This window comes from Quercus lobata, chromosome 10 (assembly GCF_001633185.2).
Source record: "Quercus lobata isolate SW786 chromosome 10, ValleyOak3.0 Primary Assembly, whole genome shotgun sequence".
In the NCBI taxonomy this organism is placed as follows: domain Eukaryota; kingdom Viridiplantae; phylum Streptophyta; class Magnoliopsida; order Fagales; family Fagaceae; genus Quercus; species Quercus lobata.
The window spans coordinates 12,743,395-12,815,483 of NC_044913.1; the positions used below are offsets into that span (position 1 = coordinate 12,743,395).

At 35.8% G+C, this 72,089-nt stretch overlaps 1 protein-coding gene, 1 long non-coding RNA gene and 2 pseudogenes across 2 annotated transcripts; 3 read left to right on the forward strand and 1 right to left on the reverse strand.

Moving 5' to 3' along the window:
- The first annotated feature begins 1,977 nt into the window (after positions 1–1,977).
- On the forward strand, positions 1,978–3,022 carry LOC115964353 (flavonol 7-O-beta-glucosyltransferase UGT74F1-like). The gene is made up of 2 exons (XM_031083687.1): positions 1,978–2,475; positions 2,996–3,022. Exons 1-2 carry the CDS (start codon positions 1,978–1,980, stop codon positions 3,020–3,022), a joined length of 525 nt encoding a protein of 174 aa, XP_030939547.1.
- A 31,610-nt stretch (positions 3,023–34,632) lies between these two features.
- LOC115964354 lies at positions 34,633–35,536 on the reverse strand (annotated as a pseudogene).
- Positions 35,537–40,302: 4,766 nt separating this feature from the next.
- On the forward strand, positions 40,303–48,179 carry LOC115963102. The gene is made up of 4 exons (XR_004085698.1): positions 40,303–40,594; positions 40,795–40,875; positions 41,003–41,077; positions 47,774–48,179. It is a non-coding gene; the product is annotated as an uncharacterized LOC115963102 (long non-coding RNA).
- A 188-nt stretch (positions 48,180–48,367) lies between these two features.
- LOC115964355 lies at positions 48,368–51,315 on the forward strand (annotated as a pseudogene).
- The last annotated feature ends 20,774 nt before the right edge of the window (positions 51,316–72,089 follow it).

Genomic DNA, 72,089 nt, shown 5'->3' on the forward strand with positions numbered 1-72,089 from the left:
TTAGGGAATCAGACATGTGCACTGACTGAATTGCCAGAAGGAAAGAAGGTTTTGCGCAACAATTGGGTATACAGAATAAAGAATGAGCATGATGGTAGCAAATACTACAAAGCCAGATTAGTTGTCATAGGGTTCCGACAAAAGAAGGGCATTGACTACTTAGAAATATTTTCTCTAGTTGTGAAGATGTCTAGAATTAGACTGGTACTAGGAATGATGACTACAGAGAATCTACATCTTGAGCAGTTAGATGTGATGACAACATTCCTTCATGGTGACTTGGAGGAAGACATTTACATGAGTCAGCCAAAAGGGTTTATTGTTTAGGGACAAGAGAGTCTAGTTTGCAAACTAAGAAAGAGCTTGTATGGCCTAAAGCAAGCTCCAAGACAGTGGTACAAGAAATTTGATAGTTTTATGAATAGAACTAGGTTCAAGAGATGTGAAGTTGATCACTATTGTTATGTTAAGTTCTTTGACAATTCTTATATCATTTTACTGTTGTATGTGGATGATATGCTCATTGTAGGGTGTAGCACTGAAGAGATTAATAATCTGAAGAAGCAATTGTCAAAACAGTTTACAATGAAGGATTTGGGAGCTAAAAACAAATCATTAGTATGAGAATCATTAGAGGCAAGGCTAATGGTACATTGAAACTTTCACAGACAGAGTATGTGAAGAAGATTCTCAGCAGGTTCAACATGAATGAAGTTAAACCAGAGTACACCCTTGGGTAGTCATTTCGGACTAAGTAAAGAATAGTCACCGAAGCCAAAAGAAGAAAGGGACCATATGAGTAACGTACCCTATGCCTCAGCTATTGGCGGCTTGATGTATGTTGTGGTGTGTACAAGGCTAAACATTGCACATGTAGTGGGAGTTGTGAGTAGATACATGAGTAGACTAGGAAAGCAGCATTGGAAGGTAGTCAAGTGGATTTTGAGATATCTGAGAGGTTCATTAGATATATGTCTTTGCTTCACAAGTGCAAGTTTGAAACTGTAGGGTTATGTAGATTCTGATTAAGCAAGTGATATTGATAGTAGAAAGAGTACTACTGGGATTGTATTTACTTTGGGTGGTACAGCTATATCTTGGGTTTCAAATCTACATATGATTGTTGTTTTGTCTAATACAGAAGTTGAGTATGTTGTAGCGACTGAAGCTGGAAATGAGATGATTTGGCTACATAGCTTCTTGGATGAATTGGGTAAGAAGCAGAAGTTGGGCATTCTACACAGTGATGATCAGAGTACAATTTTTCTTGCTAAAATTCGACTTTTCATTCAAAGTCAAAGCATATATAGATGAGATACCATTTTATCTGTTACCTTGTTGAAGATAAACTGGTAGTACTTGAAAAGATTTGTGAATCTAAGAACCCGATAGACATGTTGACTAAGAGTGTCATTAATGAATGAGACAACTTCAGTTGGTCTTCTAGCTTGAGGACAGGAGAATGAGTTGCAGTGATGAGAGATGTCTTTGGAGGATTGCGGTTGATGTTGGTGATTGAACTAGTCTCCAAGTGGGAGATTTGTTGGGCTTTGTTGAGTCTATTTGTTTTTGATTCAGATTGTGACCCAACTCGAAATAATTTTTGACCCCTTTTTGTAGTCCATTGTGATTCCTGTGCATAGAATATAAAAATTTTTGTTTTGGAGTTTAGGGTTTTATGTTGTTTTTGAGAGAGAAAATTGTATAGCTGCACTCTGTATTTTTCCTTAAAAATAGTGAAATCCATGCAACTCCGTGGACGTAGGCAAATTACCAAACCACGTAAATACTATCTTGTGTGTGATTATTTTTTTTTCTTTGGCATTTTTTTTTTCTTTATTTTTTACATCTCATAGATCTGGGAATTTCGTACATATTCCCATCATGTTGTTGTGCTCACTCAGTTTGTCAAACGTTTGGCCTCCAAAGGGCTCAAGGCCACTTTAACCATGACCCATTACACTGTCAAGTCCATCCATGCAACCACTGTTGGTGTTGAGCAGCTCAGATGGCTATGATGAAGGTGGATATAAGGAAGCTCCTAGTACAGAAGCCTACTTAGAGTCGTTTAAATCAGTTGGTTCAAAAGCTTTAGCAGAGCTCATATCAAAGTTCAAAGACTCAGCCTCACCAGTAAACTGTGTTGTGTATGACTCTTTGCTTCCATGGGCTTTTGATGTGGCCAAGAAATTTGGCATTAATGGAGCAGTAGTATTCTTGACAAACTCAGCTTCTGTATGCTCCATGTACTGGCATATCGATCATGGTCGCCTGACTTTGCCAGTGAAGCGAAGAACTGAGCTTGTGTTGTTGCCTGGATTACCTTCACTTGGCCTTTTTGACTTGCCTAGTTTTCTTGCTCAGCCTTCAAGTAATTCTGCATATTTGGTAGTGATCGTGGAAAAATTTAGTTGTTTGGATAAAAATGACTGGGTATTCTGTAACACCTTATGTTTAACTAGACTACTCACTACGGTATGTTGGTTTTTTTTTGTTTGTTTGTTTGCTTTGGGCACTATTTTCTATTGTTAAGCATAGATGCCAGGAAGAAAAATAATTTGTAAATACTGATTTATATAAGCATGGTTAAATAAATCAGGGACATAGAATTATTATATAATCTGCCAGAAATAAATTAAAACCGATAGACAATCATGGAAATTGAGAAAACAAATGATGTTAAGAGGGAAAAGGTAGAAGATCGGATAGGTGAATTCCTTTTTTTTAATTTGTGATATGAGATGAGATCAGAAGACCTAGGAATTTCAAAATAATTTAGAGCTTCTCAATATATTCAGGATAATCTTGGACAATGGATAAGTATGAAACATATAACTATAGATTTTTATTTAGAGCTTCTCAACATGGAAGCTCAGATAAGAACATTGATGAATTTTTAGGGAATTTGGTGAAAGGAGGGGAAGAAAGCTTGATTTTGGATGGCACTTGATCAACAAAATTAACTGCTTTTGATAATAATATGACTCAATGGCAGGAAAGAGACTTGAAAAAGCTTGACTGAGTACATCACATAGCCCTTTCAATATGTAATTTTATCTTCTGATGTTTAATAAGAATAATTGCAAGTATTCAATAAGAAAATGGCCATGCTTTTTAATCTTGTCATCTGAGCAGGTTAGTCAATACATATTTTTTTCAGCCTTGTAAATCATCTAATTTAAGTTCTAGTTTGGTGTCATTGAGAATCAAAGCAAATCTAGGTCAGTCTTCGCAGTAGATGTAGAGTCACATAATCATCTAAACAAATAATTTTGTAACGATCTTTGAGGTTCATTGCAAAACCTAAAAAAATAGGGGCCAAATATGGAGTATGTGGACGTGACTCCTTCACCTTGATTCGAAGGATTTGTTTTCTTTGTGGATATTGAGGTGACTTCCTCTTGACAGGGTAACATTATGAAATTAAGATTTATCAGTATCATTACCAAAAGCTCATTCTGTGGCAATAACGGACATGTATTGTCAGTATGTTATGACTTATCAAAAGTTCTAAACTACACTTTACAATATTAGGTTTCTTCTGATTCATCAATTGTAGTTGTAAAGCAATTTAATAAACTTCATATTAAGAAAGCATTAAGTCAATAACAACATTTATACCAATTATTCAACTTTGTAAATTTTTATAACATCAATGAAAGGAATATCCAAATGAAAGCAAGGATCAAATACAGAGACTTCATTATTGATGAAGTTGGGTCCAAGTTCAATTACTTTTTCATCTTCAGAGAAAAAAAAAAGAAAAAGAAAAAAGGGGGGGTGGGGGGGGGTTCTTTTTAGGGAAGTAATCCTGTGCATTTGACTGTCATTTTCTCCAGGTAAGGGGAATGAAAGAAATCCTAACATGCCACCTGTCCAACTTGGAATAAAAGTCACAAGCAACATGTCTCTTAAGCTGTAAAGGGATTGAATTTGTACAGGATATAGCACATCTGAATCTGAATAGCAACTTTTAGTTTCTAAGACAAATAAATAATAAACTATAAATGGTGTCAAAAACTACAAATCTTTTTTTCCTTTTTGGTGGGGAGGGGGGCTGGGGTCAAAAAAGCCATCATACAATTGCACCAAAAATGCAACAATAGGGTGTTGATATGAAAGTACAACTCAAAGTTTACACCACTGTTGCCCTGATCCATAATAACAAATATTTTCTTCTCTGTTATTGTTTGAACACAAAAAAAAACTTTGAATCTACATTAATGCCCATTTCTCCTTATATATCCCAACACAGACAAAGAAACTCTCAACACTTGGTAGACATAAGATTAATCTACTATCTTTCCTCCCATAAGACTTGTTAAAGTCACAACTGTTAATAGGCTTCAAGTTTTGCATTTCTTCAACAATAACACCTCATGAAAAGGAAAATTTTGGACATTTACAAGAATTACAAAACCTTCCATTTTTCCCTGTAATATTTTAGGGCCCAAATGTCTAAACAGGAATTTGAATACAGGAAAAAACTGTAAATTTCACTATAGACTAACATCATCACATAACAGTAAACATAGAAATGTCCTTTCTAGTAAGCCTAGAGATGATGCTTTTTGTGTCAAGGTGTATGCGAGTTTGTGTTTGCTGGTGTGTAAATCATATACAACTTCCAAACAAAAAGAAAGAAATCTATATACAATTTGGTATAACTTCATTTCATGAAAAAAAAAAAAAGAATCCTTTCCAAGCAATATTAAAAACAAAAAAGCTGATATTACTAATTTTGGGACATGCCCCATCGAATAGATAAAAAAAAGGAAAAAAGAAGTCCACAATTGGCTACACCATGTATCTTATAATACAATTTGAAAGATCAAGCCTAGTATTAAAATTTATCAAAGATCATCAAGAGAGAAAGTGACAATTAACTGGTTGGTAAAGTCTCTTGACATTGTATTGAAGACTAGGTATTGAATTGCACCTCAATCAGAGATAGGAGGATTAAGGAACAGGAGGGAAAATTCCCTCTTTTTATCTGTTTTAAGAGAAGTAGAAGAGGGAAAATTCCCATTATGTAGCTCACAAGCCAAGTAGGCCTCTAATGACCACAATAAGACAGAAATGGCCAACAAAATTAGCCAAATATTCAGGAAATTAATACCTACTAGAAACCATACTCCACACTCCAACCTTACAATAGTTGGCAGTCTAACAATTATCAAAGAAAGAATTAATTCAAAATTATCTATTAGAGAATAGTATATGTAACTATGTAAGCAGTTAAGCACTCACTAAATTTGTCTTTTGAAACTGTTTCTATATTCCTTTGTGCATCCATTCGTTTTTCCTGCAAGACAACACTAAGAGAACCATACACACTAAAGCATGGGTTGGAGGCCCAAGAAAACTCAACCCTAAGAAAAATGCAGAATTAATGCATATAGCAATTATGAGAAGGCAGTTATGAATATTATCATGATCAACATTTCTAGCAAAACTCTGTTTAGAAATCCTGCACATTGTTACATGCAAGTTAACTCATCAAAAAACCAATCTGTCTTTTCGCATATAAGTATTAAAAGACCAAACTGTGACTGAAAAAATTTAGAAAGCAAATCAACAAAATCACCAAGTTATACAATAAACCACATCAAAAGAATACAAAACATAGAATGATATATATGAATAAAAACAATTACATGACGGAATGCTACATTCTCATGTATAAGGTTTACAGCTTATAAGAGGGGGATCCAGAAGCAAAGTAAAATGAAAAATAAATTTTATAGGTTCAGAGATTCTCTCTAAATTACCAAAAAAAAAAAAAAAAATTGCCTTCCAGCAATTTTGTTGGTGGATTTCAGTTACACGAACAAAACATTATAACAAAAACAGGACATTTACTTCGAAATTTATCCCCCTCAAAAAAATAACTTCGAAATTTTTTGTTTAATGAGTTCAATAATTATTTCAAGATATGCCATGAAATATTACCTGACAGATAAATAAACATACAGTGTATGCATTTTTCTTTTCCAGAGTTTGAAATTACAGTATTTCTTCCCTCCTAACTCGTTTATTTTTCGGTGCCTTGAAGCCGAGTTTCAAACCATTTGTTGGTAAACAAAATTTTTCATGTAAGATTTGTCTCTTCAAATAATGATGCCTTGAGAAACCAAGCACTACATGCCATATGGTGTTCCATGTTTACAGGAGAAACCAGGAAAGAAAAACAACAAAGTTGTTCCATGAACATGATTTCCAAATAATAGAAACTTTAATAAGGCCTTAATCAATCTCTTCACCCACTTTTTTCAAGTTAGTCACAGAATATGGTCCCAAAGCAAAAGATGACATAAAAGATAAATCATCCTCTTAATGCAAGCCTTGAATGGAAACAACAGAGGTGTTTACTAACAAAAATCTTGTTTGCAACTATTGTGTCTCCCAATCTTGCACCTTTCCCCTTTAAAGCTTGTATGCACATCACCTTTGTTGGCCCCCAAGTTCCACAACTTTGAGAACGGACCTCATTTGAATTAAAGTCCTTTTTTACTGTAAAATTGCAAACAAACTGAGGCAAAATCCAGAGGAGATAAAACCAGCGGACCTTTAAATATTGATTGGCAAAATGGATTAAACCTTCGTTAAAATAATATGCCTTGTTTTACAATAAGGTAAAAGATTATTAGTGGTTCTTTTAATCTTTCAAATAAAATGTAGGAATTAGGCAATTTTTATAACATCCTTATAGCCTTCTAAGGGAGATGGCTAAAATAGTTCTTCCTTTCAAGGCAAAGTAAAATGCTATTGGTCTCTGGACAAGTAAAATGTATAACCAACCAACTACCTTGCAAGAGATCTAATGGTTTCGAAATTCAGATTTAACAAGCATACATTTTAATTTCTCCTATGTATTCAAACATGAGCAATGCACAAAATTGATTGGTAGGATGTGGGTAATGGTCTGATGTTTTGTGTATACTTCATTCCTCACCTTTGCTTTCTTTAAATTTCCTTATTTTTGGGGTAGGGATAATTAAATTACCAATGGAGGTCATTAAGTTCTTGGATTACACACTGCAAAAAACATATTAAGAACCAAGACTCTTGTACTCACAAAGGCAGATTTCTAGCTCTATATGAGACCGACAAGTAATAGTAGCTTATGAATTCTTGCTGAAGGTTGTAATAATAACTTAGAAATCTATCTCTAATTCTCACCAACTTCAAAGTTGCTTGGATACCAATTCCTTCCATTTAAGCCAATTCAATTAAGCATTAGTTTCAAAAGCATACAATTGAGTCCCATGAATGAAATTTAGCTTTGGCTAAATCACTGAATCTATTCAACTCAATCTTGAATGAGGCAAACCAATCATGAGTAAGACAACTTTCTTATTTGCAGTGAGTAATATAAAACAAAGACTAGAACTTAAGCTAATTTGTTGAAGATCTACTTAACCTGGTTTTGAGCCTCAATACTCACATTCTCAATCTTACTAAACATTTGAACAACATCAAGACTCAACACCCATTTCCAAGCTCAAGCTCATTTACACACCAAGTTCAGACAAAGTTCATTAAAACTTTACATTTATCTGAAAAAATGTGTCAGCCTAATGTAATGTACTAATGTCTTTACCACTGAAACAATTCTAAATGTAAATTCACACAAATAATACTTTAACAACAAGCTCTTAGTTCTTCGTCCCAAACATTAAATCAAGAACTACTACCAGGAAAAAGAAGGGCTTAACAACTTGTGAAGAAGCATTTCACTCACATATATCATATCAATAAACCCATATGAACTGCATGACTAAAATCAATGTTAAAACAAACCAAAGCACCAAAAGGCACAATATAAGCAACTTATGGGCAAAAAATTGAAGCTTTAAGTAAGCAGTAGAAGTAGAATCACATACCTTTGGACCATTTCGAAGCAAACCTAGAAGCCATCTTTGTACTTATCTATTATTCCCCGTGAATATAAATTATATTACCATCAAAAGCATTCAATTAAATGATTTCTCATTGAAAAAAAAAATAGTGATAGATTAACAGTGAGCCAAGTGAACCAAACAACCATAAGAACAAATCCAAAGAGAATAAGGAGATGGGACACACACTTCAAGTAGATCGAATCTCAACCAAGCGCAGGCCCTTTTGTTGCACAAGAGTGAGAGGGGAAATTCTTAGCTTGCTGACCTTGTAGATCTCATCGAGCTTGGGCCTGAAGCGTGCAATCTGAGAACTGAAGGAGGAGAGGTGGACTGGGGACAGAGAGTAAGTTCTTGGAGTTTTGAGGCACAATGAAAAATATAATTTGAAAGCTTTGGGGATTGTTTGGTACATGTGTTTATATATATGTTTTCAGTTTTTAAACAACATTACACATATTTTTACACACTTTTTCACTCATATGTATTTTCACAAAATACAAATAATGTTACTAGAACAACATTATCAAACGGGCCCTTAAGTTTTGAATTTTGAGACTGAAAGTTTTTACTAACCCGCCGAATTCCCTTCTAAATTTTGAATTTGATATTCAGATTTTGACGGGTTAGGTCCCTTCCATATCGGTGTTTTAAACATTAAAAATTTGTTTAAAGACGTATTTTTATACACTTTTTTATTTATATGTATTTCTATAAAATTTAGAAAACCGTTACTAAAAAATCTCTTACTAAACAAGTCCTTACCATCTTCAAACTTTTATATTGACCAGAGATTAGAGAAAAAATAATTGCTTTTACCTTTTAGGGAAAAAATGTCAAGAGAACCCCTAAACTTTGAGGCAAAGGCCAGAACACCCTAAACTTTTATTTTGACCCATTTGCTCCTTCAACCATACAAGCCTACCTAATAGAGCCATCTGTTAGTCTGTCTGTTAAGCGACTAAAGGAACACAACACACACATGCATTTCATTTAAACCAAAGAAAAAAAATCCACCACATTCTGATACAAAGAGTGCATCGCCTGAGTTTATGGTTTTGCCGTCGTTCGTCGTTTGTAAATCTACAGCCATTATTGCCATCCATGGGGAAGAGGAAAGAAAGTACGCAAGCTTGACAGAGAAACCCAAATTAGAGAAATCTATGGATTAATTTTTAGAGAGAGAGAGAGAGAGAGAGAGAGAGAATGAGATGTGGAGATTAGATTTTAGATTAGTTTTGACTTCTGAGAGGTTAGAGATTGAGAGTTTTTGGCTATGGAGGCTACGGTTTGGCTAGAGAGAGAAAACTGCGAGAGAAAGAAATAAAGAGAAGTTAGAGAAGAGAGATGGCTTGGTCTTAGGAGCCACTGCAGGCAGTGGTGGTAGTGGTCTTGATTTGTGGGTTTAGAGAGAGAAGTTGCACAAAGAAGCTTTGGTTTAGGCTTTGAGACTTTGATGAAAACCTAGGATGGTACTTGTCCAACAAGATCCAATGGTGGTGCATACCTCTGGCAATTTTGCAATCTCCCAGATGCTTCTTGTGCTTGCTGATACGGCCATGTCTGGCGCTCACTATTTATGGCCTTAAACAGGATGCTTCTCTTTCTTCTCTTTCCATTTTGGGAAGTGATATAAAGAACATTAAAGTAGCCATGACAGAAGGATTAGAAGCTTGTGACAAGGAAGAGAGTATTAGAAGTGTACCAAGTGATTTGAGACAAGAAAAGGCCGAAAAACACTTGGGTTGAAGGTTTTGTGAAATTTTTGGGATGGGTTTTGTGTAAATGATCCTAAATGTTCATGCATTGCATCACAATTGCATTATAACAGTGTTTCATGCATTTTAGATGTGTGTTTACTTTGTTGCAATGTTATGTGCTGGTAGGTTTGGATTGGGCTAAGCCCATGATGTATTTAAATTTGCATGTCACATTTTCATGCATTTTTCATGCATATGTACCTTCAATTCTCTATATTCTTATATATTATCTTGTTGGTACTTTTCTGATTGTCACTCTCTCTTTCTTGTGTTCGTCTGCACTATGGCACCCAAACGCAAATCCACTCTGTCCCAGAACCCTATTCATTCTGGGGCATCCACTTCTTCTTCTAAACCTACACCTTCTCATGTACGGTTTCGTGATGATAAAGTCCGAAAGGACTTTTGGAGAACTTTTCTCGACGAGGCATTCATTTGGAACACCAAGTCATCCTATCGGATTACCTACCCACTGTCATCTATAATAGGGGTTGGGGGTCACTATGTGACATCCCGATCACTTGTCCTTCGGTGATCATATAAGAGTTTTACTTCAATATGCACGGATTCGATACTTTTGTACCTCATTTCTTCTCTCGTGTTCGAGGTACGCGCATAGTAGTAACTCCGGATATTGTATTTGAGGTACTACACGTTCCTAGGGTAACGCATCCTGACTACCGTGGCTGCGTTCATCTGAGGACTGTGTCCAAAGATGAACTCTCGTCTCCTTTTTGTGAGACACCTTCTTTTTGGGGTGACCGTCAAAACACCCCTTGCTCGGGCTTTGCAAAAGGTTTGAGATTCCTTAACATGGTAATGACATTCATTCTTCATCCTTTGTCTTACTATAACTCCATTACAGAGCCTCGTGCTCGATTTTTGTTATTCCTTTTAGAGGATATCTCTATTGAATTCCTTTCTCACTTCATTCTATCCCTTATAGATGGCTATAAGGATATGGCGACCCATGATAAGCTCATTTTTCTTTCGGCTATCACGTGGATCCTTCGCCATTTTTCTGTCTCCTTTCCAGAGTCTCCTCACTTCACTTTTATGAGTGCTATAGATGAAGCTACCATTCGACGGAGCGAGGCATAGCTTAGACTGAGGCGGCCTTGGACAAAGACAGCGACTCCTTCAGCTTCTACCGCTCCATCCACCTTCGCTCCTTTGTCTTCTGCGGGTGGAGTGACATTTGAGGCCATCATGACATAGCTTGTGTGCATGGATGCTCGCCTTGACACACTCAGTGATGAGTTGTGTCAAGTGAACACTCGTGTTGGTTGTATTGTACGACGACATGCTGTCATAGGTGGTTTCACTGTTGCTTCTTCTCCATCTCCATCGGCCTCCGAGAATGAGAGTGATGATGGCTCTGGCAGTGATGTTGCTGATGAGGATGATGGTGCTAGCTCACCCAGTAATGATGAGATGTCTACTTGATATACTTACCCTTTGTCACTTATGACAAAAATAGGGAGTAGTATTGATATATAAGAGTAGTCATATACATAGGGGGGGTTAGCATAGGAGATTTTTGTGATAGGGGGAGTGTCTATGAGGGATGTAGTGAGGACTTTTTGTATCTTTTCTCTTCTTTCTCTTTCAGATACATTGTTTTTGTACTTCGGTCTTGTGACCACTTAGTGATAGCAAATCTTGTACTTATGTTGATATATATTGAGGTTGTTATTACTTTTTTTCACCTATCTTTACATGTGTTGTTTCTTTTCTCTCTTTATGCACATGTTTCTTATATATTGTATGCAATCTATTATTTCTGTTTTACACTAATATGCCGTGATGAGTTTTGTTTAAAGTGTTTTAGAAATACAGGTTGTCAAAGTCTTCTTGCCATAAACTCTCTTTTTGCAAAATTTTTCAAAAGTTTGTATTAGGATAGATTTTATTGTAATTCAACAAGTGAGCATGAGTTGAGTGATTTATGACTTCTTCCATATGTTCATTTGTTTGTTGTGATTTTGTCACAGATTGCCAAAAGGTAGATTGTTAGGACATATGTGATTTAATGTTAGGAACATATGTCAAATTAGAATTGACTAATCCTTTAACAAAATGCACTTTACTTGTAATTTGGTAGATCTAGGATGTGTTTAATACTTCTAGGAACAAGGTTTCAAGAATAAGTGTTAAAACCATGTAAGTTTATCCAAGAAACAAGTAAAGAAGTGTTGGTTTTTAAAACTCGACAGCTAGTATCTATCGAGATTTAAAAGCTGCTGAAGCCCGATGCTCGACAGCTATCTCGACAGATAAGCTATCTATCTAGGTTTAGGAAAAATAGATTTTCAGCTCTAATTTTCATCCAATCCGTGTCTATATGTTTGGGCTTTCTTTTCTCACAACCCTAAACATATATAAGGATTATTTTAAGGGCCGTCAAAGGTTGCGCGAGTGTGAAGTAAAGTTGTATTCATGCAAATTGTGACAGAAGACAAAATTTGTCCTAGTTCATCTTTCTCTTAAAGAAGCTGTTGTGTTTGTACATCGTAGAGTTTTGTGACCAAGGGGATTCGTGATCTTCATCATGTGATGAACTGAAAAACTTTGCAACCAATATCTTTCTCAAGTTGGTGAGTAAGACACGTACTAGGATCCGCGCATTGAATTGGTTAGTCACGTACTAGGAGCCGTGCATTGAAAATGAGAGATTGTCACTATAGAACAAGTCCAATTGGGTATTGGGGTAAAGGTTCAACTGTAAGTTGGTATAAGGTACTAGGATTCCTTTACTTGTAACCGCTTGTTGTGATAATAGTGAATTCTCGGGAGTGGTGACCTTAAAATTATCCGGTTGGGTTTTTGCCGTGTTGGTTTTCCCCATTCGTAAACAAATCACTGTGTCAATTTAATTTCCGCTACATTTAGTTAATTGGTGATTTGTTTATGCTACCACGCATATTGCATACTAATTGAATTAATTAATTAACTTGACTAATTAATTTGTTAATTCATCATAAGGAGTCAATACATTCTTGATCTATTAGTGAGGAACATGTTGGAAGTACAATTGTAGTGTCTTCACAAATGTGCTCATCTTTTGACTTAAACGAAGAAGCCAGTAGTAAAGAAGTAATATTGCCAAGGTAGGTGAACTCATAGTGAAGATGATGTGATGTGTCTTCTTCATGTTCCTCGTGATACGTGTCGCCATTTTTGAGATCTCTCTCAATCAGTTTGGATAGTTTTTTTTTTTTTTTTGGATGGGATAGTCTTCTTTGGAAAATTAACCACCTATTACATCAAATATCAATTTAATTTAACTGTCAATTTGATTTTTAACTTTTTCAATGTCATGTCAATTTAGTCCATATATTTATTTTTAGATAAAAAATGTTGATGTATCAAACAGAATAATAAAAAATTATTTTTCATACCACATTAAGCTAACTGTATATTTATGTTAGATTAAAAGAAAAAACCCAAATTAAAATATGCTCATGTGAGATTGGATTCATCTCACTAAAATTAAAATCCCTAAAAGTTTCGCTCTCTCTCTCTCTCATCAATATCATCTCCATAGCTGCCGTTATACAAATTTCTCAAAAGTTTAAGTGTTGGTTAACAGTTTGTTTAATTTTCTCCTACAGGCTTGCTTCAGGAGCTTGGGCTATAAAAGAATGCAAAGCACCTTGTGAAACCACTATTTGCAACTCATAAAAAATGGATTCCTTTTTCTTTTTATTTGGCAGGTCTACATGATGATTCTATAAAATCTAGAAAGTAAAAAAGAGTGGTAGCAAATCACTCGTTTGCAAAGGGATCTATGGCACTACATAGTACAGGTTTGATCCTATTGGACTAACTCAGATTTTTTGAGTTGGTTTCTAGACCAGCTTTCTTAAATGGGATTGTTTCTTTTAAACGAGAGAGAGAGAGAGAGAGAGAGAGAGATTATTTTAGAACTATTTAGGGGGTGTTTGGTAGAGTAGTTTGAGAATTATTGTTTGGAGTTTTTTGAAATACGTGTGGGTAAAAAAGTGTGTGAAAATATGTGTAATGTTGTTTAAAATGTGAAAATGTGAGTTTTAACTCACTCACCAAACAGGCCCTTAGTGAGAAAAATCATATTTGTGTGCAGATTTTAATTTGGGTTTATTTATTTATTTTTAAATCTAACTAGTCCGAATGGGAAAATTATTAGGTACTCTCAGAATACTATAAATGCGTACTCCTTTCTCTCACTTGAATGGTAGGTCCCACTACGAATTTAATTAGTGGGACCCACCATTTATGTGAAATGAGAGAGTACGTATTTATGGTACTCTGGGAGTACACAATAATTTCTCGTCCGGTTGGTAGTTGACTTGGCATTAAAAATGACTTAAATGATTTTTCACTATTCCGTTTGACACATCAGTTTTTTTCATTCAAGAGATAACGGCAACGATTAAATTAACACAATACTAAAAATGTTAGAGACCAAATTGACATAATTAAAAGATTAAGAACCAAATTGACATTTGGTGTAAAGGATAGGGACTAATTTTGTAATTTACTCTTTTTTTTAAAATGAAATACACGTGAGTTTGTTTGTAACTTAACAGACAAACTAACGAATAACTCTATTTGGCAGGCTTGTATAGTTCAATAAGCAACTTGATCAAAATAAAAGTTTATGGGGTGTTTTGGCCACTACTTTAAAGTTTAGGAGATCTCTTGACATTTTTCTCTACTTTTTATTAATTTACTTTTTAAATACATTTTTCTACGGATTTTCTATCTTCCATCTGTCTCATTTAAAAAATATTATTATTTTTTATTTATTCTTTTACGTTTCCTTATTCTTTTTTAATTTTTTTTTTGAGAAGATTAATATTTGTTTATTCATTCCTAACTAATATATTTTTAAATTGTTCGACGGTATTTTCTTAGCAAATCTTGTGGAGAACTTGAGGCAACCATAGAGTGGGTTGGTGTATCATATACTTTTAATTTATTAAATGCTTGATTATTTTTTATATTATACTTTATTATAATTTGAAATTTATCAAATTTACTTAGTCTTGTGCATGTCTTTGAAAATTTCTATCTATCTCATTTAAAAAATATTATTTTTTTATTCATTCTTTAACGTTTCTTTATTCTTTTTTATTTTTTTTTTAGAAGATTAATATTTGTTTATTCATTCATAACTAATATATTTTTAAATTGTTCAATGGTATTTTCTTAACAAATCTTGTGGAGCACTTGAGGCAACCATATAGTGGATTGGTGTATTATATACTTTAATTTATTAAATGCTTGATTATTTTTGTATTATACTTTATTATAATTTGAAATTTATCAAATTTACTTAGTCTTGTGCATGTCTTTTAAAATTTCTATCTATCTCATTTAAAAATATTAATTTTTTATTCATTATTTAATGTTTCTTTATTCTTTTTTAATTTTCTTTGAGAAGATTAATATTTGTTTATTCATTCCTAACTAATATATTTTTAAATTGTTTGATGGTATTTTCTTAACAAATATTGTGGAGGACTTGAGACAACCATATAGTGGGTTGGTGTATCATATACTTTTAATTTATTAAATGCTTGCATTATTTTTTATATCGTACTTTATTATAATTTGAAATTTATCAAATTTACTTAGTCTTGTGCGTGTCTTTTAAAAATTCTATATAATTTGAAATTCATCTCATCTATCTTAGTCTTAAAATTTATCAAAATCTTTGTGATTTGAAATGAATTTAGCCCAACCCAAAAGCGTTTTCTTTTTCTTTTTTATTTTCTTTTTTCCCTCTAGATTTTTTCTCCTCCACATACGTATCCACTCTTCTCCTCTCTATCTTCATCGTATACCCACACACATGCCCCCATTCTTTCTTATTTTTGTTTTGGATAGCTCTATGTTTTACCAAAATTCATTTTAGTCCTCTAACTTTCAAGTTTATTCAATTAAAATTTTTCCATCAATTTTTGTTATATGTTATGGTTAATTTTTCAATTTTTTTAAAATTTTTCTTCAAATTTTTATAGTTAAAAAAAATTTCAATTTTTAAAAAAAAATAAAAGTGACAAAAATGCCTTAATTAAATAAATCTGAATTTTAGAGGACTGAAATGAACAAAAGCAAAGTTAGATTACTGAAATAAATTCTGAAGAAACTTAGAGGGTGATTTTTGCATTTTTGCATCTTGTTTTTGTTGTTCTACTTCTACCCCTTCATTTACCAGTAAATTAAATCATCTCTAGTCTAGAGAGTGAGAGAGATCACTAGCGGAGATCAAAGGCCAGGGAAGAGAGTCATCCGCTTGAGTTTGAGACATTTGAGGGAGAAAGGAGGTGAATTTGATTTGTATCCATTGAAATAAAAGTTGAATATTTTAATTGATTGTGCTAATTTCTTATTTTGTTTTATTCTTTTGCTAATAAACAATAGCACATTAGGAAAATAGAATGACTGCTCATCAACAAAAAACTTTTTGAATTTTAAAGAGGCTGTTGGAGCACTATTTTATGGTTAGAATCTCCAAAATAGAGATGATTTTGTGTTTGCCGATGCCGATGGAGATGCTCTAACAGATGTTACAATGGGTGGGGTTTATTTAGCTAATGTGGCATAAAAGTCTATGTAAGCAAATTTGAATGAGGTGTCTTAAGGTTGTGTTTGGAATTATAGTTTAAAGTCAGTTTATTCTACTATTCAACTTATTTTTACTATTGTACAGGGTACGATCCCAGGCCCACTGGACCTTGGGCCTTGGCCTTATTGTACGGGGTACAATCCTAGACCTATTGGTCCTTGAGCCTTGGGCCGAACATTCTTTAAGGCCAAATCTGAGCCCAAGTACTGTAGTAGGTCCATTTTTTTTTTTGAACATATGATAAAGAAGCCCATATCGATCAAATTATGACTTGATCAGGAATGTGCTTGCTCGGAATAGCTCATGTCCTCGGCAGCTCAGTATTGCCTTGGGGAGTATTGCTACCGTGTAATCTTTTGGGGGCTGGAACCAGTTCCAATGCCATTACTATTGTTTCCAATAGAGCATATTCCTTATCAGGAATAATCAAATAGGACCCCACACACATGAGTGAGACCAGAGGGTAATCATGGAACCTTCACCAACCTTAAGCTATAAATAGCAAAAGTGAGTGAAGAGAAAGGGTTGGCAATTCTAGGAAGAAAATAGAGAGTAAAAGGAAGAGAGGGTTGGTATCACCAAGAGAGGGAGCAACTTAAAGAGGAAAAGAGAGAGTATTCGTAAGGGCTGAGAGGTGTCACTAGGGAGCCTAGCGAGGAACTACCCATAGTAGGAAACATTAAACCCATAATACAAATAGATTGTGAGCCCAATTACGAGCCTTGTCCATTAAGGGAATTTTGGGTACGCATAACTACTATTCAGTTTATTTTTGCTACTATTCATGGGTCTCATTACACATTTTGGTACTATTAATGGGTCTAATTGTACTATTTTAGTTAGTTTTTACCTTTATTTATAGTATTTTCAGTAAAAAGTTTTCAGTTTTAACTAAATAAGTTGTTTCCAAATGAATACTAAATCTATTAGCTGGATCTACAAGGTCAGGAATTTAGAAAGTCAAACGGTGCAATGGAAACGAAGGGGTGGGGTTTGAACAAATTTTAGGGACAGATTAGTCTTTTCATTCGAGTTGGTGGAGTAAGTTGAGGTGGTTTTTTTTTGACAAGTGTCAATCATTTATTGGGATCAAACACCAAACCTAATGCTTGGGGTCTAAGAGTTAAAGGTCTCTCTTCAAGGTCTATGCAAAGACATTAAGTATATTTTTTTAATTGCAAACTACACCTTTAAAGTTTGAGAATCATTGGATTATACACCCTTAAGTTTTAGAATTTGGATTTTACCATCTGAAATTTTATTTCGTTTGCATCAGCAACTCCTCCATCCATATCTTTTTGTTAAATGTCACATAAATTTGCCAAACATGTTTAGTTTGTCTAATAAAATAATGCCACATCATTTTTGTAGCATAGAAAATTTTAAATAATTAAAAAGACATGGGAGTGAAAAAGTGGAGGAATAGAAAAAATGAGTTTGAATAAATTTATTCATATACCTTTGTTAAAGAATAATGCCCAATTAAAACAAAAAAGTGACAAATACCCATAAAAAAGCAATCACCGATATTTATTAAAAAATAAAAATTAAGTCCAAAAAAAAATGAATAGAAAAAAAAAAAAGAGGCAACATTCATCAGAAAAAAGAAAAAAGAAAAAAAGGCACGCCTAAAAAAAAAAAAAAAAAAAAAAAAAAAAAAAAAAAAAGAAAATACTGTCCCAGGGAGAAAGAAAAAAGAAATTAGAGGGAGGATTTTGTTATTTTTTATGTTTTTACTTGTATTTGATAGAAATGGTCTATACAATTATAGGCGGGTAGCCTCTACTTTGGCCTCAGTGGCCAGTTTGTAGCTTCTTTTATTGTTTAATATTATGCCTATTAACCCAAAAAAAAAAAAAAAAATATTATGCCATGTGCCTTGTATTTTTATCAATCAAGTAAAAATTCATTACTACTTAGTTTTCTCTCTATTTTGGAGTGAGAACTTTTTGGTAGGCCCATAGAAAAAATACTTGGGCTCCATCATTTTTTTTTTCCTATCTAACCAAACACACTCTAAAAGGATTTTCTTTCCTATTTTCTTTCTAAAGTTTTTCATCTAGTCTGTTTCACCTTCAAATAAACACAATCTAAATTTTAAAACTGATGTAAAATTCAAACACTCCTAAACTTTAGAGGTGTAATTTTTAATTTAACAATTTTTTTTTTTTTAAGAAACAAAAAGACTTGAAAAGGAGCAGAGACTTGGTGTGTATTTATTTTTATTTTTTATTTATTTAAGAGAAGAAGCTGAGACCTTTAGGGGTGTTTGGTAGTGTATTTTTGAATAACAGTTTTCAGTATTTAAATAACATTATATGTATTTTCACACATTTTTTCACCCACACATATTTTTAAAAAATACAAACAACATTACTAAACGGACTCTTAAACTAAACTTTTTATTTTTTATTTTAAGAAGTATAGACGTTAACTTGTTCCTGGTCTACGAATAAAAACAAAAAAACAAAAAAGAAGCAGAGGCTACCTCTCCAGGTCTATCATTTTTTTTTTTACAAAAAGAAAAAGAAAAAAGAAGGTAGAGACCTTGACATCTCCAGGTCTATGAATTAAGATCTTTGAAGGGAGAGACTTTGAGGTAGACCTAAACCCTCAAGATATAAAAGAAAAAGGAAGGCAGAGACCTTGACATCTCCAGGTCTACGAATTAAGGTCTATGAAGGGAGAGACTCTGAGGTAGACCTCAACCCTCATGATATATGATACCCCTTGCTCGTGGCTTTTCCAAAATGTCCCTTTTAATTCCTCCGTTTTATTTTATTTTATTTTATTTTTATTTAATTTAATTTATTTTTATTATTATTATTTTGAGAAAGCCTTTCTCCTCTATTTCAGTATTAAAAATTAGTAAAAATTATGAGTTTTGTTAATAGCCCCTTCATGTGTGTGTGTATATATATATAAACCCATTTATTAAAGTATTAATCTATTTTTTTAATATTCAGTTTTTTTTTGGTCATTTATAACTTATTAATTTTAAAAGCCTTTAAACTATACATTCATTAAATATAAGTAAATCTCTTTAATGAAATTTCTTATAATTTTTTTTCCTTTTCCTTTTCTTATAAAAACTTGAATTCATTTTTTTTTTTCATCAAAAAAAGACATCGTTATTTATTTTGTTTATATTAAATTGATCTATGTTAAGACATGTGAACTATAAACACGAAAAATATAATTTAAGGAATAATTATCCTTTGGACTCATGTAATTAATATAATTTAAAGAATACTATCTTTAAACGTTGCATGCTAATTTTTTTTTTTTTTTTTTTTATATGTGAATTATAACAAATCTACTTTTAGATTAAATTTTCTTTTTATGCTTTGCATGTTTGGAAAATTTTAAAGATAATCTAAGATTAATATTGTGGGGCCCAATAATTTAAGGGCCAGGCCCAGTTGCTCTTGGAAAATCCGAAGGTCCAAGCCGAGGAGAGCTGTGGCCCAAACTCTACAATACAGAGCACAAAACAGTTTTGGGAGGCAGCCGAAGACAGTTCAGTCCTCGGCAGATCCAGAATCCCAAAGGAATAAAGGGGTAAAACTGGTATAGGAACGAATTTGTAAGGAGATCCAAAATATCTTGGGGGGAGTTATCCTTACTACCCTTCCAGATAAGACTCTGCACCTGACAGAGCCGTACTCTGCAGCCTTATCAACCATCCCCAACAATTCTGGGATTAGACTGATGGGACAAATATCAGTCTTGTAAAGATTGACCCTACACGTGGACGAAGGACAGTTAACGCAGACGAGTATAAAAGAAGAAAGTAAGTAAATCGAAAGGGGACTCCCATTCCACCTCCAAAAAAGGGAGACGATCTGGGTGAGAACATCTCAACAACACCTGAGATTACAGAAAAAACCCACCGTCGGGTAACCGGGGTAAGACCCTAATGGTCCTCGGATCAAGTCCGAGGAGGCCCATCCCGTAGGATGCGATGCCGTGGGGCTTAAACGTTCAAGCACAAATCCTTTTTCTACACGAATTCCTCTAAAACCAGGACCGGGCACCGCCCCGTGACCAACGGCTAGCTTTTCAAGCCCACTCTCTACAAATCATATTGTGAGGGATCTTTCATGCGCGAGCCCAACATCTTTATTGGGCCGCCAGAGAATTGTATCCTTACAATTGGCGCTGTCTGTGGGAAGGCTTGCGCGTTGGCGCAGGTGGCGGTGGAGTCAGCTCTCTAGCAAGTAGATATTCCTGGGGCTTCCTTCGACTTCGGCGACATACAGTTGTTGCTCCGGCATAAGCTTCTGCTAGGGGCTACGCTTTACAGTGCCAAGGGCGCGGGCATCTCTAGGGGCTTCCGGCCTCAAGCCAACTTTCCCCGCCCTGGTATAGGGGCTTATGGTCGAAAAGTAAACCGAATAAAAGAAATTTTACAAGTTTTGGACAGAACCAAGGCCTTGCATGGTCCTCGGACTCAAGCCTATGGGGAAACCAAGTACATAAAAGAAATTTCACAAGTTTTGGACAGAACCAAGGCCTTGCATGGTCCTCGGACTCAAGCCTATGGGGAAACCAAGTACATAAAAGAAATTTTACAAGTTTTGGACAGAACCAAGGCCTTGCATGGTCCTCGGACTCAAGCCTATGGGGAAACCAAGTACATAAAAGAAATTTCACAAGTTTTGGACAGAACCAAGGCCTTGCATGGTCCTCGGACTCAAGCCTATGGGGAAACCAAGTACAAAAAAGAAATTTTACAAGTTTTGGACAGAACCAAGGCCTTGCATGGTCCTCGGACTCAAGCCTATGGGGAAACCAAGTACAAAAAAGAAAAATCACAAGTTTTGGACAGAACCAAGGCCTTGCATGGTCCTCGGACTCAAGCCTATGGGGAAACCAAGTACAAAAAAGAAAAATCACAAGTTTTGGACAGAACCAAGGCCTTGCATGGTCCTCGGACTCAAGCCTATGGGGAAACCAAGTACAAAAAGAAATTTCACAAGTTTTGGACAGAACCAAGGCCTTGCATGGTCCTCGGACTCAAGCCTATGGGGAAACCAAGTACAAAAAAGAAATATCACAAGTTTTGGACAGAACCAAGGCCTTGCATGGTCCTCGGACTCAAGCCTATGGGGAAACCAAGTACATAAAAGAAATTTCACAAGTTTTGGACAGAACTAAGGCCTTGCATGGTCCTCGGACTCAAGCCTATGGGGAAACCAAGTACATAAAAGAAATTTCACAAGTTTTGGACAGAACCAAGGCCTTGCATGGTCCTCGGACTCAAGCCTATGGGGAAACCAAGTACAAAAAAGAAATTTCACAAGTTTTGGACAGAACCAAGGCCTTGCATGGTCCTCGGACTCAAGCCTATGGGGAAACCAAGTACAAAAAAGAAATTTCACAAGTTTTGGACAGAACCAAGGCCTTGCATGGTCCTCGGACTCAAGCCTATGGGGAAACCAAGTACATAAAAGAAATTTCACAAGTTTTGGACAGAACCAAGGCCTTGCATGGTCCTCGGACTCAAGCCTATGGGGAAACCAAGTACAAAAAAGAAAAACTGTTACTTGAACATTAAAATCCATCCGAGGAGAACTCCCCGTTAACAGTAGGGTTGATCCCTAAAACTGCACGGATCCCCCAGTCTACCCTCGAATCCCCAACACCAAAGGGATCGATGTGATATAGTGCAATATATTACCCAAAAACACAATCAAAGTCCCTCGCTACTCGACCACCCTCTCGGACATTGGTCTAGCATGCATCGCGCAGCACTCAGCGGTTATCCCGGTTAGTTCCAAGAGTTTAATTTATTAAGGCTTACCCTTGTTATACTTGATAATATTTGTGAGTTTAAACTGGTAGGAATCTGCGTTAAGGCATTTTTCTGCCCGGAATATTATTAAGGGCAAGCTTACATTTAATATTCATGCGCAAAGTAGTTGTTGCAGAGAAGAAAAGCATGTGTAAAGAAATGAACTTATCTTTTATTAAGACAAAGGAACAGTACAGTGTACAGTGAAAAGCTAAAATAAGCTTACATTATAACTAACTATGCAAGTGAAAAGAAAAAAGATACAATAGAATGAAGAAAAGCCGAAGAAAAAAGGCGCAGATGAGAGGTTGGCTACTGTTCCAAGATGTCGTCTAAGGAAACTATTCCTCAACGCTTCTACATGCCCATAACTCAGGCAGCCAAAGAACCCAACTTGGGGCCTGCACCGGTGAAGAAAAGGTGCAGGGAACTTGACCTCAGGCTAACACCATCTACAGAAAAGGTGCAGGGAACCGGAAGTTGGGGAGCCCCCACAAAAATTTGCCTGCTACAAGGCAGACGGCGTTGATGGCGGAAATTCCTTCTTCTGACATACCAAAAATCTGGCATGACCAGAACTTGCTTCGGATTTTGACTAAAAGAGGGAGAAACACCCTTTCCCCTCTGTCGAACTGGAGTATTCTCTTGAATTTATGCCTCCTTTGCCCGTACATCACTCTTTTGAGCCTCAGGAGGACATGGCACCTCTGTGGCGGAGAAAGTTCCTTTTCCCCAACCCTCGCCTCAAACATGATGTGCTAAGGGAGGAAACTGAAGGATTTGTGCGTAGGTAAAGCAACTTTCTCTCTTATTTATTTAAAAAGACGAGGTGGTGGCATTTAATTTACGCAGCGTCCCAAGGAACGCTACAAACAAAATGTCTCTGGCTCGATTTCCAACGTCGTCTGCAACCCTGAGGTTAAAGGAGTCTCGAGAAGGCGCACCTTGAACACTGGGATGCCAAAAAGTACCGCGTGATCAAAGACTACGGAAATACCTCTTAATTTGTGGGCCCAGTAAATTCGCAGCCCAGGCCCGTTCAGCATATGGGCCCAGGGACAGAACCAAGGCCTTGCATGGTCCTCGGACTCAAGCCTATGGGGAAACCAAGTACAAAGAATAAACCTTACAAGTTTTGGACAGAACCAAGGCCTTGCATGGTCCTCGGACTCAAGCCTATGGGGAAACCAAGTACAAAGAATAAACCTTACAAGTTTTGGACAGAACCAAGACTTTGCATGGTCCTCGGACTCAAGCCTATGGGGAAACCAAGTACAAAAAAGAAAAAATCACAAGTTTTGGACAGAACCGAGGTCTTGCATGGTCCTCGGACTCAAGCCTATGGGGAAACCGAGTAAAAAAAAAGGGGAAAGAAATTACAAGTTTTATACAAAACCAAGGTCTTGTATGGTCCTCGGACTCAAGCCTGTGGGGAAACCAACTAAAAAAGAAAATTATTATTACAAGTTTTTGACAGAACCAAGGCCTTGTATGGTCCTCGGACCCAAGCTAATGGGAGAAACCAACTACTTGGATAAGAAGAGGTTTGAATTCCGTAAGATGGGCTACTTGATAAAAAAATGTCAGGCTACTCCGTCCACGGCTTAAACACCATAAAAAGTTAAGGCCAACAAAGGTGTAAAGACGGTGGTGGGACGCCCCAGTATTCAGTAGCCTAAGAGGGCTGTTCATTTGGCGAGTGATATGTTTTCAGATGGTTATTTCTCACACGGCATCAAGCCTTCGGTTATCTCCTCGGCTAGCGTGGGTAAGTATTACTTTTCACTGGTCGGCCTTATTGTGCCAAGCACTTCTATTAAAGTTATGGAGTTATGGCAACATCTTTTTATTATTAAGTATCTTGGTCTTAGTCGTCATTGATTTAGATGCGATATTATTGAGCCGAGTAGCACTTGCAAATTTATAAAAACAAAGAGACAGAATATGCGAAATGAAATGACAACAATTTTTTATTAATACGAAAAATCATTACAACGTACAAAGAGGGGCTCAAACAAGCCTATACAAAATGTGAACTACCTAAGCAACAATAACATCCGTAGTACAGATATGTAAACAGCCAGGCGTCTTTTAAACTCGTCTTCAAAAGTCTCTCCAATCTCTGCCTCAATGCTGCTCATGTTATGATAAGAACCTTCCTTGGAAAAAGATGAAAGAGAAGGAAATAGAAAGGAAGAAATCAATGAAGAAGATGGAGAAGATGAATGAGGAAGATGGAGGACATGAGTAAAGAAGGAGGAGAAGAAGAGAGAAGAGATGAAAAGAAAGAAAGGGAGCAAAAGAGGGAGAAGAGAAAGCACCAGAATGGATCTGGTGCTGGGAAGACTAGGAAAGGAAGGCGGAGAGGGCCACCAGTGAACGAAGAAAGGAAGAAGCAGAGACACTTAGTCCCTGCCTCGGTCCTGACTCCTAACACGCTGGGGCCATACTAGGTGAGTTCATAAGAGAGCGGTTGGTTATGATGATGGGAGTTCTTGACTCAATCACGCCGAAAGTTGGACGTGATGAGTCCCTGCTTCTGATTTTGGCTGAAGGGAAGGTGAGACGAATCTTAAGTCTCCGCCAGCCTTGCCCTGACCGAGCCATTTCGAGCTTTATTAGAACACGGTACTTTAAGGAGGGGTATGGTTCCTTCATCATTCGTTATGGTAAACGCATTCTGATTGGGTGTATGACAATGGGGTTAAGTGAACGCTAAGGGAGGCTAGGGGTTTCAGATCTCAGAAGGATGAGAGGGAGTCTGCACGAAAGTGATGGCCTCCTGCTTGCCTTCTTATAGGAAGGGCAAAACGAAGGGAATTAGATTCATTCAGGTTTCCAAAAGGAATCTGAAGAATAAAGGTGTGTCCGTTCCACTTCCCCACCTCATCAGATGAGTCGCCGAACGCAAATTAGCCTCGTAAAGGGAAGTCATTAAAGGCGCATCTTGGACAGCCAAACGGCAGGAGTAGATTACGAACGGATTAAAGGGAATACCTGGTAAACCGGCGAGTTTCCTGGACAGGTGGAAAACCACCCACATTAAATGCAGGGTTGAATTAAATAAAGCCATACTGAAGGCCCGGGTTTACCAAAACCCTCCTTTCCAACCAAGAAGTCGGGTAGCAGGGTTTTGAGGGGCTATTGTGGGGCCCAATAATTTAAGGGCCAGGCCCAGTTGCTCTTGGAAAATCCGAAGGCCCAAGCCGAGGAGAGCTGTGGCCCAAGCTCTACAATACAGAGCACAAAACAGTTTTGGGAGGCAGCCGAGGACAGTTCAGTCCTCGGCAGATCCAGAATCCCACCGGAATAAAGGGGTAAAACTGGTATAGGAACGAATTTGTAAGGAGATCCAAAATATCTTGGGGGAAGTTATCCTTACTACCCTTCCAGATAAGACTCTGCACCTGACAGAGCCGTACTCTGCAGCCTTATCAACCATCCCCAACAATTCTGGGATTAGACTGATGGGACAAATATCAGTCTTGTAAAGATTGACCCTACACGTGGACGAAGGACAGTTAACGCAGACGAGTATAAAAGAAGAAAGTAAGTAAATCGAAAGGGGACTCCCATTCCACCTCCAAAAAAGGGAGACGATCTGGGTGAGAACATCTCAACAACACCTGAGATTATAGAAAAAACCCACCGTCGGGTAACCGGGGTAAGACCCTAATGGTCCTCGGATTAAGTCCGAGGAGGCCCATCCCGTAGGATGCGATGCCGTGGGGCTTAAACGTTCAAGTCCAAATCCTTTTTCTACACGAATTCCTCTAAAACCAGGACCGGGCACCGCCCCGTGACCAACGGCTAGCTTTTCAAGCCCACTCTCTACAAATCATATTGTGAGGGATCTTTCATGCGCGAGCCCAACATCCTTATTGGGCCGCCAGAGAATTGTGTCCTTACAAATATATAACAATATTATCGATTAAATATTTAAATTTGAAGTATTTGTATTTAAAAATTGTATAAAAGATGACTTTCTATATTGAATAGTAAATAATATCTAATTAACACGATAATTGATATGTTAAACATGTAATTTAACGGCATAATTTTTTAAATATTAATTTAATAAAAAATTATTAAGTAATGTTAAGGACGCAATTTGAGTCCTCTACCCAAGTGATGAATAAACTTAGGTCCAAAAAGCTCAATACAATGAATTTATAGAAAGTGGGTTGGAAAATTGGGTTTTAATAAGTTGGACAATAAATAAAGTGGATTCAGATGACAAGAAAAGGAAGAAAACTGGTTTAAACTAAAGGAAATCGTTCTCGACACAGTCCGAGAAGATTAGTTCTTATATATTTCTCTCAAGTTTGATTAAAAATACAATTCTTGATTGCTACGGTGTTTTTCCCTTTAGTTCTTGATCCCCCATTCTCAGAGTCTCTCTTTCATTTTATACTATCTTTCCCTTTCATCTCCACCTTCCATGTACAAATCAGATTGTAGGTGTTGATCCTTGTCCCATCATCACATTTATAAAGTTTTTAGGTAGTAGTTGTAAGGCTGAAAGTTACTGTTCAGGTATCACTTCCTTATTAATGCGGCTAGAAAGTTAGCTGCAGAGTAATTAATGCGATGGTAGCAGCTTTCCCTTGAGATATTTCATGACTTTCCTCTATCATGTTCCTTCCTGATACTTATCCCCACTCATGGAATGATCCAAAACGTTACTTTTGATGGCAAACCACACCTTTTAACCTCGGCCTTACTTAGCCGAGGAGGGATTCTTTCTCAGACTACCCTTTTGGATGACTTTAATCAGATTTCACTTCTTCACTCACTAACACGGATCCTTAAGAAATTGTTTACCCATCCTCGGATTATTTAATGTCCTCAGATTGTGCCCTTGGCCCAATATATACATAAATATGGGCTCCAGGGCCTATCACCCCTACAGTAATGAAATATTATTTAGAGTTATATATAGAATAACTTGAACCAACCATATATATTTATAAAATTTTCAGGATGGTTGCATGTGGCTTAATTAAAGAACATATGTTTTCTCTTCATGTGGCTTAACTGGAATCCTCTCCATCATCAGAGGAGATGTCGGAGTCGAAGAGGGTTCGCTTTCGATGTGCATGGTGCAGTTTTCTCTTCAGATGGTCAACCTCCAGTTGCAGGGCTTTGGTATCATCCTGACGAGAAAGATGGCTCTTATCCTAGGGCTGACTCCTATCGGACTGGACGGTATGCACACTCCCCTCCTGAGCCCTTCTTTGCTCGAGGTTAACAAAAGGATTTTCACGTTGGGATCCTATGGATTCTGTCTGGTGTGGACTTGAACTTACCATGGTTGAACGCTACACTCACTATCACCCGAGTACTCTTCCCATAGACGGCACCATTTGTAAGGACCTGGTTTGAACTCCTAGCCTAAAAGGTATATGGACTTAGGCCCAAAAAGCCCAAAACAATAAATTTGTAGAGAATGAGTTGGAAAACTGAGTTTTAATGAATTAAGCAGCAAGTACACAGATCTTGATGACAAAGAAAGGAAGATAACGAATTTACACTAAGGAAAAATATCATTGGTAACGTTTGAGGAGATTGGTTCTTATAAATTGCTTTTGAAGCTCTATTACAAGTTTGATTCCTAATTGCTACAGTGTTTCTCTTCTTTTTTTCGATCCCCTCCTCATGGAGGGTCTCTTACATTATATAGCTCCCTTTGTTCCATCTTGACCCTACTCTTGTTAATCATTTGAGCCCTTACTTAAGTGTCTGTTCCATCAGACATCCTCTTTGACTTTCTGTGAATTGTGGTAGCCAAAACAGCACTGTTCAGGGGTCTTCTCCACATAAATGCGGCTAGAAAAGTAGCTGCAGTGTACTCAATGTGGTGATAACAACTTTCCCTTAGATATTTTTGAGTTCCCCTCCTTCTCGTATGTCCATGATGCACATTCCTATCACTAAAGCTTTTTGGAAGACCACCCTGATTGTTGGGATGCATATTTGAGCAGTATTTATCATTTCCGAGGATAAATTCCTCCTCGGACCACCTTCCACTCATTCCTTACTTATGAGACTCTAAACTAGAATTATCTATAACTATTTATTCCTCCTCAGACCATTATGTTCTCAGTCTAGGCCCAAAACCCAATATATGATTTGGGCCCTTAACCCTACGGTTAACATTTCCCTAATGATAATAATAATAGTAATAGTCTTGCTGGTTATCTTTATAGTAGTAGCTTATCAAAAAAAGGAAAAAAAAAATCTTTACGAGAACGGTACGAACGCGGTTATTTGGGCTATAGGGACATTTATCGTCAACACATTCATATTATTAATATAATTATTTTAATATTACGAAGTTACGAACGAAATTAAACCAAGGCGTTGCCGTATCGAAAAATATAAAGTGTGTAGAGTGGTCGCTCCCGAGGCCTGAAGGCTGAAGCAAAGCACGTCTCCTCAAAGAATGGATGGAAGACGCGCGCATGGAGTCGAACATGGAGAGAATTACCATTGCCGAACGTGATGTTAATATTAGCAACCATGACAGGTTAATACTTAAAATACTCGACCGACGACTGTCTTCATTTTTTATTATTTACTTTATATATATATATATATATATATATATATATATATATATATATTGTAAGGACACGATTCGAGACGGACCGTAACAGTATCGGGTTCGCGCTACGTAAAAAGGCCCAAACAATATCATTTGTAGAGCGTGGGTTTAAAAGGTTAGGCCTTGATCGCCAGGCGGTGGGTTTTTTGTGGTATTCATGCGTGTCTAGATTATCTTCACCCATGGAGTCTTTCTCCTGGAGGTGGGCTGGGAGGCTCTGGTTTTTGGCCATTTTTCCCAGCCCCCTCTTTAGGTTACTGATTTTTCCTTTTATATCCGCCTGTGTTCACTGTCCTTCGTCCACGTATAGGGTCAACATTTCCAAGGCTGATATTTGTCCCATCAACCCATACCCAAAGTCGTTGGGGGTGGTTGTAAAAGCCAAAGAACGCGGCTATGTCAGGTTAAGAGTATTGAATGGCAGTAAGGGCAGCTTTCCCTGGATATTTTAGATCTTTCTTCCAAGTTTCAGTCCTATACCGTTTTTACCCCTCTTTCTGGGGGGACTTTGGGTCTGCCGAGAACTGAACTGCCCTCGGCGGTATCCATAGACTATCTTGTCGAGCTTGGGCCATAGCCCTCCTTGGCTTGGGCCTTTGGATTCTCCCCGGGTAGATGGGTCTGGCCCATAAATCATTTGGGCCCCACAATAGCCCCTCAAAACCTGGCTGTCCAACCTCTTGGTTGGAAAGGGGGTTTTGGTAATGCCGAACTTTTATGATGGCTCATTTAATTCGGCCCTTCATTAATGCTGATGGTTTTCCATCTGTCCAAGAAATATACTGATCTATGAGGCGTTTTTTGATTTTACTCCTGACGCGTTCTCGTCGTTTGATTATTCAAAACACGCTTTAAATGACTTCCCTTTACGAGACTCATTTACATTCGACGGTTCGTCTGACGAGGCGGAGAAATAGAACGGACACATCTTCGCTTTCAGATTCTTTTGGAAACCTGAACGAATTTAATGCCTTCCGTTTTGCTCTTCCTATAAGAAGACAAGTAGGAGGCTATCACTTTCGTGCAGAGACCCTTTTATTTTTCTGAGATTTGAAACCCTTTGCCTCCCTTAGCGTTTACTTAACCCAGTAGTTATACACTAAATCATAGTACATTCACCATAACAAATGATGAAGAAACCATACCCCTCCTCAAAGCGTCATGTTCTAATAAAGCTCGAAATGGCTCGATCAGGGCAAGGATGGCGGAGGCTTAAGATTCGTCTTACCTTCCTTTCAGCCAAAATCCGAAGCAGGGACTCGTCACGTCAAACTTTCGGCGTGACTGAGTCGAGAACACCCATCATCAGTACCAACCGCGCTCTCATGAGCATACCTAATATGGCTCCAGTGTGTTGGGAGTTAGGATCGAGGCAGGGACTAAGTGCCCCTGCTTCTTCCTCTCTTCGTTCACTGGCGCCTCCTTTTGCCTCCCTTTCTTAATCTTCCCAGCACCAGTTCCATCCTGGTGCTTTTCTTTCTCCCTCTTTTGCTCATTTTTCTTTCTTTTCATCTCTTCTCTCTTCTTCTCCTCCTTCTTTACTCATGTCCTCCATCTTCTTCATTCATCTCCTCCATCTTCTTCTTCCTTCTCCTTCAAATTCTTCTTCCTTCTCCTTCATCTTTTTCCAAAGAAGGTTCTTTTTTTTATATGAGCAATACTGAGGCAGAAATTGGAGAGACTTTGAAGACGAGTTTAAAAGACACCTGGCTGTTTACTTATCTGTACTGCAAATGTTAGGGTTGCTTCGGCAGCTCACCTTTTGTATAGGCTTGTTTGAGCCCTTCTTTGTACGTTGTAATAATTTTTCATATTAATAAAAATTGTTGTTATTTTACTTCGCATGCTCTGTCTCTATGTTTTTACAAATTTGCAAACGCTGCTCAGCACAATAATATAGCATTTGAATCGATGACAACTAAGGCCAAAATACTTGCTAATAAAAAGAAGTCACCACAACTTTAACAGAATTGCTTGAACTAGCAATGCGTACCTATGAATAACGGTAATTGCCCGAAAAAATGCCGAGATTAGAACTGGATGCTCTATGCGGTGTAGGAAGTAATCGTTTGAAGACATATCACCCGCAAAAATGAACAGCCCCCTTAGGCTACCGAATAGTGGAGTGCCCCACCATCATCCTAACACTTTTATTGGCCTTAACATTTTACAGTATCTGAGCCGGGGACTTTTCCCATCCGAGCAGTTATAAAACTTGTAATTTTTCTTTCTTTTTTTTTTACTTGGTTTCCCCATAGGCTTGAGTCCGAGGACCATGCAAGGCCTTGGTTCTGTCCAAAACTTGTAATTTTTCTTTTTTGTACTTGGTTTCCCCATAGGCTTGGGTCTAAGGACCATGCAAGGCCTTGGTTCTGTCCAAAACTTGTAATTTCTCTTTTTTGTACTTGGTTTCTCCATAAGCTTGGGTCCGAGGACCATGCAAGGCCTTGGTTCTGTCCAAAACTTAGTTTTCCTCATCTAGATAGTTGGTTTTCCCATAGGCTTGAGTCCGAGGACTATGCAATGCCTTGGTTCTGTCCCTAGGCCCCTATGCAGAACGGGCCTGGGCCGCAAGTTTACTGGGCCCACAAATTAAGAGGTATTTCCGTAGTCTTTGGTCACGCGGTACTTTTTGGCGTCCCAGTGTTCGAGGTGCGCCTTCACGAGACTCCTTTAATCTCATGGTTGCAGATGGCGTGGGAAATCGAGCCAGAGACATTTTGTCTGTAGCGTTCCTTGGGACGCTGCGTGAATTAAATGCCACCACCTTATCTTTTTAAATAAATAGGAGAGAAAGTTGCCTTACCTGCGTGCAAATCCTTCAGTTTCCTCCCTTAGTATATCATGTTTGAGGCGAGGGTTGGGGAAAAGGAACTCTATCCGCCACGGAGGCGCCGTGTCCTCCTGAGACTCAAAGTAGTGAGGTACGGGCAAAGGAGGCGTAAATTCAAGGGAACATTCCGTTTCGACGGAGGGGAAAGGGTGTTTCTCCCCCTTTTAGTCAAAATCCGAAGCAGGTTCTGTTCATGCCAGAATTTTGGTGTGTCAGAAGAAAGATTCTCCGCCATCAGCGCCTCTGCCTTGTTGCAGGCAAATTTTTGGTGAAGGCTCCTCAACTTCCGGCTCCCTGCACCTTTCCTTCAACGGTGTGAGGCTCAAGTTGGGTTCTTTTGCTGCCTGAGTTATGGGCGTGCAAAAGCATTGAAGAGAAATAAGGTCTCGAAGCAGTAGCCAACCTCTCCTCTGTGCCACCTCCTCGGCTTTATGTTCATTTTCTTGTACTTTTCTTTACTTACGTAGTTAGCTTTAATGTAAGCTTGTTTCAGCTTTTCATTGTACACTGTACTGTTCCTTTGTCTTAATAAAAGATGTGTTTATTTCTTTATACATACTTTTCTTCTCTGCAACAACTACTTGGTGCATGAATATTAAATGTAAGCTTGCCCTTAATGATATTCCGGGCAGAAAAATGCCTTAACACAGATTCCTACTGGTTTAAACTCATAAATATTATCAAGTATAACAAGGGTAATCCTCAATAAATTAAACTCTTGGAACTAACCGGGATAACCGCTGAGTGCTGTGCGATGCATGCTAGACCAATGTCCGAGAACGATAAACTCTAAATAATTCGTCCGAGAGGGTAACCGAGTAGCGAGGGACTTTGATTGTGCTTTTGGGTAATATATTGCACCGTATCGCATCAACCCCTTTGGTACTGGGGATCTGAAGGTAGATCGGGGAATCCGTGCAATTAAGGGATTAACCCAACTGTTAACGAGGAGTTCTCTTCGGATGGATTTTGAGATTTATGTGCCATAGTTTTTTTTTTTTTTTAAATAGTTGGTTTCCCCATAGGCTTGAGTCCGAGGACTATACAATGCCTTGGTTCTGTCCAAAACCTAGTTTTCCTCATCCAGGTAGTTGGTTTTCTCATAGGCTTGAGTCCGAGGACTATGCAATGCCTTGGTTCTGTCCAAAACCTAGTTTTCCTCATCCAGGTAGTTGGTTTTCCCATAGGCTTGAGTCCGAGGACTATGCAATGCCTTGGTTCTGTCCAAAACCTAGTTTTTGTGGGATCTTGGCTTTAGGGGAGTTAGCTTCTCAGCCAAGCCCCTAGAGTTTATCCATACGATTAACGCTACCAAGTGCCTAGTTTGCTCTTTACGGGGGACCTTAGTTTTAAGGGAGTTAGCTCCTCAGCCAAGCCCCTAGTCAAGAAACGTAGCCCCTAGCAGAACTTTATACTAGAACTCTATAACCAACGGTTAGAAATAACAAAGAAACTCTATCGACCCACCTCCTATACTAACACACAAGCCTTCCCCACAGACGGCGCCAATTGTAAGGACACGATTCACGACGGACCGTAACAGTATCGGGTTCGCGCTACGTAAAAAGGCCCAAACAATATCATTTGTAGAGCGTGGGTTTAAAAGGCTAGGCCTTGATCGCCAGGCGGTGGGTTTTTTATGGTATTCGTGCGTGTCTAGGTTATCTTCACCCATGGAGTCTTTCTCCTGGAGGTGGGCTGGGAGGCTCTGGTTTTTGGCCATTTTTCCCAGCCCCCTCTCTAGGTTACTGATTTTTCCTTTTATATCCACCTGTGTTCACTGTTCTTCGTTCACGTATAGGGTCAACATTTCCAAGGCTGATATTTGTCCCATCAGCCCATACCCAAAGTCGTTGGGGGTGGTTGTAAAAGCCAAAGAACGCGGCTATGTCAGGTTAAGAGTATTGAATGGCAGTAAGGGCAGCTTTCCCTAAATATTTTAGATCTTTCTTCCAAGTTTCAGTCCTATACCGTTTTTACCCCTCTTTCTGGGGGGACTTTGGGTCTGCCGAGGACTGAACTGCTCTCGGCGGTATCCATAGGCTATCTTGTCGAGCTTAGGCCATAGTCCTCCTTGGTTTGGGCCTTTGGATTCTCCCCGGGTAGATGGGCCTGGCCCATAAATCATTTGGGCCCCACATATATATATATATATATACACATACACATACATACATACTATCTTCTGGTCGGATCAGCCAACACCACCACCTTCCACTAAAAGTTCATCAAGTTTAACTGATATCTACGCAGAGAAGTTAGCTTGCAATAAATGAAGCGCTACTGGAATGGAGGGCTGTGATGATACGTACGCTAGCTCTTAGGAATAAGATGACACGGTGAGAGTTATGTATACCTAGCTAGTACACAAAGTCTCTGCAGAGATGAGATTTGAGTATCTCACTGGGCGGGGTCAAAACTACGTACGTATCCACACATTTCGTCGAGGACAAGCCAATTAGTTCTTTGATGAAGCACAACAGTTATTCCTCACACCGAAATCCTTTGGAAACTAACCATTTAAATCCCCAGTAAGCTTTGGTGGCCCCCTCCAGCCCTGGCACTAATATATATGCTTAAAAAACAAGCTCTGGTAATTTCTTCCGAAGCTTGGCGACAATATCTAATGACGTCGTGGAGATTGGTACTCATGACATGAGAGACTCGAGGAGAGCGCGTTGCTGCGGGATTTCCATGGTGTTGCGGCTTCAAACTAGGCCCTCTAGAAACGGTTCAATTCAGAGCTTTTTGTTTTTAAAACATCAGATGCTGACACTTAATTCCAGGTTTTTTTTCCTATAACAGAAATAATAGTATCACTTTTGTTATAATTTATTGAGTTATAAGGGGTAGAAGTGTAAACTCATGTTACAATTTTATTTTTCACTGCTCCTAATTCACCACGTCACCACGTGACAAACTGTAGTTAAAATGGTGTAAAATATTGTGCTATTAAAATTGCTCTTTTCCAAAATATGGTTATGGGAATAGTACTCTTTTTATGGATTGGTATCTAGGAGTGTCAAATGGGTGAGTTTGAAGTGGATATAATTGGGTTGGGTATATAAAATCCATTTATCCATTAAAATTCATTTAACTAATTGTTTCTAACCTAAATTCAATCCAACTCAATTATTATAGGTAAACCCTAATTCACCCAATTACCCAATTATCAAAATTACCAAAATGCCATTAAAGTGAAAACCCCACCACTTTCTTGGATTCCATTTTCCACTCTCTAGTCTCCACTCTACTTTCCCAGGAAAAAGAAAAAACTTTTCTTATATTTAAAATTTCTTTTTCTTTCTCCTCCATTGCCTCCCCACTTCAATTTTGACCAAAAAACTCTCACTTCTGCTCTCTCTTTCTTTCTCTCTGTTTGATTTCCAAGAAACTTTCATTTCATTCATTTTCCCTCTCTAACTTTCTTGAGAAAATTCCAATCTCTCTCTCTCTCTCTCTCTCGTTAAAGATTGAATGGTGGGGATGTTGGGATCAGAGGGCGAAGTGTTCTCTGCATTGGATTTGGAGTGTTTGGAGAGAGATAAAAAATAAACAAACTCAAAAAGAGAGCAAAAATGAAAGCAAAGAAGAGAAACCTTAGTAGTCAACTTGTAGTCTCCTTTCTTCCACTTCCCACTCCTCACATACTAATCGCTCTCACACAGCCTCCTCAGCACAGCCAACATGAGCCCAATGGCAAGGTCAGTGACGTCTTCAGTTAACACGTCAGGGGTGTACGTGACCCTAATCCCCTTCTCCTTGTACTTCGTGAGGTCGATCTTGTCCACTTTGACGCTGAAGCTCGACACAATCTCCAACCTCTGCAATGCCTCGATCAGCTTGGCATCGATGCCGGCGAAGGCGTTTTTGATGATGGTGCGGATTGAAGTGGCGTGCTCCTTAATGAATTGCCGCTTTTGCGGGGCTGTCCAAAGCTTGAAGAGGTTGTAGTGCCTCTGGAGCTCTTGCTCTAGGTACGAGTTCATTAGGATGAGCATGAGTACTCCAATGGATTCCATGAGTTCTAGAGGGAGAGAGAGAGAGAGAGAGAGAGAGAGAGAGAGAGAGAGAGAGAGAGAGAGAGAGAGAGAGAGAGAGAGAGAGAGAGAGAGAGAGAGAGAGAGAGAGAGAGAGAGAGAGAGAGAAGTGTTTGGAGGCTGAGAAAATGAAGGAAAATGAAAACCTTGAAACTCTGAAACATCTAAGGGTTTTTTTTTTTTTTTTTTTTAAATGGGAAGGACTGGGTTGAATTTGGGTATATTGTTTTTGGGTTAAATGGGCCTCAATGGGTTTTTAGTTAAAACCCAATAATCACTGGGTCTAATTGGGTTGATGTCCATTTAACCCAACTAATAATTGGGTGTGTTTGGGTTCAATTAGAGTGGATGGGTTTAGGTAGACAAATGAGTTTGAGATTACTTTGCCACCCTTAACCATATCATTGTACCTAGTCACGAGATCTGGATTTCTTTGCATGATAATGAACGAATGAGTAGGATGAGAAGTTAAAAAATCTAATTATAATCTCAGTCGTTGAATAGAAATATATTTTAACCTATTATTTTTTATTTTTGTACTTTTTCCATACTTTTCTTACCATTTTTTTTTTTTAGAAAGACTTTTCTTACTTTTATATGGACTTTTTAAAATATATTTTTTTTTTTGTATTTAGAAACAAGCCCGTACAGAAGAGAGGGGATATAAAAGGGAGCAGATACAAGGTTGTACCGCGGATCTAAATCCCACTTGCTAGTTACTAATTTGTTACGTGTCACACAAAAATAAAATGAATTTAGCTTAACGACAAAAAAAAAAAAGCATCCTGTGAATCTGTGATGATCACAGAAATATCAAATATGTATATAAATAGAAAGGTTAGTACTAATTAGCTTTTTTAAAAGAAAAAATTATTGCTATTTTTGATTCTAATGATTACTTTTTACCATCAAACTAAAACATTAATTAACTTTTAAAACACTTTATCTGTTGAGCCATCTGTAATGATTAACTATTATACTCTGTTTGTTTTGGCGATAATATTTTCTAAAAAATTATTTATTTTTTCAAAAAATATTTTCTATAAAACTATTTCATTTTCCTATGTTTGGTAACAACCTTAAATGAGATGAAAAATAATCTCTTAACTTCCCTTATTTAGCTTGTTGTGAGATAGAGTTGTTCTCTAAAATAATTCAGTGAAAAACAATCTCTTAAAATAAGCCATATATTTTTTGTTAATTAAAAATAATTTTTCTTTGAATTATTTTTTCTAATGCTATTGGAAAACATAAAAAACTATCTTTCCATAATGCTTTTTTATTGAGACAAACGGAACATTAGTTGGTACATGTATTTAAGCAAAAAATTTTACTAATTTTTTTTTTTTTTTGATACAATATAGAAATTTTATTTTAACATAATCTAAGTGTATATGTGTGTGAAACTTCTTTTTGGAGACTTGAACTCTAACTCTTGCCTCTTACACTTTACAAACACTTATATTTATGAAATGACTATCACGTGCATGGTGGTATTTTACTAATTAAAAGGTGAAAGGATGTCCTATATAGCGGATCCCTTTCATTACATGGGAACATCACACACCAGTGGGCCCACATGTTGACCCTCTACTAGGATTGAGATCAAGTGTAACACCTAGGGTATTGCACTTGATGTAATTGTAATCAATGGTCAAGATTGAAAGTTAAAAATAAATAGCTTTCAATCATAATCATGAAAGAACAAAGTTTCTCTCCAAACTAGTTGGAAAGAAACCCTACAGACTCATCATATATCTTTATATTGAGTGTGAATTTTAAAAATCTAACCGTTAGATTGCATGTTCTTATTACATTTTTAATGATTATAAAATTTGAAGAAGATCAAAAATCAATTGCTATGTCATCAAATAAATGTTATAATTTCAAATTTTTGTAGTCTAAAATTGTATATAAAAAATAAGCTAATTGATCAAATAGTAAATAACATCTGATTTGATCTAAATTTTTTTTGAGAAATTTTTTTTTTGAGAAAGAAGACTAAAACTTTTATAAAATCAGCCAGGATCGGCGAAGAGTACATCAACTAAGTGTGGTGGAACATCCTCCATCCACACTGACAAACCTCTGACATTTCTAGCATGTCTAGCTAGGTTATGAGCTATTTTGTTACCGCTTCTACGTACATGGGAGAAGTTTATGCACTTACTTGACACAAGCATGGACTTAGCTGATTCCAGTAGGTGTCCAAACGATGAGAAAGAGGTTTCACTGCTGCGAAGGGAGTTGATCACCACTTCTGAATCTCCTTCAAGAACGAATTCAGCTATACCCAATTCTTGAGCAAAAACCAAAGCCCTTGCAGCTACCATGGCTTCCACAATGTCTGAGGAGAATGGTAGTGGCGCTTGTTCCGACAATGAAGCAATCACGTTCCCTTGACTATCATGGACGGCCATTCCCAGTCCAGCCTTATCCAACTCCAGAAAAGAAGCCCCATCGAAATGCAGTTTGAAGCAATTCATAAGAGGCGGACTCCACTGTGTCTGTAGGGGATGACATGGAGACATAGGGAGCTGGCATGAGGATCTTTGGCTTTGCTGGAAGGCTGCCAGGGCCTGATTTGCTTGTCGGAGGACCTGTGATCTAGGGAACTCATTTGAACTGACTCGGAGCTGGTTGCGACGGTACCAGATCGTCCACATTATCATGGCCATTAATTCCAGATTTTTCTTTTTCTTATGCAGAACAGAAATCAGGTCTCTAGTATTTGAGATGGCATGTTGTCTTCGGTCTTCAAAGCCTGGAACAACCTCCCATATTTCATCGAGCTTGGTACATTCCCATACTGCATGAATCACCATTTTGGACTCCATTCCGCACTGCTCACATTTGTCTTCCACTAAGATCTTTCTCCTCATTAAGTTATGCTTTGATGGTATCGCTTCCTTGCACATTCTCCATATGAAATGCCTCACTTTATTTGGAACATTAAGCCCCCAAACCTGGTTCCAAATACCACTTTGCCGCTGCTGGTTGGCTGAAGGATTCTACACAAAATTGGATTTAGTTAGAAATTTTGACCCTGAATTTACAGTATACTTACATGATGGGGTGAAGGGCCAAATGATCTTGTCCTCCACAGGTATGCGACTCAATGGAATGCTGAGAACTAAATCAGCTTCATCCGGAGACAATAATCCATGCACTAAGTTATGATCCCATGTTCTTGTGAGTAGATTGATGAGGTCAGACACTCTCCCATTTTCAAAGCCTGGAACAATATCAGATAAAACTCGTGGGTGCTCTAAGGATGGTAACCATGCATCATTCCATATGCTCACGGCTTCTCCACAGCCAATCCTCCATCTTGCACCCTTTAGAAGAACATCTCTTCCCTTTAAGATGCTATGCCAAGCATGCGAACCGGTGCTAGTTTCCTGTGCCTCCCAGATGCTGCAATCTGGAAAAAACTTTGTTTTAAAGACTCTATAGAATAGGGAGTCCTTATTATGAAGTAATCTCCAAGCTTGCTTAGCCAAGAGAGCATCGTTGAAGTTGGCTAGATCCTTAAAGCCCATACCACCTTCCTTTTTTGGGAGGCAGAGTGTTTCCCATTTCACCCAGTGCATTTTCCTCCTTTCACCTTTTTGGCCCCACCAAAATTTCCGTACTAGACTTTCAATTTCTGAGCAAAGACCCAACGGGAGTTTGAAGCAGCTCATGGTATAGGTTAGGATAGCTTGGACAACAGTTTTGATTAGAATTTCTCTTCTTGCCTGTGAGAGGAGTTTCTCCTTCCAACCCTGTAGTTTCTTCCAAACTCGCTCTTTTATGTAATTGAAGCTTACTTTTTTGTTTCTGCCCACCAGAGACGGTAATCCCAAGTATTTCTCATACTGAACAATTTCTGGAACCCCCAGTGCCAGTTTTATCTGATTTCGGATATCATCACAAGTAGATTTACTGAAGAAGATCGTTGTTTTGCTTCGGTTAATCTGTTGTCTTGAACATCTTCCACAAACTTCTAAAATATCTAGGACTCTTTGGCACTCCTCTATGGTAGCCTTGCAAAACAACAAGCTATCATCTGCAAACAAAAGATGGGTAAGTTTTGGGCTATTTCTACAAAGCGCATAACCCTTTATGTGGCCCTGTTGAGAGGCTTGGTTGATCAGCCTATTGAGACCCTCAGTGCAAAGTAAGAATAGGAATGGCGAGAGAGGGTCTCCTTGTCTAATGCCTCTTGTTGGAGTGATCATGCCTTTGGGTTCCCCATTTACCAGTATGGAATATGTCACAGTTTTGACACATAGCATCATAAGGCGGATCCAATGTTCATTGAACCCCATTTTTTCCATGACTGAAGACAGGTAATCCCACTCCACTTTGTCATAAGCTTTGCTCATGTTAAGCTTGATAGCCATATAGATGTCCTTCCCTGTGTGTCTCTGCATACTATGTAAAGATTCAAAAGCTACCAAAATATTGTCAGAAATAAGTCGACTCTTTGTGAAAGCACTCTGATTTTCAGTAATGATTTGATCTAAATTTGATATGCATGTTAAAAACATAAGGAATATGAAATTTAACAGTTAGATTTTCAAAATTTACATAAAAAAAAATATATGATAAGTTTAGAGAGTCTAAACTAGTTTGAAGAAAAATTTTTATCAACATAAAATAAAATAGATTAAAAGGGAGTTAAAAGATAAAAAGTAAGAAGTATAAAAATATTTGCGAGTGAGAGTAGGTGAATTGATCTCAATCTCCCTCTACTGTACCTTCTCATTTAAAGGAGATACTCCAGCCTCATTTCATTTTGTTTTTCCTCTGAAAAGGAGATTGTGCTTCCCGTTACCCGTCAAATTGGTGCCACTGTCAACCGTCAAATTTTCCCCCTTTTAAAAAAAAAAAAATTATTTATTATGGCTTCGGCAGCGGACAGAAGCGTTGTGAGCTTCAATGGCGGCGGCAATGTAAGTTTGTCGTTGCAGGTCTGGGATGCGTTAAGGAACGTGGATTTCAGAACACCAAAATCCAGTGATTTCATACAACGACATACGTCGAGCAGCAAAGGTTAGGAATTTATTCCTAACATAGCCCCCTTAACCCATTTAAAAAAAAAAACCTCAACCTTAATCCTAACCAAAATTATTCCTAACATAGCCTCCTTCCCGGTCAGTTTCAAGGCATCTATTTCTTTGTTATTCAATTTATATGTTTGATTGATTGTTACTTTGCATCTATTTTTGTAATTTTTTTTTTCTTTGAATCAGTTTCAACTCAAATGCGGCCGTGAACTTAACGATCAGATTGAAGGCTTTAATTTTGAATGTTTTTTATAGCCTACTGAACAGGTTTGGGTCCTAGATTTATTAACCCTAGTCCTTAGTTTTTTAAATTTACAAATTTATTGTCACTTGGATGATTGGATCAATTTTTATTCGATAATTAATTGTATTTTTTTTTCCCTTCAAGTTTCAGCTTAAATACGGCTCTGGATTTAGCCATCAAATTGAAGAATTCAATTTTGGAAGCTATTTATCACCGACTGAACGGGTTTGGGTTCTAGCTTCAATCTCTCTATGTCTTCGTCTTTCAAATTTGATTGTTTCTTGGATCAATTTTTGTTTCATAATTGATTTATTGCCTTTTGTTTTCTATAAGTTTCGACTTCAATGCGGTTGTTAATTTAGTGATCAGATTGAAGGTTTTGATTTTGGAAGCTCTTTATCGCCTATCAAAAAGATTTGGGTTCTGGTATAAATATGTTTATCTAGATGAATTTATTCTCTATACCCTCGCCAATACTACTACAAATTCCCGTTCGATAGGAATTATATTAAGGAGCTTGGACTGCCATCTAGAAATCATAGTACGATGGAGAAAAGCGATATTTTGACTAACTTCTGTTAAATCAAGAAATTCTTGACCTTTGCTTTCATTAGCTTTCTTCCTGGGACAATAAGTTTAGCCATTCCTATCTCAAATGAGTCCGGTAGGATTGTTCTTCTTCAAGCAAAGGAACAAACTCTTCTTTATGATCCAACTCCCCCTTCAAAATGGTCTTGAGCGCTAGCACCACCATTATTATATGTGAAAATTTCCCTAGATGCCTGAGGTTCTATCTTACACTCACTTCCTATCCTATTACTCCACCCTTACCTAAAATCTACCAAAGTAATCCTTAGCTATGGAATCCAAGAGCTTGGGAGGAGGGAATGGAATGGAATGGAATGGAATAAAAGGAATATTTTTAGAATATTCTTCCCTCCTCTTGTTTGGGAGTTTTAACGGAGGGAATGGAATGTCCATTCCCTCGTTTGGGAGTTTAAGTGGGAGGGAATGGAATGGTTAGGAGGGAATGCTCATTCCTCCCTTTTCCCTCAAAACCTCAAATTTTTGTTCCCCTCAAAATTGGGAGGAATGGGAGGGAATGAATTTAGGTTTAATGAAATTTTTGTTAAAATCCCTAAAATACCCCTTTAATATCAACCTTTTTTTTCTCATTCAGCTGTAAGAAAAATAAAGCTATAATTCTTGCACAATATTGTCCATCCTCTACAAAGTGAAGATACTGCCGTTGGTCTTTTTTTTTTTTTTTTTTTTTGTCTGCTGCAATTTTCAGATATTGCTCAAACCAAGTATGTCTATCTTTTTCTTTTTCTTTTCGGTTGTTTGCTATTTTTTTTTTTTTTTTAATTTTTATGAACTATTTGCTAGTGATTCATGAGAGTGATATATAGTGTTTTTGTACACCTAAAAACCAAAACAAACTACATTCTGTACAACTAAAATCCTTGAAAGTGAAAAGAAACGAAAACTGCCGTTACCTGTACAGCTAAAAAAAAATTGTATTTAGAAATTTGAAAGTGGGAATTGCTGGAAAACTCAAATTTGTTTTTTACTCTGTTTCCTCTTTGATTCTTCTGTTATTTACGAAGCAAGTGGTGTGTTACGTACACTTGCAGTTTTAAGTCAACCATCCAATTAGTTAATAGCTCCAAGGCTTCACCACGTGTATGGTTAAGAGGAAATGTCTACAAAAGCTAGTGTAAAAGTTTAGACAAAAGATAGGTGTGTGGTTAAGAAAAAAACCAAGAGAGTAAAAAAAAATTTAAATGAGAAGAAACTAGAAAGTAATGCACTGTTGCAGGAAATCATACACTGAGTTAGCATAGAAATTTATTTTTTTACTATTAATGCTGAACATGAAAATGATTCAGCTTAGGACCGAGTAACATGACTCTGCCCCAATTCAAATCAAGGCATTTCATTGAATATATTCTTAGCCAAAAATAATTCAAACAAATTTATTGCCCACTACTTATTCATGAAATCACAACAGAATTCTTGCAATGCAAATAACAAAACCAATATCAGACCAAGATAGTTCACTTTTCTATCCATCAATCTATGTTATAATTTATCAACGTCAATTCCCTTTCTGTCTAAACAAAATATATACATAATATATTTTATGCATTTGTTTACAACTTATTAAGATGTTAAAGCTAGTGTACAAGGACAGGTGTGTGGTTAAGAAAAAAACAAGAGTAAAAAAAATTTAGAATGAGAAGAAAATAAAATGAAAAGTATTTTAATTAAAATAATAGTAGTTTAGAACTTTAATAAGTTGGAGTAGATTATTTTTAATATAAATTTTTTTATGCCTGAGGCCTACATATTTTTGATGGAAAATCCAACATATAAAGAGATGTTCTTTGGTTGCCCAGATCATGAGCGCAAATGTGTCTTATTGACACTGATGTCTAGGCCTAAAAATTTAAAAAAGTGTGGGATTTTTTGGCCAACCTTAGTTTTAGAATGGATTATGTTATTTTGTTTTGTTTTGGCATGACTCATTACCAGAGTTTTTTTTTTTTTTAAAGATATTTGTTTGCATTGTTAGACAATATTTATTTTGTTGAGAATAAATATGTGATGCGTGAATTGCTTTACAACATAAAAATATACATAACTTGTTTTTTAGCTACAATAATTTTTTTTTTCCTTAATGAAATTAGGAGATGGAGATGTATTAAATTATCAAATCCATTGTAAAGCATACCAGCCAAAAAAGATCCAATCTAAAACTAGCAACCCCTAAAAAAAATTTGCAAATTGAAATAAAGAAATTGTACTATTGTTAATTTTTCATGCCATTATCTTCATTTGTTAAATTATTGATTAGCGTGATACAATCTATTCACCTTAACAAAACAATATTGTAATTCAATAATCTAACACAGACCCAATTGTGGCTAACTAGTTTCACATCATCCACTAAATACTAAGCATTTCAAAGCAATTATAAGTTCTCATTGATTATTTTTTATGTTCTTTAAAATGAGGTGTATAATAGTAATGTTATTATAAAATGATTCCATTCCATTCCTTCCAATATCACTCCCAAACGGTGTTACTTACTTTCCATTCCATTCCATTCCTTTATTTTATAACATCCAAACAAGATTTTTAAATCACATTCCATTCCATTCCATTCCATTCCTTTCCCTACTAAATTCATTCCATTCTATTCCATTCCATTCCATTCCTTTAATGATCATTCCATTCCATTCCTCTATAAACTCCCAAACGGACCCTAAGTTCTCCTTTTTCGCCTCTCTTTCCCATCAAGCCTCTTCAAGAAAGCTAGCTCAACACCCTCTAGTGTATCAAGACGACTGACAAAAGAGGGGGGGGCCGGGGGAGGACCTGCCGATCTGTGATCAAACAAACTATACCTGAAGAATGGGACATAGATTTCACCGACCAGGCATCTCTTTCGTTCAATAATGCCTTCACTTCAAGTTGCTATTTACCAATAAAAATATGAAAAAGACACTACCTTTTTGAATTGAAGAAGCTGAAGGGGTAAATGAGTGCCATGGGACGTATATGTGCCTGTATTGCTCATTGTACTTAGGGGTTAGCTCCTGAATGTGCATAATTTGGGATTATTTAGAAGGATTAGTGTAGCATTATGTCTATGATACTTATTAGTACGATAATTGTTAAAATTATCAATTGAAGCTGGAAGGCCTGTTTATCTTTAGCGGCTATGGATAATTGAATTTTTTTTTTTTGGCTGTCCATTTTCATTTTGCATCTGTTTTATGTGAATTGGGTTTCTTAATTCATGATATGTTTTACTTTTAGAGTCACTGGTTTTTTTAGGGATTTGATGCAGCCATAGAAGATGAATTTGTTATTACTTCAAAATTATTCTTAGGGCCTATGTGTGAAGTCCAATTAAAGTAAAAACCATTTGATTTGAAGGTGTAGTTATATGTGTCCTTAGGTTAAAATGGTTTCAATATGGGTTTTAATTAACATATTATGGTCAATTTTGTATTTTATGTTACACTTCATTGGAGTCTAAGAAAATAAAACGTAAGATATTTAAGATCTCCTAAAAAATCCTAGACTCAACTAAAGTTGTGAAACTACCAAAATATCTTTAATTTATAGGGATTGCAGAAATTATAACTTTGCTCCTAAATACAAAATTGACCATAACTTACAAAATAAAATTCCATATTAAAAACTGTTTTAACCCAAAGACACACAACTAGACCTTTAACATCACATGACTTTTACTTCAACTAGACTTCAAGCATGACCCCACAAAATAAATCTTGAATATGCAAATTTGTAAAGTGGTAACATTTTAATGTTCCATGGTTGCATCAAATATGTTGGTTTGGAACTGTCGTGTTGCTTTTCTAATTTCTGGGTTGTTGTGAGGAGTGTGGGTGATTGTCTTTTGGTAATTGTGGACTGCGTCTGAGTATCAGCCATTGTTTTGGTTGCTATTTGTTTTTAGCGTTGCTCACAGGTGCTGCGTCTTATTCACTTGTTTACTTTCTGTCTTAATTGGGTGCTTATTGGAATCCAAGGAAGGTATGCAGCCCAATTTCTTATTCCCCTTTGATATGCTCTCTATCACTTTGATTTGTCTTAAGGGGAGTTATCATGCACAATGGGCCCGGGTTATTGAGGATTTTCTTTTGATAGTAAGAAGTTTACTTATCTAAATGATGATCTGCCTCCAATTATGGATCCGGACTTGTTTGTAGAAAAGTATGGAATCCAAAATAAGTTGTAGCCAAGTATTTTTTTCCCACTACCAAACTTGTGCAGGAGAAAGCCCATGAGCTAAATTCTGGTGTCAATTCTGAGCACTGTTAATTTCTATCTTTTTCTTCTTCTATACAACCCCAAGTTAAGCCCTTACTCTTACCTATGAAAACCATAAAACCCCACATAATTTCTCTATCAAATAGTCATAATTTCCTCTTTCAAGGGGAAGGAGGTGTGTGTTGTTTGTTTGGTTGTTTTTGTGGTCATTGAAGATTTAAGAAAAGAGTTGCCCATTATCATTGTTGGGTCATATTCTGATTATTTTAAAAATTAGCAGCAAGGAAAGGGGAAAAGGTATTTTTCTATACTGGCATGGTTGTATGTTTTCTTTTAAGTTTTTCAAGCTACTCTGATATTTAAGGCCTATGATAGATGAGATTTGTGCATCCAACGAAAACATAGTGTGAATGAGATGGAAAAAAGAGGAAGAAGAGATGGGTTTTATTCCTTTTCCAGTTGGGTTTCTTGTTGTGCTTGTTGGTTTAAGATAGTCAACGCTTGAGATTTTGACTAGAGTTTATGCCCCTGATGTTGAACTCCTAGGTTTTTTTTTTTTTTTTTTGGGGGGGGGGTGGGGGTTCATCAGATGCTGAATTGATTTATTTGTTTGATTGAATGGTGTTGGTGACAAATTTTTTCTTAAGATTTAACATTTATTTGTATCTTACACGTTACAATTATATGTTAATTATGTCTTTTTTCACTAGAAAGTTATGTTACTTTAGATTATGTAACCATAAATGGAAATAACGTTTATTTGTTTGTTCTTTGATTAATATGTAACTTTCACTCTATTTTTTCCCTCACCAATAGAAATACATTCAAATACTTCTAACCCTATAAATGAGCCAAACGAGGGATTAAAAACCCATGAATTGCAAAATAATGATGTCCAAATCCCTTGATTGATTTGAAACCCAAATCCAAAATCTAAATGCATGCTCCCAAATGCAGCCTAAGGGTTGGGCTCCTTTAAGATTTTTATGTTAGCAAGGCCTGGTTGTGTTATTAAATTATCATTTATCCATGATGTCAGCCTTCCTGAAACTTAGCCTAGAGAGCCCAGGCGCTAGGTATGTGTGTGTCTGTTAACTAGGAGGTTCAGCACTTCTAATACAGTTTACTTTGAATGCCAAGAGTCATATAGCTTAGTGGCATTGACTAGTCTCCTTTATGAGGAAAACCAGAGTTCAAATCTGCTCCCATACATTTTCTTTAGTATTGTTCAAATATACATAGTTTTCCATGAAAATCTCTACTTCAGATCTTCCTTTTGCTTTCAAGATTCTCACAACGAAGAAACTTTCTTCTTATGCTTTCTTCAGATTGCTCTTTATGACAGCAATGTTCTACGAAGTAATTTTAGTAGAGGTTTTTTTGGAGTAATTACAAATAACCCACTTGAGATTTGGCCTATTTTCACCTTGCCTATCCATGGTTCAAAGTTTAGCATTTTGCCCACCTGAGATTAGCTCCGATAGGCTTCCGTAAGCTACCTCTCCATTTGCCATTAGGAAAGCACTTCTTAGACGAAACAAACATAAAACGAATATAAAAAACTAGGGTTTGAAATTTTTACAAAAATGGATGAACATTACAAATGAGGATCCCTATCCAATTCCAAAGTTTTAGGACTAAGGCTGGTTGTTGTTTTTTACATTTCAATATCAATACTTTTTTTTTTTTTTTTTTTGAGAGGGTATTTTTTTTCTTTTTCTTTGAGAAAGAGAGGGTATTTCAACATCAATACTAATGCATGTATTGGGAACAGTAAGTCTTGTTCAGACCTATGGCTTATTGAATGACTTCAATTATTACAAACTCACCACTGCATGGTCACACATGCATATAAAGACTGAATTTTAAGAATTCTTGATGAGACAAATTGTTAAAGATTATTTCTTGTAGTACGGATGAATGAATTGGTGGCTTGTTCATCTCTTCATGTTGAATTGCACTCATTGTGGTATGTTTTGGAGAGAAACCTAATAAAGCTTAAGGGATATGCTTCTTTTTTTTTTTTGGAAGTTAAGTGGATTTTGATTTTCTTATGTTTGGAAGAAAAAAAAAAATTAAAGCTGAAGGGTTTCTTGTTTGTGTATGTGCCAGTAATGAAGCACTCTCTTTCATTGAAGCATTTCATGCGCTTCTTGGTGACCTTGCCTTGTTTCCGACAACCTTAATTGATTTACACTTTCAAGTCTTGGGTGTCTCACCACTTCATACACATTTTGCTATCGTCTTGCTTTTCTTCATGGCTACAATTGTCCGTCGCATTGCATATATGGAGATAAAACTACGACCTCAAGACGCTGGGTATCTTCCCATATTGAGTTTCATTTGTCTGGTTTCTGAAATTATTGCTATTGAGCTACTCTTCGCAATAATCATCTCTCCCTTTTGGCTATTTATAGTTAATTTATGCCCAATCTTGATCCTAGGGGTACTGCGTCATTTGTACCAACAAATTTATCATTGTGTTTACTACACAACTAATTTAGTACTCAACTCAGTATGTAGCTTGTTTAAAAAGATTTGTGAATTAGTTGATCAGATATATGATGGGGTTCTACAGAAATTCCAGTAAGCAGCTTCTCAACCATTTTCTATAAGGGAACAAGAAGACAATGGTACGTATTCAGATGGTAGAAAATGTTTAAGTGACCTATAGTTAATTAGACATATTTTAAGCAAAAAAAAGGGATGCTTGTGATTCCTTTACTAGTAATAGAGTCAGCTGGTGTTAGATTTAAGACTGATTGCAGTATCCTTTTATGTCTCATTCCTAATAATGGCATCCTGGTAATACTTTATTACCTGATCTGTATTTGCACACATAAGAAGTTGTCATCCATTTATTTCTTTTGGATCCCGCTCCATCTAGCATCAAAATGACTTTGCCTCTACAACACTTGCCAATTTTGGATCCTTTTTTATGCTAAAACCAGCATTGCATTGTGATTTGTGACTGCATATCCTCACCACATTTATCGTGATTCTCCAGTATTTCTGATAAAATAAAGTTAGAAATCCATTTAATCCAAAGGCCTTTAAAACACTCATTTGAGAGGGCATACAGTCTTGTGATTGATTATTTTCTAGGCACTGCATGTCTCTCAATACTGACTTTCCACATATAGCTCGGTATATCATGTTATTTGTCTTGTGAGAACTGAACTCAATCACAGTCGCACCCACATACAAAATAATCAACTTGCATATTTTGTTTGGAAAGCAAACAAATATGTTGTACTTCTGTTCAAGTGTGCAACAATAGCACCAGTACACCACTGAGAAGATGACTGGAAATAATAAAGAACGTTTTAAACATTTCTAGGAATTGGAAATCGTGGCCTCTTTTTAAGCTTTTACAAAATCTCTCTCTAGACTCTCCTCCTGGAGGCTCAGATTGTATTGTGAATCACAAATGCTCTAGATAGAAAATAATTTTACATGCTCAGCAACCTTTAAAATTCCTTACTAAAAAAAATGGGAATGAAAATGTTTATGTTATGGAAAACAAACATGTGTTGCCCAGAGTTTTATTGCTCAACTAGTACATCCTAGTGTTTCTTTTAAGTACAAATCCGTTCTCTCTTAATTATCAAATTATAATACTACTTTATATATATATATATATATATATATATTTTTTTTTTTATAGATATAATAGAATCTCAACGTATAATGCTCGTTTTGCAAAATTTAGCGGAAGGAAATGGGAATTGGGAAGCGATCCTGTTCCAGTTGTGGGGCTTTCTTTCAATAAAATCTTCTATACTAAGGAAAAAAAAAAAAAATTAGCATCATCCCCTAAGAACCTAATCAAGGTATTTTGTGAATCAACACTCTGAATACATAATTTCATTAATTAGTCAGCATGTAGAATATTTAGTCGTTGAAAATTCGTACAAAACAAATACATTTTATGCGCAAAATTCTCATAAATAAATAAATACAGTGTTTTGAATTTCTCTGACATGGGACTGTAATAATGCAATGCAACTTTCAACAGTGGAAGTAAAGCAAATTAATATTATCCATCCACCTTGATTAGATTATATAGTGGACCTTGACTCAAAATTAACACTGGCCAATCTTAAGAATGGCTTCTTTGATTAGATTAAATTGACTGACACATATAAGAAAGCCAACAAATTGGTGGGTCCAATTCCAGTTTATTTGAAAACCAATAATTTTTTGTATCAAAAATAAAAGAAAACCAATAATTTTCCAATGTATTCCTGGAAATATATTGAGAAAATACCTTATTAGCACTTCTATTTCATAACTCATTCACCAAGTTTGGCCAATCAAAGGGGTGAAACACTTTTTCAATATTCAGTCATAATTTTCCATGGTAAATTAGTTCAAGGCACCTCTAGTAGGGCCTATAAGTATCATAGTTCTTAGAACCAAACTGAATCAGGAGGTCGGACCGTGAAAACCAAGAACTGGGATGAAAACCAGTTTTTTAAGTATAAAGAACTAGGCATATGTGACAATTCTATGAACCCCTAAAACTGGGGTTAGATCGCACTAACCGGTGGCAAGAACCGTGCGGTTCAAACCCTTAGCAATTTTTTTTTTTAAAACAACTTAACACAATTTTATTCTACTTAATTAAATTATCCATCTCTTACAAGGAATAAAAAAAATTATAATTAAAATCCTTTAAAGATATTCAACTTTATTTCAAAAATTAATCATAAATTTTCAATATTTTCATGGTTATTATTTTATTTTATTAACTTTCTTATTTAATTATCAAATATATGCTTGAAAATCATTAAATTTCCTTCACATATATAGATATATTAGTCAATTTTGCTAGTTTTATAAATTTAATATCTATATTTAGGCTTTAATTAATTATTAAATTAATTATGATGTCATCACGGTTCGACTCCAATTCGACCGCAAAAATCTTGAACCTTTCCTTTTTATGGTTCAATTAACTGTTTGGGTTTGAAAACCTTGGTAAGTATTGTCTTCTATTCATCCATCAGGGTACATTCCTGAATAAAACAAGAAAAATGAGCAACTAAAAAGGTCAGTTGTTGTGCGCACTTATCCTGCCGAAGGACCCATAAACCCACTCCACCAGTTTGCCAAACGTTTGGCCTCCAAAGGTCTCAAGGCCACTCTAGCCACAACCCATTACTCTGTGAAGTCCATTCATGCAACCACCGTTGGTGTTGAGCCCATCTCAAATGGCTATGATGATGGTGGATATAAGCAAACTCCTAGTACAGAAGCCTACTTAGAGTCATTCAAATCAGCTGGTTCAAAAACTCTATCAGAGCTCATATCAAAATTCAAAGATTCAGACTCACCAGTAAACTGTATTGTGTATGACTCTTTGCTTCCATGGGCTCTTGATGTGGCCAGGCAATTTGGCATTTATGGAGCAGTATTCTTGACAAACTCAGCTTCTGTATGCTCCATGTAAGGCATATCAATCATTGTCGCCTGACTTAATTTGCCAGTGAAGCATGAAATTGGGCCTGTGTTGTTGCTTGGACTACCTTCATTCGGCCTTTCTTGCTTGCCTAGTTTTCTTGCGCAACCTTCAAGTAATTTTGGCAGTGATCATGGAAAATTTTGGCTGTTTGGATAAAAATGACTAGGTGTTCTGTAACAATTCTTAATAGTTGGAAAGTGAGTAACTTTCTTATATTTTACTGACAACCCTTATAGTTAAACCTTACATTTAACTAAACTACTCACATTTTCCTAAAAACTAAAAAAACTAAAAACTACTCACATCAAATGGTAGGTTTTTTTATTTTTATTTCTATTTTATATTTTGGGCCGTAGCATAGGCAGTTTTCTGTTGTTGAGAATGGCTGCGAGGAAGAAACATATTTTGGAAACATTGATTAATATGAACATGATTAAATAAATCATCAGTGGCATAGCATTATTAAGTAATTTGCTATAAATAAATTGAAGCTGAGAGCCAATCGCGGGAATTGAGAAAACAAATGAGGTTTAAGAGAGTGATATATGGAATAGGAAGAAATATATGTTTGTCTATATATATATGCATGTATATTTTGAATTTTTAATATAAGACGAGATCAGAAGACCCAAGGAATTTCCAATGAATTTAGAGCTTCTCAATATATTCAGGAAAATATCGGACAGTGGATAAGTATGAAATAAATAATATAGATAAAAAATTTGGATATAATGTGTTTTACGCCTTTATTAAAGTCAGAAATGAACAAAATTTGAAGTCAAATCTATCAAATTCTACGTTCTTAGCATTATATGCTAAGTAGTAAGAACTGTATATGTAGTTGTATATCATCCTCATTTTGTTAATTGAATGTTGAAGAGCTAGTGAAGGCCATGTCGGGACTCTGGCCTTTGGTGATGGTTGGTCGAATGGTACCATCAGCCTACCTAGACTAGCAGATCAATGGAGACAGCTTATGGAGCCATTCTCTGGGAGCTTAGTAGTAAACAGTGCTTGAGCCCGCTAGAGACAAAACGACCAAAGTCAGTGATATATATATCATTTGAAAGCATGGCAAACATAACAGCTAAACAGGCTAAAGAAATTGCACGTGGTTTGATAGCAAGCAATGTGCATTTCTTATTGGTTGCAAAAGATTCCAGAAACAAGTTGCCAATCGAATTAATTTGGAATTGAAATTGCCAAAGTTATGTCCTTCACATGGTGTAAAAGTGGAAAATGTTCAAACATTCACAAGTTGTCTAGTACTACTTAATAGGTCCTGCCATTATTATTCAGAGAACAATGAAAATTAGACAAGTTTCACTGAATAAAAATTCTGAAAAATATCCAAAAGACAATCATAACTTAAATTAAAATGACATAAGCCATAAAAAAAACAAACAAAAAAAAAAAAACATGTGAAGGTTAACCCTTTTTTTTATGAGAAAAATGTGAAGGCTAACCTAACAAAGAGCAAACACAATATGAAATTAAGTAGTAATTAAACACAGAGAGGCAAGATAAACACGCACGCTCCACTTCACCAAAATGTAAAGGAAGAGGGAAAAAAAAAAAAAGAGTTTACCTATACTGAAATGGTGGGAAATGAGAAAATACTTGAGAATGGTGGTTGTGTTCTTGTGTGTGGGATTGGAGACGTAGGCTTTTTTTTTTTTCCAAGAAAGAGTGACACAGAAAAATAAGGGTCTTTCAAAAATAAATGAACAAGCTTGTAGCAAAATCCCAAAAACCACTTGGGGACGAGTATTTTCAAGGAGGAGCAGCCTTTTTCTTTTGCGCTTTCCGTGTGTGAATGGAAAGTGAAAAAGGAATGAAAGATCAAGTGAGGAAAATGGAGGTCTACGCAAGGAAAAGAGAGCAAAGCCGAGTCAGATGAAACGTATAAAGCCAAGAACAGTGGAGAGGGTTAGACCTATATGCCAGCCTTGCCAGGCTATAAAGAGAGCAGAGTGGGAGGGAGAGTGGCAGACAAAACTTGACATCGTGACTTGTAAGGTTGTACCTCGCAGAGCTTCTTGGACAAGCTACTGGGAAAAGTTACCTCTTTATTTGCGTGACTGCTCATGTTTGACGCGCATTTTGCGACTGGCTGTTGGACTTTCAAATTTCAATCTCCAATTTGAGCATTCTTTGGAATAGTTGGAAAGATAGGGTTAACAATGAAAAGGTCAAAAAAAAAAAAGTTTAGGTGCATATACCAATCTATCGTGACTTGTAAGGTTGTACCTCACACTATCTCTGCTCATCTTAAGTTTTTTCTTTTTTTAGGCCTGTATATTGAGAGAGAGAGAAACACTTTAAGAAGTTTTTTTTGAATAATTAATATAATATATAGTACTTGTTTGGATTATACTTAATTTGATGTTTACGTTTTGCGTTTACGTTTTTAGTCCTTTTTTTTTTTTTTTTTCTCTTGTGTGTGAACAGTAAAATCACATGAATTTACTATGCAGGGGACAAAAAACACTGTTCATGCACTATTTACGGGTCTCATGGCACTATTCACATATTTAAAAATTATTTTGCTACAGTTTTTTCAGTTTTCAGTTTCAGCAAGAATAAGTTCAATCTAAACAGACCCATAAAGACATACTTTAACTTAAAATGTCTAAGCTCAATGGATGTATGTTCAATTATGTTATATTAACTACTCATTATTCAATGTGGAACTTTACTCACACATGTATACCCAATAATGTTCTCCTTAGGTATGAGTTTTTGCCTCTCTGTGAACTTTAAAACCTCTTTGTGGATCATGAACAAGTCTTAGTTACTCTCTCTTACCTAATGAGTTTTTTCTGCACTAATGCATTATTCATGGGCCTCCACGTGTCAACTCCACACGTCTTTCATGCATGGGAACCTCACATCTCACCGTTGTCCAGCACCATTGACAATAATCCTACTTTATTTTGTGTGGGCTTTTATGTGCCTTGTATGGTGCAATATATCGTCTTCGTTCTAACTGCAAAAGAGACCTATCCTTGCTCCATTTGCGATAAAGCTACAAATACACACATCTCATTCCCACTCCAACTGCAAAAGGAACCTTGATAATCTTGCCACATTTACCCCACACTAACATGAGCTCTAATACCACTTGTTGAGGAGATATATATCTTAGAAAGTTTTCTTGAAAAATTAATATGACACATAGAGACATATTTTAACCCAAAACGTCTAAGCTCCAAATTGTATGTGCTTAATTATACTATATTAACTATTGATTATTCTCATCATCATTCACCCTCACATGTCAATCTCTACTTCTCTATGAGTTTCAAGACCTCTCCATGGGTCATGAACAAGTATTACTTACTCCCTTTTGCCTAATGAGCTATTTCCTTCACTAGTGTATCATCAATGGGCTTCATGTGTCAATCCCTCATGTCTTTTATCCTTCATGGGTATCTTGCACCTCACCGTTATCTAACACCATTAGCAATAATCCTTTGTTAGGCCTTTTTTCGAAGATCATTTGAGTGAGCTTTATTAGCTTACTTGGTGCAATATATATTCCTTACTCCATTTGCGAAAGGGCTCTAAGTACACACACCCCATTCCCACTCCAACTACGAAAGGAACTTTGATAATCTTGCCACATTTGCCCTACACCACCATGGGCTCTAATACCATTTGTTGGGAGAGATAAACATTTAACAAAACTTCCTTGAATAATTAATATAATATATATATAGAGATACACTTTAACCCAAAAGGCCTAAATCCAATAGTTATGTGCTTAATTATGTTATATTAACTACTCTTTCTTTTCATCATTATTCAATGTGGGACTTCATCACAAGTGTACATCTAATAATCTCCTCATCACATGTGAGTTTCTGCATCTTTGTGGGCTTCAAGACCTATCTACGGGTCATAAACAAGTCCTACTCATTCCCCCTTGCCTAATGAGCTTTTTCCTTCACTATTGCATCATCCATAGGCCTCCACATGTCAACTCCACATGTCTTTCATCCATAGGAACCTCACACCTTACCGTAGTCTAGCACCATGTACAATAATCCTCCTTTGTTGGGCATTTTTGGAGACTCCTTGAGTAATTAATATAGCATATAAAGACACTTTAACCCAAAAGGGCTAAGCCAAAAAAATTATATTATATTAACCATTTATTCTTCTTATCATTATTTAATATGAGACTTCACTCACACGTGTACATTCAACAATCTCCATCTCAAGAGTGAGCTGCTCTGTGGGTCATGAACAAATTCTGCTTACCCCTTTGTCTAAAGGGCTTTTTTCCTTCACTAATGCATCATCCATCTACCTCCACATGTCATCCCCGCACTTCTTTTATCTATGGGAATCTCGCACCTCACCATTGTCTAGCACCATTGGCAATAATCTTCATTCGTTGGGCATATTTTCAAGATTATTTGTGTGGGCTTTTATTTATCTTGCTTCATACAATATATTGTGTTTGATCCAACTGCGAAAGAGACCCGTCCTTACTCCATTTGTGAAAGGGCTCTAAGTACACACATTCTGTTTCTGCTCCAACTATGAAAGGAACCTTGATAATCTTTTCACCATTACCCCAAATAACCATGAGCTTTGATACCATTTGTTAGGGAGATAAACACAATTCTCCCCAACAAGTGGTATCAAAGCTCATGATTATATTAACCACAATTCTTCTTATAATTATTCAATGTAGGTTTTACTCACATGTAACCCAACAATCTCTCTCTCACATCTGAGTCTCTACCTCTTTGTGGGTTTCAAGACCTCTTCATGGGTCATGAAAAAATCATAATCACTCTCCCTTGCCAAACGGGTTTTTTCCTTCATTAGTGCATCATCCATTGGCCCCCACCTATCAACTTCACATGTCTTTTATCCATGGGAACCTCACACTTCACCATTGTCTAGCACCATTAGCAGTAGTACTTCTCTGTTGTGCCTTTTTTCAAGATAGTTTGTGTGGCCTTTTATGAGCTTTGCTTTGTGTAGTATACCATCTTTGTTCTAACTATGAAATAGACCCGTCCTTGCTCCATTTGCAAAAAGGCTCCAAGTACACACTCTATATTCCCGCTCTAACTTCGAAAGTAAAATTGATAATCTAGCCACCTCTTTTGCCTCACACCACCATTGGCTCTGTTACCACTTGTAGGGGAGATAAATACATTAGGAAGAGTCTTTGAGTTATTAATATAATATATAGAGACACACTTTAACCAAAAGGTCTTAACCCAAAAAAATATGTAATGCGAACCTCAAATGACATGCTTTGAGATCGAACAAAAATATTAGAATACTTGCCTAAGAAAGCTAAAATTCAAATTTTTGATAGAACCATGACCCAATGTTTATAATCAAAACGCGAACCAAAGGTATAAGTATAACACCTTGATCCAATAATTATAATTGAATCATGAACCAAAGGTATAAAATTTGAACGCCACAAGGAAGAATTCCTGATAAGTTCAAAGTTCTTGAAGAACCAAAAGAAGAGTAAAGCCTCACCTTTTCTGATTTTTATTCAATAATCATCTCTGAAAAACGTTTACCGACTTAGGGGCCAATTTAAGGGCTCCATAAAACTTGACAAAACAAGAAAATATATTCTAAAATAACTCCTAATTGATACCTAACCATATCAAGAATCAAATTTGACCTAAAAAGCATTAAATACACCTAAAAACAAGGAAATAAATCACCTAAACCTAAAATAACGTTTTTTATATAAAAATTCCAAAAATAATAAATTAGAATAATTAAATAGTAAATTGTGTTGTACATCAGACCCCTCCTCTTGAAATAAGCTCGTCCTCGAGTTCATCTTTGAAATCTGAAATCTTTTGCTCCAAATAAACAAATACTTTTAATGCTTTAATAACTTGATCCGGTGGTGAAACTTGAATCCTTCATAAAGTGTAGTGTAAAATTTCTTCTCATCTACTTTCAATTTATTTGCAACATCAATCAAAGAAGGGTTGATAGTAAAATTAAAATTTTCTACTTCAAGAAAATCAACATATTGTATAGTCATCTTCAACAAATCAACTGAAACTTGAGGATTGTGAGTTGTGGACTCATGCTCATATTTGACCTCAATTGAATCTTCCATAATGTTTTCAATAATTACCATCTCTTCTTTTTTTTTTTTTCACTTCTTTTTTTTTGAGCTTGTTGCTCGATTTTGACCTAGTGCACGTCACAAAATAAGAACAAGGAATAAAGAACACAAAAGGAACAAGATAGGATGATAACAGGAAACAAAAGATAAAGGGATAGAAAACTAATTTTAGAACCTGTGCTCTGATACCAAATTATGCGAACCTCAATCGACACACTTTGAGACCCAACAAAAATATTGGAATACTTGTCCAAGAAAACTAAAATAATTCAGATTTTTGATAGAAAGCCTGACCCAACGTTTATAATCAAAACGCGAACCAAAGGTATAAGTGTAACATCTTGATTCAATTATAATAATTGAATCAAGATGTTACACTTATACCTTTGGTTCGCGTTTCGATTATAAACGTTGGGTCAGGCTTTCTATCAAAAATCTGAATTTTAGCTTTCTTGGGCAAGTATTCCAATATTTTTTTTGGGTCTCAAAGTGTGTCGATTGAGGTTTGTATCAATATGTTATATTAACCACTCATTCTTCTCATCATTATTTAATGTGGAACTTTACTCACACCTATTGCCCAACACTATGAGCAATTGTTGAAAAGGAAATTTCACCCACTTCCTATTGGTGTTCAAATTTAATCTAATCAAATGGTCAGATCTTTGGCTAACTTAGAACTTGTTTCAATAAATTAGGGTTTAAACCAATCAAAGCAGGTCCAAGCTAGAGTTATATTTTCTACTTTGTTCTTGACCATTCAATTAGTTTAAATTGACTCCATTATCAATATCTCAATAATGATTTTAAAATTGGATTCCAAGCTTTTTTGGGGTTAAGGCAATTGTTTTTTTAGAAAAACTGGCAATAGACAAAATTCGAGATTAATCATAAGAACTAAAAGTGTTCACCAAACTGCACAACTGCATCCAAATTGACCAAAACCCGCTTGCAAAATGGAGTAAGCGCATCGCTCTACAATTGACAATGAACTGCACTGCACTCATATATATATATATATATATATATATTAATATAATATGAAATAAGTGGTCAATCTAGCATTAGTTTGTTCCAGTTTCACGTTAAAAACAACTTCATTTTGGTTAAATACAAAATCAAAAGGTAAAAACCTCATTCACTTCTCCGTCTCACTCTCACTCTTCTCTCGCAATACCCTTTCACTCTCAGTAGGTATGACTAGCAACGTATATGGTACATTGTTATATATGGATCTTATGGTTGTTGCTTGTTAAGCATTTTTGTATTACATGTTATATTTGTTTAATATAATTGTGCATAGTTTACTATCATGAATTATTATTTTGTTTTGTATGTATTGGTTGGTTTTTTTTGTTACACATGTTATATATATTTTTAAACTTTTTGATAAATTGTCATGGTTATTAATAGTAAACTAATAATTGGCCGTGACATCTTGAAAAATATATCAACTCAAAACTGACCAAACTGCACCTTGTACATTACACCAAACCAAACTGCACCGCACCACACATATGCCTACAAAATTGATGTGCAGTATGGTTATACTTTTGGCTAAATCATACTGCAAAGTGCGGTGCTAAAAATGATAAAAAAACTGCACCAAACCGTACTACGAACACCCTTAATAAGAACATTGCTAATAATGGAATGCAAAGATGCCAATTGTTGGCAAACTCCATTGTAAGAATGTAGCTACAAGAATACAATGTTAACATACGAAAGCAAATAAGAATGTTGCCATCAATGGAATGCAAAGTCACCAAATGAAGGCAAACGTACGTCACTTTGAGAACATTGTTGCCAGAAGAAAATACTATCATATGAAGGCAAACATCACTGTAAGAACGTTGCTATCAATGGAATGCAAAGTCACCAAATGAAGGAGAACGTCACTGTGAGAATGTTACTGCACGAAGATAATGCCACCATATGAAAGCAAACATTGTAAGAATGTTTCTATTAATGGAAAGCATAGCGACCAGATGAAGGAAAATATCAGAGTCAGAACATCGCTACACAAAGAAGATGGCATCATATGAAGGCAAACATCATTGTATGAACGTTGTTATCAATGGAACACAAAGCCACCAAATGAAGGTGAATGTCAACATGAGAACATCACTGCAAGAGGATAATGCATGCTACCATATGAAGGCAAATGTTACTATAAGAATATTGCTATCAATGAAAGGCAATGTCACAATATCGATAAAAAAAAATGCAAGGCAAATCAACAAAAAAGGAACAATTCAAAAAAAAAAAAAAAGCATAAGTGATACAGCTTCGTACAAGAATGTACCACCCTAAGGAGTTATGTGGCTAAAATCTTGTGAAACTTGGTGCTGAATTCTTCAAAGAAATATTAACACTTGTTGAAGGCTATTTTTTGTCATTTTTCAAGCCCATATTCTAGTTGTAAGACTTGAGCTCTTCAAGGCCTAAATAGAGTTATGAGTGGATTTGGATTTGATTCCATCGCAGAAAATAGATCAATTCTACATAACTAACCTATGCACAAGCAACAATCTAAACAAGTATAAACAATAATATTCAACAGTGCATTAGTTTTTACTTAGCCCCATAACCATATGTAGTTCACCCAAACCTAGATCCAATTATGAATCTACTAGAACTTAAGTTCACTGGGACTGAAAATAGAGATACTTGAAGTTTTATTATTTATCCGTGGCACCCAAAATATTGGTAGCCATAAGGTCTTTAATCTGTGAAACCCAAAATACTAGTTTCAAGAGCCAAAAGATCTTTAACCTATGGAACCCAAAATACTGGTTCCCAAGTGTTGGGGCCCAAAATATCACAATATTGTATCAAAGTCCAAAACAATATAAAAAATTGAAATTTAAGAACCATTTGGGCTTTCAAGGAAAGGATAAGGCCCAAATTCATTAAAAATTAGTAGTAAGGGGCCCAAATCTGTGAATGGGTAAGTTTCGGGCCTTATGAAATAAAGAAAAAGAGAAGCTCAGCCTAGCCCCTAAGGGAGAAAATCGCTGGGGAACCCAAAGAGAAAGCTGAACCAGGATACTTGGGGATTCCTAGAAACCTGGGATCCTTGAGATATGCAACAGGGCCAGTTTGGAATTGAGACAACTCAAGGGAGCATGCCCAGGAGCACAAAGAACGAGAGCATATATGTCCCATCAACCACCCAATGATGCAAAAACAAGCAGGAGACTTGGGAACGTACTAATGCTTAATGAAAAAAGGTCTAGTACCTCAGGGAACCCAAGGAGATGGACCATGAAGGAAGATGGTTAGGGGACCTTTCAACTTGATAGAAAAGAATCTACTCATTTAGAGAAAATGACAAAACGTAAAGCAAACAAAAAAGTGGGTCTGAAAAGTAGTATCTAGAAGCTTTGGGAAAAGAAGAATTAGAAGTCAGCTCTTAGGACCTCCCAGAAGAGGAAGGTCAACTAGGGACTTTTGGAGAGGGAACCTTAAAGGGGGAAAACAGTAAGGAAGTAGAAGTAAAGAAGGGACCAGCTACCAATGTTGCTGATATAACATTTGTTCTGGTACCCAGGGTAGCAAATAGAGGGAATCATTGATACATCAAAAACACTAAAAGGGCACTATAAAAGGAGGTAGAGCCAACAATAAAAATCATTCAATAATAATGAATTAGAGAGAAAAGATCATTTAGAAAACTCCTTTAGAATTTAAAAGAGAGAAGAGAGGGAAAACACCGTTCGGGATCCTAAGATAGACACTAGAGAATACACTTGGATTCAAAGGGATTCAAACCTCACAAGTCTTAGAAGCCTAAAAGAGCTATCTAAGTCTATGATTTTTGAATTTATTTGGACCTTGTGAAATATCCTAGTGCAATGAGAGCATAATGTATTGAAAACTTAAGAAAATAATGAAGCATTTCTTATTATCTTGAGGATCCCTAACATTTTACTTCATTTTACCTTTATTTATATCATTCTTTACTATTCCTTATTGCGTAATACGTATGTATTTTCTATGTGTTAGTATGTATGTATTGTATGATTCATGTTTTGTGCACAACCTGATTCGAAATCAACCCAACTTAGCTGCGATGAACCAAGCCTAGTCCCTAAAACTTAAGCACAAGGCCCAGAATCCTTGTTTAGTTTCTACTTGGACCTGTGTGCTGTTAAAAAAAAAAAAAAAAAAAAAATGAACCCACACTAGGGAAAGAGCCACAAGACCTTTAAATCCCAAGTTCCATGAATTTCAATAGAACCTTTAGGGTCCACAAGACTTGTGAGACTAGAATTGTAGATCAATGTGATTTTCCCAAGTACATGTTCTTTAAGTATGGATTTTCCTTTCTACAATGTTTCTCTTTCTTAGAGAGTCTTTATAAACTATATTTGTTAACCATGGAACTCAAGCATAATTTCGTTCGAGAAAAAAGCCACAAAGCTTATAAATCCCAAGCTTCACAAATATAAGTAGGTCCTTGAGACTTTACAAGACTTATGAGATCTAGGACCTCAGATCAATGAAGAGATGAAAGAGAAAGATTAGTAGATGTGTTAAAGTTTCTTTTAGCAATAAGTCTAAAGTCACCATTATTTTTCACATTCGTTAAGGTGGAGAGTTATAAATGATAAACAATAAAATAACATCAGTTATATGCCTAGAAAATAACATTCTTTGTGAAAAATACCATGTACTTAGAGCACATTAGATGTGCTAAATGTTAAATCTTTAGCATTTAGTAGACCAAACACAAAAATCTCCTCCATTGAATGTGTATGCTAAAAAAATTTGGCATGAACTACTGTAGTAGAAGGGCAATGTAGCAATGCCATTAACTAAAAAATCATTATTAATTCAACTTAAATATTATTTTAATGTGTTATATGGAATAATATAAAATGAGATGTAGGGTATATAATATTAAATGCTATGTTAAAATAGATAAATTAACTTTTTAGTGTATTAAAGTATGATTTTTTTTAGAACATACAATGTTGGATCCAACGTATATAAAGACATATAGGAGGTTAAAAAAAAAAAAAAAAAAAAAAAAAAAAAACCGTGGCATCTGCTATTCACTCTTGCTTCTTGAATCCTTGACTTGCCGTCAGGAAAGTGAATATATGTGATCAATCAGTGCAAGGCGCAAACTGCAAACTACTTTCAACTTTCAACCATGATAAACAACCATTATTATACATGAATTTTTGGCCCTCTGCGATCCGCCATTGATTGATACCATGCAATGGGATTATCAATTTATCGTGCTAATATTTAGTTTTGCCTTCAAAAAATTGATTATTAATTGTCACTACAAGCATGAAGGAAAAAAAAAAAAAAAAAAATAGATCACCACTTTAGCTATTCCCACCAAAAATATATCAAGATCAATATTGGATGTGGCTCCAACCAAAACAGCACTAACATTGGGACGGATGCTAAATTTTTTTGGGTTTTTGTTTTAACCTTATCAATCATGAAGTTCAGTAAAATTGTTAAGATTTTTAGTGTCAGGGCTTATTCCGTGCCAAATATTTCGATTATAAATTGTAAAATTTTATGTATTGAATTTCATTTTTGTAATTTCATTGAGTCAAAAGAATCATAAACTCTAGTTGAAATTGCAACAGCAAGAATCTCGCTTGAACGAAATTGTCAAGACCGGCAAGCTTATCAGAACTTCAAAAAATAGTTAGGAAAAAAGTTTTGCCTCAAACTCGAGTTTGCACTTAAGAGAAATTTATTACCTTTTTTCTATGATATTCCCCATCGATGTGAGCTGTTTGAGTGTCTTAAAACCATAAAATCTCACCCTAATTGGGAGGAGAGAAGATTGAGACCACCCATTCCCTAGCTTAGAAAGAAAAGTCATGGTAGGCTACTAGCCTTTATAACTTCACCCTCTTCAAAAATTGCCATACCCATTGAGAGGAGATCAAACTAAAAGGAGGAGGATAGATTTGAACTTGAATGTCATGAGCACATGAAGAGATGTCAACCAGTTAAGTTACAAAGTGGTTGGAACTCACAAATTTAATAAAAGCAATTGGTAACATAAAATCACAATTCAAAATCAATATACTAAAAAATTGTGTTTGAAATTTACGTTGTATTTTTCACAAAGATATATAATATCAATTCACAGTTAAGACAAATAAATCACGAGACGTACGCAATGGAGCAATGACCATGCCCACTGAGAGCAGCACCAATTTGCTCCTGGAGTGAAGGTCATCTAAACAAAGCCTTCCGCCCAAACTACTTGAGATTGGTTGCACATATTCTTAAATCTTTAGCACCCTCAATTTTAGGTGAAAGCTTCTATGGTTAAAAACTTTTGGTTTGTATTAAGCTTCTTGTTCATAAGATTAGCAAAAAAAATTTAATGTCGACACAGTGCACACATTAACCGTCCCATGTTCAAAGCCAACCATATGAAAAAGAAAATTTCAAGACGCCATACAGCTAAAGATCTAAACTATCAATTCTTACAGAACCTTCTACACTCTGTCCATAATTTATGCAAATTATTGCTGGCTCTGCCATTTTTTCCATATTAAAATGAGACAAAACATCATCATCTAGCTAGACAACTAAACAAATTTCAATTTATTTGTTGCAATATGAGCTGCTAAATTTCTATTCATACAACCCAAGAGCAGCACTTCAAAAAGAGGGGTAAAAACTAAAAAGAACACACGCAACACAAGAGCATGAACAATATTTTTGATGCCTTAGAAGGGGACATAAGCCATATAGTTCAATAAATAAATAAATAAAAACCCAAAATAGGACTCATTACATGGATCCGAAAACAAGCTATTTGTAATAAGCAAAAATCAGCTTGCAACAAAAACTAAAGGAAAAATAAAAATCATACTTACCCACAAATCTGAGAGCCGAGACAAAACTTCAAGAATCCATTAAACGGAACCCAAGTTATCAGCAACCCAGAGAATTTTTTCAAAACAAACAAAATATAGTGACCTATTCACCTGAAAAAAATTCTAAAGTTAAGAAATACGAAGAGAAAAGGGCAATATGAAAGTTAGAAACCAACCTGCCACTTGTAGCCCTTTCGGGAACTTCAGGTTCAAACCCAACAGGCAAACGAAGAAAGCCATGGAAGCAGAGATCAAAGGTGAAGATTAATGCAATCACGCCATCACATCCTCCATTGGACACTGTAGAAGTGGAAACCTAACCGTAGCTTCGGTTAATGGACATGATTCAAATGAAGGTTGAAAAGAGAGAGAATCAGCCATGAATAAAGGGGTGGCTTTTTCAGTCAATTATTATTAGTTGGTTTGGTTACTGAAAGAAAAATAAATAAATAAATAAGCATGAGTTAGAGTGGACAAGTCGGTTTGACCGTTTGGGTGGGGAAAAAAGGCAGATAGCGAAGTTGGTAGGAAGTTGCCTAAGATACTTAAACGAATACTATTACTACAGCCGTTCGATACATTGCTGGGCAAAATTGTATGGCTTTTGGCCTTTTACACCTAAAACAAAAAATGAAATGCTATATATTGTCCTCCTGCGCAACTATAGATTATAGAGCTTTAGTTTGGATTGATAAAAAGAGTGGACTAGTATATTCATCAAAAAAAGAGTGGAATAGTGCTGCTGCTGTCAACCTAAATAATGGCTGAAAGAAGCTTGGACTCAGTGAGTGGCAGTCTTCACAGTGCTGATTATGAAAGGTTAGTACTCTATTGTATTCATTTATATTTTCTAGAAGTTTTCATCCGATGAGCTAAGTTTTATCATTATGTTCGCCCCTACAACCATGCCAGTAGCCAAAAGAACAAGCTCTGGTAAATTCTTATTTAAGCTTGGGGCTTGGAGAATTTCAATGACGTTGGGGTCACCGTACCAAGATGCATAACCCATGTGAAATTTGCAACGTCAGGAGCCAAAAGAACAAGCTGTGGTAAATTCTTACTAAGATTCGAGTAATTTACGGCGTTGCTGGAGAATTTCGAAGACAATGAGGCGCCTACTCCTACCACCCTGAAGAAGGCGTAGCCAGTAGCCAAAATAATCTGGTGATTTCACGTCATGACATGAAGTCACCATAGCTAGTTATTTTGGCGGGAAGATGTGAAGTTTTGTAGAGCTCTCTAGTGATTTCATGTCATAACATGGAGTCACCATATATAGCTTGTTACTTTGGTGGAAAGATGTGAAATTTTGCAGAACACTGGTGATTTCATGTCATAACATGGAGTCACCATAGAAATTTTGTAGAGCTCTCTGGTGATTTCATGTCATAACATGGAGTCACCATATATAGCTTGTTATTTTGGCGGAAAGATGTGAAATTTTGAAGAACACTGGAGTCACCATATATAACATGGAGTCACCACAGAAATTTTGCGGAGCTCTGGTGATTTCATGTCATGACATGGAGTCACCATATAAATTTTGCAGAGATCTTGTGATTTCATGTCATAACATGTAGTCACCATTGCTTGTTATTTAGGCGGAAAGATGTGAAATTTTGCAGAGCTGTGGTGCTTTGCTTTCATGTCATAACATGGACTCACCATAGCTTGTTATATTTTTGCGGAACCCATGTGAAATTTTGAAGAGCTTTTCGTGTCATGACATGGAGTCACTATATATAGTTTGTTATTTTGGCGGAACCCATTTGAAGTTTTAGCCCTCGGAGAGGAACGTGGTTAGGTTTCCGTAAGGGTTTTTTATTATTTTATTTATAATTTTACGTTACAACGTCGTTTTTGAGTCTGGTTGATCTTCTTGTCGAGCGGCTTAATCGTTAACCGTGACTCTCCAATGAATTTGCCGCTATTTTTTTTCTGTTTTCCGGGCATTCGAGACAGCTAGAGAACCGGCCTGTTCGATTGGCGGAGTTAAAAGCTAGTAACTTGCTCAAAGACTTTTGGGCCAGCATCAACACGGTTTATCGACTCTCAGGTGAAGCTAGCCCTTCTTCAATGATACTCGGTTGGTGACCCGTTACTGATTGAAGTGGCCGTGCTAGCCAAGCTGTCGATAACGAATTCCCATTCGAGGTTGTTTGGTATCCGAGTCAGTGAGGTTATATATCTTAGCCACCATGTTTTGGCAGCTCGATAATTAGCCAGAAGTTGTCCAAGAGCGACTACTGTTTTTGGCTGCCAACATAGTGTCACTGAGCAGATATATTTTCCAGTGGAAAATCCATTTGGATTTTTCTCACTCATTCGTGTGAATTTCAAAGGATGGATCCAAACTCATATCCCCATCAACAAGAGTGAGTCATTATTCTTAAGTCTTAAGCCAAGCGTCCTCTCTCTCTCATATTTTATTTTTTTAATCTTGTGCCTTAGTTTATTTCTGTATCACCATGATAAACCAAGATCGTTAAAAGAACCCATGCCTATTGCTTCATTGAAAATATACCCCGTTTATTAACCCGACTCATATTTTTAATTAGTCCCATTGTTATGGTTCAAAGGGGATCACTAAAAAACGATTTCAGAGGTTCTAGAATTACTGTGCCAGGAAGGCAAGCGAGATGATTGAACAGATTTTGTAAGTTTAAGCTATGAAGGTTTTGTGAGTCTTTGAATTTGCAATTGTTTTTCTTTAGCGATTTTCTATTGGAATGTCTTTGTCTCTATAGTGATTTTTCCGTTGGAAATATTTTCCTTTGGTTTTCTACTCTGTGACCATTCTCTGTCTAACAATAGTTATTACTGCTTTGGTTTACTATCTATGATATATATATCTGATTTATATTTTTATTATTTTGATTATAGTGTGTGATTAACTGTATTTATTTGTTTCGCAATGTTAATTAATAAGTTGTCTAAACTATTCTATCAAAAAAAAAAGTGTCTAAACTATAAAATCCAATATAGGAATTTTGTGTTCAACTTGGATTAATTTTTGTTTAAAATTTGATTCTTTTTTCTTTTTTCTTCTTTTATTTTCTATCAGTTCCAACTCAAATGCGACGGTGAATTTAGCAATCAGACTGAAGGATTCAATTTTGGAAGTTCTTTATCATCTATTGGCCAGGTTTGGGTTCTTGTATAAATATGTTTACATATGTACGTATATGTGCTTGTATAGCTGATCAAACTTTTTTTTTTGAGAAAGAGCTGATCAAACTTAGGTGTCAGCTTCTGGATATGCATAGGAAACTATTAATTTATAAAGCATATTTGGTCTATGATATTTATTAATATGCAAATGTTACTTTTTTTAAGAGAGTAATAGTTAAAATTAATGGTTGAAGTTGGAAGTCAAGATTATCATTGACTCTCTATTTTCTGCTTTTGTTCTGGGGTGTCCATTTCATTTTTGCATTTTATTTATATGAATTGGGTTTCTTCATTATATCTAGTCTTTATGTTACCAGAATTTTTATTTTGTGTATGTTTGGATAGCACGTTTAAGTGCTGTGTCTTTTTTTGTTTTTTGTTTTTATCAGTCGCAACAGTTGACTGGTCTTTTGTAAATATTGCATAAATGTATTGTTTACGAGTCTCACAAACTCTACTTTTTATCAATTTTTTTTATTAAAAATAAGTTTTATAATACTATTTACACATTTAAAAATTATTTTATTACAATATTTTCTATTTTTAATTTTTAATTTTAATAAAATAAGTTGTATCTAAATAGACCCTTTACCTATAAGTTCCGAGTGTTTCCATCACCTATAGGTTCCGACTGTTTCCATCAGAATAGACAAAAGGCAAAAAGCAAAGATGACCGATGATAGATAGGTTCCGAGTGTTTCCATCAGAATAGACAAAAGGCAAAAAGCAAAGATGACCAATAAGTGACTTGTTTCTCCAAAAAAAAAATAAAAATGATACAAGTGACTTGTGAATCAACAAAAAAGTTGTCTGGATGAGATGGAAAAAAAAGGAGGACGAAAGAGATGGTTTTAGGGTGAGTTTGGTTCAACTTTTTGTAAAAGTACATAATAAAAAAGTGGAGTTTTTAAAAAGTGTATAATGAAAAAGTGCATTTTTAAAAAGCTGAGTGTTTGGTAAAAACTGTTAAAAAGTGTTTTTTGAAAAAGCTGAGTGTTTGGCTAGTACTTATAAAAGTGGAGGTTTGAGTTATAAATTACTAAAAAGGACAAGATATATATATAAGTGAATTTTTTGTTTTAATTATCTCTCTTAATGCAAATTATGGACACAATATTTTTACAAAAATTTCACAATAAAGTCTATATGACAAGTTGTTAATGGTAAATAAGAAAAATAATAATGTCATTAGTAGGTTCAATGAGAACCAATAACAAATTACTGTGTAAAATTTATTATTAGAAGTGTTACGTTTACAACATTTTTTGTAATATTTTCACAATAAAATTTATGTGGAAAGTTGTTACTAGTTCTAATTTGAACCCACAACTGAAATTATTTTTTTACTAACCAATATTAACTAATAACAATCTGTTACTTAAAATTTATTGTAAAAATATTGTGAAAATATTACTGTAGTATTTCTTAATTTGGATTTTTTTATTTTTTATATTATTTTTTCTTTTTCCATTTCACGTTCACCCATACCAAGTTACCAACCATACGTTTAGTTTTATTTTTTTTCTTTTTTTTTTTCTTTTTTTTCTCCTCCACACGTTCTCCACTATCTCTACCCCTCTTTTTAACTCTCCTTTTCTCCCTCATTCTCCTCATTCATCAGAACATTCCAGGAGGTCTTCTTTCTCCAGCTCCGTCTCTGTTGTTTTTTTTTTTTCTTTTTCTTTTTTAACTTGATTCCAAAACTCTCTCCGATAAGAAAAAGATTTCATTTTCTCTGTCATTTAAGAACATTTCAAGGAGCTCTCATCTTCGTGCTATTGCTCATCTTCGTCCCCAACCCAGTCCAGATGGGTCAGCAAGCTTCTGTCCTTTGTATTTTTTTTTTTTTGCTTTTATTGTTATGATTTGATTAATTTTAAAACTGTGTTTTTGAGTTTGTATTCTGGTAATCTGATTATGTTTGAGAGAAAGATTGTTTATTGTTATGATTTGTAGTGTTTGTTCTGTGTTTGTTCATGGGTATTTCTGAAATTTCATCATTAGCAACGGTAACTATCAAAACGCGCAGTGCGCGTTTTCATTTATGGACCGTTGCCTCACCATTTTCCTTCCGCGTTTTGCCTTCAGTTTTTTCTAAAAGTTCAAAACGCAACTTTTATAAAAAAGTTACGTTTTGAGCTTACCAAACGCAAAACTAGGTTGAGCTTTTTTTGAAAAAGCGTTTTTTTGGGCTGTCAAATGCTGAACCAAACGGGCACATAGTCTCTACCACCTCGCTGGTGCAAACGCGTTTGAAACTCTTAATGCCACATAAGAAACCATAATTACAAAGATTAATTACCTATTATTTTCATATAAATCTATAATTTTTTTTATTATTTACAATTTGTCACAAAAATAATTGTGACAAAAGTGATTTTTTTTTTATGGTACTAAATTTTTTGCAATGTAATATGTGGGACTCCTGACCTGAGGCTCACTTCAAAGCCAGCAGAATATGAGATGGTATTATAGAAATAAAATTTTAACCAAAAAAAAAAAAATGTAGTTGGTCGGGGAGAGCAGCTTTGGTTGGAGGATCATTGGAGGGGTGGATAAATACAAGGATAAAAATCGAAAATGTTTTCCTTTCTCACTCTTCTAAGCTTTTAGCTTTAGTTTATATTTTATTTTTAAAATTTCATGGGGGATTGGGTAAAGTACCAGAGGGTCTCTCAACAAAAGTTTAGTGGGAGACAAACTGGTAACCACTGCCGCCAGGCCAGCCATTGTTCAAGTTTTTTTTTTTGGGTGGAAAAACCGGAAATGTCTATTAACTTTTTTTTTTTCAATTAATTTCATGAGAAATACCTATTAACTTTTATTGGTTCCATAAAAATAAAATAAAATAATTTATTGAATTGAATAGTTAAATATTTGGAATTATTTTAGGTAATTTTTCTTACCCAGAGCCTTCGGTCTCTCAACAAAAGTTTAGTGGGAGACAAACTAGAAACCACTGCCGCTAGGCCAGCCATTGTTCAAATTTTTTTTTTTTTTGGGTAGAAAAACCGGAAATGTCTATTAACTTTTTTTTTTTCCAATTAATTTCATGGGAAATGTCTATTAACTTTTATATTGGTTCCATAAAAATAAAATAAAAATTTTATTGAATTGAATAATCAAATATTTGGAACTATTTTAGGTAATTTTTCAATTTTTATTAATTTAATTTATTTATTTATATTTTAATTAATTATTAAATTAATGATAATATCATCATGGTTTGACCTCGGTTCAACCTTAAAAACCTTAAACATTTTCCTTTTACGGTTCATTGAATGGTCCGAATCTAAAAACCATGGCTTCCACCTATCTTTTCTCCTCATTTTAGGGAGAAAACACTTAGCCCACTATTTTTTTTCTCTTCTCCTCTTACCAAACACACCCTTAAAGTCTCCCTATGGAATTCTTGTCTCTATTTCCCATACTAGTTAGTGTCTATGGCCAACAAATTGGAAATCAGGGAAATCATAATTTTGGGATCGCTTCCACTTTTTTTTTTTCAATCAATTTGATTTTTATTATTTTTAACTATTTGTTATTAAAAAAAAAGGACATTAATAACTTTAAAAATACAAAATATCCACATCAGGAAAAATAAATAAAATATTTGAAAGTGTGAATTAAAAAAAATATATATCAACTTTTGTTGCACTTTCTTGGCAAATTATGATAGATTATTTGTAACTTTCACATAAACTCACCATATTTATTATCAGTCACATAGATAATTGTTTTCGCAAAAATAAGATAAAAGTTTGTGGTTATAGAATTGTTGATAACTCCTCTAACCCAATCTAAGAGACCATCACTCCTTGTTGTGTTATATCATAGAAGTGAAACCCTTCCAAGTCAGCAATCAACTAGTAATAAGCCACGAGTAATGCTAGAGACATAAATTGTTTTTATAAAAAATTTTACAAACTGCTGATGTGATATGTAATCATTGATAAATAAAAAAATGATGCTAATGGTGGACCTAAATGAAAACCAATAAAAGGTAGGTTACATCAAAACTTTATAAAAATGTTGTAAAATAGTTTGTAATTGTAATGTTACTCATAAGCCACAATACCACACCACCAACATTGTCACCAACTTTACCCACTTCTTGTTTTTTATATGCATATAAGTCATTTTACTCATTCTTCACAAGTATCTTAATTTCTTTCTCTCACACATAACAGATTTCACTAAAAAAGCTTTTCTATTTAATTTCAGCAAACAACCACTATAATTTTAAGTGTCTGGCTTGAGCTTATAAGTTCAGATTTTAGCTTTTTAGTTTTTATGTACAGTTTTTTAAAATTTCATTTTTTTTTCACAATTTTTCAAAGTACAAGTATACTTTAGCACACTTTGATCAATTTTTTTTTTATAGCAAAAGGCTAGATAAGATGTTTCCAAATGGACACACTCTCTTTCTTTCTCTATCTCTAAGAAAGTCGGAGAATATTTGAAATCCCAAATTTTTTTCCATATTCTCTAAGAAAAATTAACAAACATTCTCATTACCGATAGAAAAAAAAAAAGGTTTATTTCCAAACTAATTTGGGTAATTTGGACAAAGTTTGACTATGGACTTTTTTTTTGAGAGGTAGAATTTTAATCTATGATATCCGCTCTTGATGAGTGCTTTTTATCATCAAATCAAGGCATCAATTGGTTTTTAGTGTAGGCAGTGATAGAATCCTACAGATCTTTTATTCAATGACAATAGACTTTACTAGTTGAGATAATTACAACTGAAACCCATAGTTTGACTATAAACTTTTTTTCTTTTTGGTA

Coding starts and splice junctions, on each gene's coding strand:
- LOC115964353 (XM_031083687.1), top strand. CDS start 1,978: ATGCAACCACTGTTGGTGTTGAGCAGCTCAGATGGCTATGATGAAGGT. Junction 2,476..2,995: donor TAACTAGACTACTCACTACG/GTATGTTGGTTT, acceptor ACTCAATGGCAG/GAAAGAGACTTGAAAAAGCT.